Source organism: Pinus tabuliformis, chromosome 5_2 (genome assembly GCF_031772625.1).
Source record: "Pinus tabuliformis cultivar Carrire ecotype Pingquan chromosome 5_2, CPIR1, whole genome shotgun sequence".
Taxonomy (NCBI): Eukaryota; Viridiplantae; Streptophyta; class Pinopsida; order Pinales; family Pinaceae; genus Pinus; species Pinus tabuliformis.
The window spans coordinates 832,768,794-832,840,882 of NC_142306.1; the positions used below are offsets into that span (position 1 = coordinate 832,768,794).

General features: G+C 37.6%; 3 protein-coding genes across 4 annotated transcripts; all 3 read right to left on the reverse strand.

Annotated features, from left to right (window-relative positions):
- Nucleotides 1-4,010: 4,010 nt before the first annotated feature.
- On the reverse strand, nt 4,011-6,358 carry LOC149161907 (cinnamoyl-CoA reductase 1-like). 2 transcript variants are annotated; one of them, XM_089435584.1, is made up of 6 exons: nt 6,053-6,358; nt 5,713-5,867; nt 5,202-5,387; nt 4,935-5,097; nt 4,658-4,850; nt 4,011-4,341 (listed from the first exon to the last, which is right to left on the reverse strand). In XM_089435584.1, the coding sequence occupies exons 1-6, from the start codon at nt 6,168-6,170 to the stop codon at nt 4,143-4,145; spliced, it is 1,014 nt and encodes a 337-aa protein (XP_089291710.1). In that variant the 5' UTR covers nt 6,171-6,358; the 3' UTR covers nt 4,011-4,142. The 2 variants fall into 2 exon arrangements, with proteins under 2 accessions (XP_089291710.1, XP_089291711.1); XM_089435585.1 differs by lacking the exon at nt 4,011-4,341 and having other exon boundaries at nt 4,654-4,850; nt 6,053-6,354.
- Nucleotides 6,359-24,234: 17,876 nt separating this feature from the next.
- Nucleotides 24,235-26,616, reverse strand: LOC149161908 (cinnamoyl-CoA reductase 1-like). The gene is made up of 6 exons (XM_089435586.1): nt 26,292-26,616; nt 25,952-26,106; nt 25,440-25,625; nt 25,175-25,337; nt 24,898-25,090; nt 24,235-24,567 (listed from the first exon to the last, which is right to left on the reverse strand). Exons 1-6 carry the CDS (start codon nt 26,407-26,409, stop codon nt 24,375-24,377), a joined length of 1,008 nt encoding a protein of 335 aa, XP_089291712.1. The 5' UTR covers nt 26,410-26,616; the 3' UTR covers nt 24,235-24,374.
- Nucleotides 26,617-45,082: 18,466 nt separating this feature from the next.
- Nucleotides 45,083-53,748, reverse strand: LOC149161909 (cinnamoyl-CoA reductase 1-like). Its single transcript, XM_089435587.1, has 6 exons — nt 53,377-53,748; nt 53,036-53,190; nt 52,488-52,673; nt 52,222-52,384; nt 45,567-45,759; nt 45,083-45,250 (listed from the first exon to the last, which is right to left on the reverse strand). The coding sequence occupies exons 1-6, from the start codon at nt 53,492-53,494 to the stop codon at nt 45,100-45,102; spliced, it is 966 nt and encodes a 321-aa protein (XP_089291713.1). The 5' UTR covers nt 53,495-53,748; the 3' UTR covers nt 45,083-45,099.
- Between the last annotated feature and the right edge of the window lie 18,341 nt (nt 53,749-72,089).

Genomic DNA, 72,089 nt, shown 5'->3' on the forward strand with positions numbered 1-72,089 from the left:
GCCTATTTTCACGGATACTTGAACCATCCTTAAACATTAAGGAATTTTATTTTTATATAACTATATAATGATAGTGTTCTTCAATATGTCACCATCACAAACACCTTTATAATTTTAAAAAGCAATATGCACTGTTTTTTCATTTTAAGATTATTTTTGAGATTATAGATAATAATTTATATAAAATAAATATAATTGACAATTTACAGATCACCAGCTCCCTTACGGACCACCAGCGGGTTATTACAGGTGGCGTGGTTTTCCTTGATAACGGTGATGAGTCAAACCGACATTCGCGGATAGCAGCCAGAGATGGCTGTCCTCACTGTTGGTTTGACACCTGAGTTTGATAGGTTTTGCTACCTTCCGAAAAAAAAAAAAAAAAAAACAAACAAACAATGTCCAAACGGTATTTCTTTTTATCACATTGTTTTCATGGTTATGATATAGTGAATATAAAAAATGAAATAAAAAATTATATATATATATATTTTGTTTTATTTATTTTATAGCATCAAATGTAATTAATTTTATGGATCTGTATATTTAATATTTATAGTGTTAATATTTAATAGGGGTGAAAAATCAAATTGTGAGTGGGATCGTGGGAACGCAAATCACTTCACCTAATCTCGAGCTTAATAATCGAGGGACGTGGCATGATCTTTAATTCAGAGCTGGTGCAAAAAAGTTATATTAAGCATGTTGGAGTTAGGTTGGTGGTTGTAGGTCCTCCACTGTAGTTATTGGTTGTCGATTGTGGTCTAGTGTTTGAACAAGAAAAAGGATTGCCTTTATGGAGGCCCTACCAGATAGCTAACAATTGTCAAAAATGGTATTTTCTTGTTCTACTACTTGTTTTGCCTACATTCTCAAGGGAAAATGGGGCATGTGAGTAAAATTGGGGATCTAAGACATGGAATTTTTGTGTGTTTTGAGGAATTGTGAAGTGATGATGCCACACTTCCTTCATTGCTGCTGGCAAGAAGGTAGTGGTGCCTCTCTCTGGCAGTCATTTATCCTTGCAGGTATGCTGGATCCTTGCTTCTAGTTGGCTCTCTTGTTTTTTTTTGGGTGTTCTGTATCTTTTTTGTTTAGCTAAATCTCTTTGGTGGTTTTATATGCAATTTGGTTTCTATGGCGTGATCATTTATCAATCTTTTGTGATGAGGGAAAATTTGTGGGTATAGTCCTAGGTCCTTAGCCCGTCTTCCCCTGGACTTCTCCTTCGATGTCATCTGGTAAATTTGAGAAGAGGGGGTTGCTCGTTCGGTGCTAGTTGCTATTGTGGTTTGGGAGTTTGCAATGTTGATTCTCTTCCTAGTTTTTGAGTGTTTCTATGGGAGTGCAGTCATGAGGCCTTTCGAGTATTTCGAATTCTATGTTTATCTTTTATCTTTGTCTAGGAGATAAATGTAACATACAATAGTTATATGTTCTAGACCATGGTTTTGTAATTTCTGGGTTCATGCTTCATGGTTTAGATGGAATTCAATTGCACTTCTTATTTGAGCTTCTCAGGTGTGTTGGGCACATTCAAAATTGGGATATTCCCAAAGACTATGACTCTTTCTCTATCCTGGCTACATGTAATTTGACTCAATGGAAAATGTCTGATACTCTTTGTAGTTATAGTTTCCCTGCGATTCTGGACAGTCATAAAATGCCACACAAATGTGATCGCCCCAGTCGGGGTGCTGAGGAAAGGGATCAATCCAACTTCCCTCTTCTAGAGGCAGCAACTCCAATGAAACCTACCCCTACCGAGGAACCTAATTCTCCTAATCGACATGAAGAACGCCATTGTTCGGAGGGGTTTTCATGTCATGTTGGACATGCTAGCTCAAATTCTGAAGTGTTAAAAGAATTCTCACCATGCACAGGAAACATCAAGTGTCTATGGAGTAGCTCTTAAAGCTAAGGCATCATGACAAAAATGAACTCATTTCCTTCATGAATGGCCTCTAATGGAAGATAGCTTGGCTCCTCTCCAACACAATCAATGGTGTCTATAAGAATGATTGGATCATATGGATTGTCCTTTGAGCCATATGGAAACATATGTGCATTGTGGCTTTCAGACACCTCCCCCCCTTGTTCTCCACATTCATGGTAAACCTACTATGTCTTAATCTAACTAAATTTTTGGTCCTATGTCCCTTTCAGTTCTTGGACAACCAAATGGAAATGACTTAGAGAGCATTTTTGAAAACAATTTTCTCATCGACATATCCAGTATGAATGACACAATAATATTTTTTCAATGTGTAGATGTAATTTTGATTTATAAATGCAATATATATATATATATATATATATATATATATATATATATATATATGAATTAAGTTTATTTTGGGTGGTTGAGTGGAATAGTTTTTATCTTCTAACCCAAATTGAAGTATTGTAAGTTAGAAATGTTTTTAAGTTATATGTTCAAATCTATACGGATAAAATATGGTACACTTTGGAAAAGTTAATTGCCATGATGTCTTAACTCATAAGTGAAGAATTTTTGCGCCCAAAGGGACTCTACAACAGTGTATGACAATAGTGTATGAGGTTGATGTTGTCAAGTAACGTTACATAAAAAGATATGTGTGTGTGTGTGTGAGTGTCATATTTGTATATGTGAGAGATGTTGTGTGTAAAGTTACTTTAAAAAAAATAATAAACTTTTTAGTATGAGGGATATATGTGAGAGATGTTGTGTGTAATGTTACTTTAAAATATAATAAAGTTACTTTAAAATTTTACTTTTTAGTATGAGGGATATATGTGAGGGATGTTACATGTGAGAGATGTCGTGTGTAACATTACTTAAAAAAAATCACGTTACTTTAAAAATTTACTTTTTAGTATGAGGGATATATGTAATTTCTTCATTGAGCCTAGTTCTAATGCCTATAGTATCATGCTAGAAATGAGTAAAGTAATGTAATGTAAACATTTTAACTCAATGAAAATAAAATAAAAATAAGAAAATAAAAATAACCTTAAAAATTAAATAGTAAAAAAAATAAAAAACTACCATGGTATTCATGTGGAATATAATATATTTTAGGGGGAAATTAAACTACCCTAGATCCATCTTAGTTTGATGTTATATTTAGATGCATAATTAGTTCTAGAAAATGATGGTGTTGAATCCATGTAGCCTGTGAAGGTAAAAATCCTAAATTATTGATATGTTTATCCACCTTTTACCAGGTCATATTGGGAAAAATATAATATTAAATATTACATTTTACCCAATATTTCCCAAAAAATGGTCCACTTCTCATTGTGATTTTTCTTTATATTTGAAGTTTACAGGTAAACAAACTCAACTATAAAAAAGCCAGGGTGAGGGGAAATATTGCATAAAATGTAATATTTAGGTAAAATGTAGTAATATTACATTTTAATTAGTGTTTCCCCATCTCTCACCACTTTTTGTGATAACTTGTACTAATAAATATTGTAATATTATATTTTATCCAAGATTTCCCATCACCGGCTTTAATTTTTATTAAAAAAATTCTTTAACATTTTCACATAGTAATAATAAAATAAAAATAAAATTAATAATTATAATTATAATTATAATTCTAATCAATAATTAAACCAACCTAAATACATTTTAATTCTTGATCTATAAATACAAAGAAAAATCTAATTTCTTACAAACATCCAAAATTAAAATAGATTTAAGCTTATATACCAATTTAGTTCTAACCAAATTATAAGCTTGATACACAATACTTTACCTTTATTATTATTTTACAATTAAATAATTACCTTTATTATTATTTTACAATTAAATAATCGTTATTATAAAGTATTGGAAAAAAATATTATAATATTAAATTTTGTCAACGATTCAAAATATAATAAAATGTGTTGATTTCATACTCTAAGATGAATGGTATGATGCAGTGATAACGACGTATCATATATTTTCCATATAAATAAGAAGACAAGTACCATGGATCTAAGTTAATGAGATCTTTAATATTAAGATATTTGTTCTCAGAAGACAAGTACCATGGATCTAAATTGATCCATGAAGGCGTAGAGTTGCAAAAGGTTTACATGTTGATATATTTGATTTGATCGACCACCAAACTCGGTATACATTCAATCTGCTAAGACACTTGGACTTATAATGTCAGTCCACGGCCGTATTTATTCTCCTCGGTGTTGTGAGGGTCAGAGATAGTGAAGAAAGCCCCTCTCTGTAAACTGGCCACCGTATCAGCCAAAGACTTGTCTATTGGCGTGAAGGAGAGGCCGAGATCTCTGATTTTCCCATTGGAAAACTTGTATGGCTGCTTTCTTGGATTTATCTCGTCTGAACATCTGCAAGCATTCACGAAGTTGCAGAGAATAAAACAGAAACTTTTATATATAATATATATATGGATTATTTTAAAGAATTGTGAGAGGTGGATAGTTTAACCATAGTGAAGCTGAAGGGTATTGTTAAGTTGATTGTAGAGTTTAGGAACATTTTAGAATCATCGTCGGATGAAAGACGGAACAATTAACTTTCTCTACATTCTCAAATTTCAGATATTTCAAAAATTTGCAATCAACCTACGTTAAACAACAATAACCTAAATATTAAAAGGTTCAAGAATAAAAACACCACACAATTTTCTTTGAAAGCACTTACTTGGTAGGCACTGGACAGCGCGGGCACAGTTTTGCCAGCATGTCGACGAGTTCTCCTCGGTGGAGGCTACATTCTGCGCACACATATCTTTGGCCACCAGCTGAACGTGTCTCATAAACTAAAATGTGAGCATCTGCCACGTCCCTCACGTCCACATATGCCTGAGTTAAGTTCGCGTACGTCTTCGCTGACCCTGAGTTTCATCCATTGAACTCCTATTAAATCACTGGTATTCCATTAAATATGTAGCTAACCAGCCATGTCTAACATTACCCACCTGTCAAATATTTCATAATATGAGCAGTGCTGGCGTTCATGGTGGATTGCAACAGTGGGCCAAGAACCAGACATGGATTGATGACTACCATATCCAAATTCCTTCTCTCAGCAATCTCCCAAGCAGATTTCTCTGCCAACGTCTTTGCATAACAGTACCAGTTCTGCAATGAGCCACACCTAGAAACAAAATTAGCCCATGGGATTCCACCAGTATCTACATAGAATTTATATTTAGATGTGTTGTTAAAGCCAAAGTAATGAATACATTGGTGTGTATGCAGTAGTCCAGATCGCTCCAGCAATCGTCATCGACAATGGCGAGAGGGTCTCTGTGAGGGTTCATGTAAACCGCACCGATAGAAGATGTAAATACTACGCGCTTCACCCCCATTTCTGCGCACGCCTCCATAACATTCCTCGTTCCTTTTACCGCTGGCTCTATCACCTGATTCTGCATCATTATAAACAATATTTCATCTGTACTGTCGGGTGGATAATCAATCTGCTTTTTCGCAGAGAAACTGTGTATCTTGATTAAAATGACCAGTTTCGAGTGGAAGCTCCACCTGGGGACAAACATCTTATGTTTCCCTCATAATGTTCCACCCTAAACCTCTGTCGTTTCAATTGAAAAAAACATACTTTCTCTAAATGAAAAAAAAGATTGACAACAAAAATATTCAATATGTGCATTCATAAATTTGAAAACCCAAGAAAGAAATATGAATATAAGAGATGATATGATATGTATATATGAGAGGAGAAATAATAATTACAGGGTCATCGTTGAGAAGGCAAGCCATGTGAAAGACACCATGACATCCTCGAATAACTGTGACTAAGCTCTGGTAATCGAGAATATCAGCTTTCACAATCTGCAGTCTCTCTTTCGCCCCTTCCAGTTCTCTCAGATGCTCATACTTGCCATCCTCTGTATTTCAATCTTGAAATAGTTAGAATCCATTCCATTCAAACTAAACAGAGTTTACACATAATTATGTCATTGAAGAAAACAAGTGGCTGTTACCAGGAGGTCCTGGGATCAATTCACGGTGAGCCTAGTTATGGGCGAATCTAATCAACATTACGTTGGTGAAAGTAGTAAATATAACCTACCGGGATTGCCACGAACTGCCCCTCTGACAGAATAGCCTTTGCTGAGGAGTTTCTTGACCACCCACGAGGCAATGAATCCCCCTGCTCCAGTCACACAAACATCTTGATCTGATCTCATTGTTTATTGCAGGCGGCAATCTAGAGGAAGCAGTGAACTGTAAATGCCTAACTTGGGTTTCTTGTTTGAAGCTATCAGTTGAAATACGACAGGTGAAGAGTCGTTGGAGGTGTGGGAAATGAAGGGGAGAGATCATACCCTTTTAAAGAACATGAAGCAGGGGTGGGAAGATACTGAGAAAATACTGAAAAGGCTTAAGAAACCAACATGTTAGCTAACCTTACATTGGAAACTCAAGGTTGCCACCTAAACGTGTTGTTGGGGCAGCCTACGCAGGCTGAAAAGTTCTTGAGTAATTACTTGAGAAATACAAAATGAAAGCTGAATAAGTCTGGCGAGGGCATGGTACAATAAAATATAATCTGGTTCCTTGAAGGAGGAGGGTTATTTTGAAAAGAAACGAAATATTACTTCTCGCTCACTTTTGATTTTCTTGGCTGCGCAGCAACAACTGAACCTGCGCCACTGAAGTTGACGATGTCTCTTTGTGATTAGGTTTTAATGAAGAAAATAACTATTTATATTAATAAAATAAATATTAGTTTGGATTTGGATTGACTCTATGACTTTCCCACTATTGTCCTCTCGGTCGACGCCTGGGACGGCGGAACTTGGAAGGTACAACGGCTCCTTCTGTCCAGAGAGCGATACCTTCCACCGAGTTGACTGCGTTTCCATGAGATGAATCATTTGAAATTGAAACATCAAACGTTGCAATTATTACCAATTTGTATTTTCTTTGTGTTCTAAAATTGGAATCTCATTTCTTGAGTTTGAAACGTTAAAGTTACAGTTATTAGAAATTTGTATTATGAAGGTGGAATCTCATTGCTTGAGGACACACCGCACCCTTATGGTGAGTAGATTCTATAGTGTTCCGGTGAAGAAACGTATAGTTTGTGACTTCAGCTTAAATTGGTGATCTGACCCCATAAACTCAAAGAGTAAGATTCCGCCGTGTATCATAACTATGTATAACTTCTTATAACGCCCCGTGCTGAGATAAGAAAAACAAAACATGAAACTATGAAATGATGTCATGTCAATGCTTTTTATTTCTCCATGGACCCATCTAGTTAAGATTTAGAGTTTTAGTTGTTTTAGGTTTATTACTTTTAGTCTTTTAAGAGGAAGAAGTGCCGAGGTAAGAAAACAAAAAAAAAACAAAACATGTAATTATGAGATGATGTCATGTTAATGCTAGTTAAGATTTAGAGTTTTAGTTGTTTTAGGTTTATTACTTTTAGTCTTTTTAGAGGAGGAAGTGTTCCGTAAGAAAAACAAAATATGAAATTATGAAATGATGTCATTTCAATGCTTTTTATTTCTCTTATGAGACCCAAGTTCTTAAGGAAAGTATATTAGCTGGTAGTAGCCATGTGTTGCCAATTGTATGGTAGACATGATGCAGAGACATTTGAGGAAGCTTGGGTACCATTAATATATATCCACACTCAAGGAGGAAGCATGTTTAACTAGGAAAAAATCCTAGCCACTTCCATTCATATAAGAGTAGAAAAAGCTCAAAATCTACCTGTATGAAGAAAACTTCAATTCTACATGGCATCATATCTTCTAAATGGTGTATGCTTGAGGTTTTATTTTGACTTATGAGATGGACCTTCTCTCTAGACATATTTTCTATGCAAATATATTGCAAACATTTATGGGAAACTAGTTACAGGGAACTTTATCACGAGACAACTAAAGGATTTATCTCTCCCTTGTACCACATTCTCTTTGACATTAAGTCACCTTACATGTCCAATTTAGATAAGGAAACATTGTAGTGTATTAGTTCACACTTGTAGATGCTACATACACTTGAGTATTGGAATCTCAAAAACCTCCCTATCAACTTCCTATATTTGTCTCTACATAAGTGATCCTACAGGAGGTAGCATGTCAATTGATAATGGGACTTGGAGGCATGACAGTCTGGACAATGAAAGCACCATGCCCTGCTTTTCTAATCTATGTGGAAACATATTTTGTAAATTATATAAAAGATGCAGAAGTTGAAGCCACTAATTTGGAATACCTCAGATGTCGTAAACATGGTTGCCATAGATATGAACTTAGAGGCATTACAATGGTTCATTATAAGTAGGCAAACTTAATTGGCCATATATATTAAGCATTTATGAAGAGGAAGAAAAGGTCAAAAAAATTTATAATGCTGCAATAATTGTAGTGGCATAGAAGAAGGACAACGGTTGCAACCCACAAATGGAGCTGACCTATCAATGAAGAGTCATACAAATGAAAATATTCCAAAGAAAATAAGGTTTCCCAAAAGAAGGAAAGTGAAAAGGAAGCAGTGATGAAAGAGAGGCAGAAAAAAGTAAAAGTAGAACAAAAGGTAAAACGGAAAGAGGAGGGAAACAAGAAGAGGAAAGGAATAAACAAGCAGAAGAAAAGAAAAAAAAGTAGGAGGAAGAGAAAAGGGTAACAAGAAGAATAAATTAATAGGTGGGAGGAACAAGAAGAAGATGAAAGAAAATAAGAAGAGGAGAAAGACTAACAAATTATATAGTCGATAAACAGGCACAAGAGGAAACCCAATAAAAGGAGTAGGTTGATAGGAATATCAAGTTATATTTGTTGTGTGTGGAGCATGATTGTTCAGAGGTCTTTGTTTCAGCTGGATGTATACCCTAGGAAGTTTGTACACCCCTCCACGCAGGGGGGTGTGGGGGGGGACTTATCCCCCCTGCGGGGGTCCAGGGGAGCCCGTCCCGCCCGGCTCGGGGGGTTCGGGGGCTAGCGGTCCCCGGCAAGGCCCCCGAGCTAAAAACAAATGTAAAATTGCCTTGTAAAAGTATAGTAATTTCTAGTCAATCTGGGTCGTTCATTAGGCGGATGATCTGACGGTAGAACTTATGTTTAGTTTAGGGTTTTTTGCCCTAGAAGGCAACCCTCTCTTTGTATGAGGGCATTGTATTTGAGGCTATGTAATAGATGTGTTTTCTGTGAGCGAGAAACAGAAGGTGAGACTGTGAGAGAAAACAGAGGATATTACAGCGGATCTGCTGTAGGTTGTGTCTCTTAATTTTGCTGGATAATAGAAAGGAAGGACTCGTTGTTCGGGGTGTGGACATAGCCCAAACTGGGTGAACCACGTATATCTGTGTCTCTCTTGTTTTATGCGTTTTCTGTGTTTATATTCTGCAATATTTTATGTGTTCCATTGCTCCGTAATATATAATTTTCTAACAACTGGTATCAGAGCCAAAGGTCTATTTGGCTGATAAACTCGCAGAAAGAAGGGTTTCTCGTTCGAGTGGGAGCAAGCATGGAAAATGGTAAGTTTAGGGTCGAGAAATTTAATGGCCAAAACTTCTCACTGTGGAAGATGCAGATGGAAGATTATCTGTATCAGAAAGATCTATACATACCATGGGTGGAAAAGCAAAGATGCCGACGGGTATGAAAGATGAAGATTGGAACCTTCTCGATAGAAAGGCACTCGGAACAATACGGTTGTGCCTTGCAACATCGATCGCCTTCAACATTTCGAAGGAAACAACGACAGAGAGTTTGATTAAGGCGTTGGAGAAACTATATGAAAAACGCTCAGCCTCAAACAAGTTATTTCTTATGAAACAGTTATTTAATATGAAGATGTCGAAAGTTGGATCTGTTGCAGATCATTTAAATGATTTTAATACTATTACAAGTCAGTTATGTTCTGTAGGGGGGTAAACTTTGATGATGAAGTTAGAGCTGTGTTATTCTTGTGCTCATTTCAGAAAGTTAGAATGGTTTAGTAATGGCCATTAGTAACTCTGTGTCTGGATCTAGTATTTTAAGTTTGATGATGTTGTCGGTGCTATCCTTAGCGAGGGAAATGCGACGAAAAGCTCGGTGAGACATCGGGAAATGCTTTGAGTGTAAATTCTAGGGAAAAGAAAATGGAAAGAGGAAAGAGCTCAGGATATCACAATAAATCAAGGAAAGGCAGATCCAACTCTAGATCAGGGATAGTGATGTGTGCGGAAATGCGGAAAGAAAGGACACCTAAAGAAAGACTGTAGATCTCAGAAGGGAAAGAAGGAGATTCACAATAAGAAAAATGATCATGAAGCAAATGTGGTAGGTGAGGTGTTACAAGATGATTTGATTCTTTCTTTCGAAAATATTACTGATTCGTGGGTGGTAGATTCAGGGACCTCATTCCATGCCAACCTGATAAGAAATACTTTCATGACTATGTTCAAGGAAATTTTGGACAAGTTCATTTGGGTGATGATAAACCCTGTAAAATTGTTGGAATGGGTAAGGTTCTTGTAAAACAGCAGAATGGAAACCAATGATACTAAAGAAGGTAAGGCATGTTCCAGATCTAAAGAAAAATCTGATTTCAACAAGGTAGTTAGGCGGTGAGGTTGTGTGACAACTTTCACAGATAAAGCTTGGAAGGTCACCAAAGGAGCCTTGGTAATAGCAAAAGGCAAAAAGGTTGGTACATTGTATTTATCAATGGTATTTCTAACTCTGTTAATGCTTTAACTTCCAAAGGGTAGATGTAGCATTATGGCATAATAGGCTCGGACACATGAGTGAAAAGGGGATGAAGATTCTTCACTCAAGGAATTTGTTGCCGGGTTTGAAGAATGTTGATTTGGACTTCTGTGAGAATTGCATTTATGGAAAACAGAAGAGAGTCAGATTTCACAGAATTGGGAAGGAAAAGAAGAATGAAAAATTAGAGCTTATGCATACAGATGTATGGGGACCTGCTCAGGTATCATCTTTCGGTGGCTCTCATTATTATGTTACTTTTATTGATGATGCAACTAGAAAAACTTGGATTTATTGTATTAAGAATTAATCTGATGTATTTGATACTTTCAAGAAATGGAAAGCTTGGTTGAGATTGAGATAGGAAAGAAATTGAAGTGACTTAGATCAGACAATGGAGGTGAATATTGCAGCAAAGAGTTTGATAGATAATGTTCAGAGCATGGAATTCGCAGAGAGAAGACAGTTCCAAGAACACCACAAGAAAATGGTGTGTCAGAAAGGATGAATAGAACAATCATGGAGCGTGCAAGGTGCATGAGATTGCATGCAGGATTGCCTTTACAGTTTTGGGCAGATGCTGTAGATACTGTTGTTTATCTAATAAACAAATGGCCTTCAAGTTCCTTGGATGGTGGTGTTCCGGAGGAAGCATGGATAGGTAAAAAGGTAAACTACTCTTTTTTAAAGCCTTTTGGTTGTGAGGCCTTTGTCCATATTGATAAAGAAAATAGAACAAAGCTTGAGGCAAAGTCAAAGAAATGTACTTTTATTGGATATGGTGTTAATGATTTTGGTTATCGCTTATATTATTATGAAAATCACAAAATAATTAGGAGTATAGATGTAATATTCAATGAAAAGGTCTTGTATAAGAATCAGTTGCAGGAAAAGAAACAGGAAAAAGAAAACAAGGAATACGCAGTTCTTGATGAAATCACTGAAAAAGTAAAGGTGCCTGAAAATAATAATAATCAACAATCACAACAGCAGCAGCCACCACAACAGCAACAGGCACCGCAAACACCTGAAAGTGGTGTTAGAAGATCTACCAGGATAAGTAGACCCCCTGAACGATACTCTCCTTCATTATATTATTTATTGTTGACTGATTCCAGTGAACCCGAATGTTATGAAGAAGCAATGCAAGTTGAAAGCAGGAAGAAGTGGGAGGTAGCCATGGAAGAAGAGATGGACTCCTTAATGCATAACCAGACTTGGGACTTAGTCAGGTTGCCTGCAGGTAAAACTACATTGCAGAAAAAATGTGTTTACAGGTTGAAGGAAGAAGATGGAGGAAAACAGAGGTACAAAGCTAGACTTGTGGTGAAGGGGTTTACACAGAAGAAAGGTATTGATTTTGATGAAATATTTTCTCATGTTGCTAAAATGACTTCAATCAGAACTATTTTAAGTCTAGTGGCAGTTGAAGATTTGCATCTTGAGCAGTTAGATGTAAAGACAGCCTTTCTCCATGGGGATTTGGAGGAAGAGATATATATGCAGCAGCCACAAGGATATGAAGTGAAAGGGAAGAAGAAACTAGTGTGCAGGTTGAAGAAGAGCTTGTATGGCTTAAAACAGGGTCCAAGGCAGTGGTATCTAAAATTTGACAAGTTTATGTCTGAACAAGGTTATACTAGATGTCACTCTGATCATTGTGTTTATCTGAAAAAGCAAAATGATGGAAGCTATATTATATTGTTATTGTACGTAGATGACATGCTTGTTGAAGGATCTAACATGCAGGAAATAAATGTGCTCAAAAGAAAATTGGCAAATTCATTTGCAATGAAGGATTTGGGAGCTGCAAAACAAATCCTTGGTATGAGAATAACTAGAGACAGGAAAAATCGCAAATTAACATTGTCTCAGAATGAGTACATACAAAAGGTGTTGAAAAGATTTAACATGCACAATGCAAAATCAATTAGTACACCTTTTGTTAGCCATTTCAAACTTAGTAAGGAAATGTGCCCAAAGACCCAAGAAGACATGGATTATATGTCTAAAGTTCCATATGCATCAGCAGTTGGAAGCTTAATGTATGCAATGGTCTGCACAAGGCCTGATATTGCACATGCAGTGGGAGTTGTAAGCAGGTACATGAACAATCCAGGAAAGGAACATTGGATGGCAGTGAAATGGATTCTCAGATATTTGAAAGGTACCACAAATCAAGAATTATGCTTTGGTGGTTCAAACATATCTGTACAGGGATATGTTGATGCAGATATGGCAGGTGACAGAGATAACAGGAGGAGCACTACAGGATATGTATTTACTGTTGGTGGAACAGCTGTCAGTTTGGTTTCAAAAATCCAAAGTGTTGTTGCACTTTCAACAACAGAAGCAGAGTATGTTGCTGCTATAGAGGCTAGCAAAGAAATGATTTGGTTAGAAAGGTTTATGGGTGAATTGGGTAAAGAGCATGATATGGGCACGTTATACAGTGATAGCCAAAGTCCCATTCATATTGCAAATAAAGAGTATCATGAACAGTGACTTCAACGACTACTTTTGGACCTTACTGCACGACATTATCCCTCATGGCACGACTCGTGTATCGCAACTTCTTATGTTACAAATTTCTTCGTTGCAACTTCTGCCATCGCACCTCTTGCCTCAATTGTGCAACCACCTTACTGTATTTTTCTCCTCTTTGGGCAATGAAGTTTAAAGTCCCACTCCCCTTTGCAACTTCCTCGAGTGCTAAGACCATCTTGAGACCATGTAGTCATTGCGCGGGGCCAGGCTCCCCTGTATACAGATTCAACCAGCTTCCATTCACTCTTCGAGGGAATGGTTCCCCATTCAACTTTGCGAGATGAACTGCTCCAACATCCAGGATTTCCTTAGTCGCATATGGCCTTAACTAGTGCATTTGAAATTCCCTGGAAATTTGTGAATTTGCTATCATATAGAAACACCAAATCATCCACCTTGAAAGTATGCAGTTTAATATGCATATCATGCCACGATTTTTCTCATTCCTTTTGCACTTGCTGGTGAAATACTGCAAGAAAGCGATCTTCTTCCAACTCCAGTAACTGCGCGAGTCGTTCCTCCAAGGTCTCGTGATCCTCCATCTCTATCAATGCTAAAATATGCGGGCTTGGTACAATGTATTCCATAGGCATCATCGCCTCGATCCCACAGACCAACCTAAAAAGAGTTTGGCCTACCAACTTCTTGCAGGTCATCTTATATGCCCATAGAACTGCTGGTACACGCACATCCCAGTCATTCCTCTATGTGTTACAAACCTTCGTCAATGCGTTCTCCATAATATTATTGAATGCTTCCACAATACCATTGGCTTGGGGATGAGAGCGTGTACTCTTTTTATGGTACATTTGGAACTCTTCAAGCATTGCGCTGATTGTTTCATCAGAAAATGTGTACCCATATCACTCACCATACCTTAGGACACCCAAATCATGTTAAGACATACTTGAACAGGAACTTTGCGACAATATAATCCTTCACCAACTGTGCTTCTTCCCATCTGGTTAAGTTTGTTGTTGTAGTAATAATATACCGCACACCTATCTTCTTTCCTAGTGGTTGTATCGGTCCTATAAAATCAATATCCCACTTATCATATACTTGTAGTGACACCTGAGGGTTAAGGGGAAATTCTTTTCTTCATGAAGGCTTTCTCGTCCTTTGGCAAGCATCACATGCCTTGCAGTATCTTTAGAATCCTTATGTAATGTCTGACACCATAAACCTTCGTGCAAAATTTTATGCGCAGTCGATTTTCTTGCATAGTGTCCTCCCGCTGCTCCTCCATGTGCTTCATCGAGGATACTATCACACTCAAACTCTAGAACATACCTTTGCAATATTTCATATGTTCCCATCTGAGAACGAGTATCATGAACAGTGACTTCACTGACTACTTTTGGACCTGACTGCACGACATTATCCCTCGTGGGGAGACCTGCACTACAGTGGTCTCCTATCCAGCTGTGCATGGCTAATCAATAAAAGATTATTCCGATGGGGCACTTATATGGTGTAACGGTAGACATTGAGGGTGCAAGTGCACTGGTTGACTTTGAGGTCATTGAAATAGTGGATGATAGTAACCCTTACCCCGTGCTACTGGGAATTGATTGGGATTTTGACATGGATGCAATAATCAACTTGAAGAAGCGGAAGATGATTTTTGAAAGGAAGGCGCTCAGGGTTGTAGTACCACTAGACCCTGCTGAGGGAGCGTGCTATACTGAACTTGTTCATGACTTTGTGGAGGATGATGATGATTTGGATCAGATATACAAGATCACAGTGCGAAACAAAGATTGGATCAATCCTATAGCCAATGGATGAATTGCGTGGGATAAGGAAATCTCCTCACCTCAAATTAGATGAAGAAATTGAGCACTTGAACAATCGGTTGCATGAAGTATCTACGCTCCGTGTAATATGATGACCAAATCACTGAGCTATGTTTCAACTGAGGTAAGAAAGCTTCCACATTATGATGGTTTGACTGATGTGGATATGTTTTTAGATGAATTTAAAATATAAGTACCTGAAGAACATCAATTCCAAACACTGGAGTTGGCACTACGCGCTATGCCTACCCGTTGGTGGGGTACGCACAAGGAGAGCTTTGTTGGATGGAAGGAATATAGAAGAATGATGAGATTAAGGTTTGGGTATGCTAATACCCAAATGACAGAGAAGTACAGTGGGAAGGATGATATGCATAATCATTTGGCATGATGGACTAAGGCCTGGGGAACAGAACCACAACCAAAATGGGTGCACATTTTTTGTCATACCTTAGATACAATCCCTATGAAATGGTATTTAGAAACAGAGCTTCGCCATGGGATAGCAGAGTGGGACATATTAAGAGAAAGTTTTCTATTGACTTTTAGCTTTGAGGATGGGTTTGAATGCATTGACGAAGCGCTCCAGGAGATAAAAGCTGCTATATTCAAAACACCTAAGGAACTAGTAGAATGGACTCAGTCGAATTGGAGTACACAGCTGCGCCATGCGCTAGAATGCTATAATGTGACTATTGAGGAGGAAGAAGAATATCCATGGAATATTATCATTCCATAAATAGAAGGATAGTGCAAATTTGAAGGGCCAAAATTAGAAAACCCAAAGATATCAGAGCCTTTGAAAACTAGACAAGTAAATATTGGATCTGAAGCAGAGCCTAAGTTTGCAAAGATAGGAGACTATTGGGATGAAGATACAGTCGATAAGGTGGTCAAACTGTTGCGTGAATACCAGGATCTATTTCCAACAAATTTCTCGAATCTGAAGGGGATCATTGGAGATTTGGGCGTTATGAAGATCGTGTTGAAACTTGATGCGAAGCCTGTTAAGCAAAGACCTTATCGGCTAAATCCGAAGTATAAAGAAAAGGTGTGCCAAGAGCTTGATAAGATGTTGGATGTCAGTATTATTGAACCAGTAGAAGAATCTGATTGGGTGAGCCCAATGGTTTTCCAAGAGAAGAAATAGAAAGACGAAATCTAGATATGCGTAGATCTAAGAAAACTAAATGATGCATGATGTGTTAGAGAATGTTGGAGGATAGGAGGCTTATTAATTTACTGATGGATTTTCGAGATACCATAAAATAAATATTGTACTAGAAGATCAAAGTAAGACAACCTTTGCGATGGAGTGGGGTTTCTTTCAGTATACAATAATGCCATTCGGATTGAAGAACGTGTCTACAATCTTCTCCCAGGTAGTAATCACGGCATTCAAGGAATTTATTCATAAATTTTTGGAGGTTTATTTTGATGATTGGAATGTGTTTGGGTTGGTGAAGCGCCATGTTGCAAGTTTGCACCTTATGCTGGATACATGCTGTAGATATCAGATCGCATTGAACTTGAAGAAGTGCATATTCTGTGTGCCCTTTGGAATATTACTTGGTCATGTAGTATGTAAGCAAGGATTGATGGTGGACCCTGTGAAGATTGTTTTGATTGTGAATTTGGAAGCTCTCGGGAATGTAAAATAGTGTGCGTGACCTTGGGGCACACTGGGTATTATAGAAATTTTATCAAGGTGTATGCTCAGATAACTGCACCGATGGAAAAATTATTGAAGAAAGATGCGATGTTTTGTTGGGATGAAGAATGTCAGCGCAGCCTGGATGTATTGAAGGAGAAGATGGTGATTGTGCCTATTTTGGTGTTTCCAGACTGGAAGAAAGAATTCCACGTCCATGTGGATGCCTCTTGCATTGCGCTAGGTGTGGTATTAACATAGGAAGGAGAGGGAGATATTGATCATCTGGTAGCCTTCGCGAGTAGAAAATTGTCAAAAGCTAAAAATAATTATTCCACTACAAAGCGCGAAGGATTGGTGATGGTCTACACGTTGCAAAAATTTAGACATTACTTGTTGGGCATACATTTTAAAATGTATACAGATCACTCTGCATTGAAATACCTGGTCAATAAGCCTGTTTTGTGGGTGAAAATCTTCCGATGGTTATTATTGTTTCAAGAGTATGACTTTGAAGTAATTATGAAGCCTGGAAGATCGAATGCAAGACCAGACCACCTGTCAAGGATTGAAATGGGTGAAGAACCAAATAGTTTGGAGGAAGGATTATTTGATGCACAACTCTTTGTTGTGCGCATTGCCAATGACCATTTTTTTTATATCATTCAGTTTTTAACCATGGGTACAACTTTGAAAGGGTATTCCACTCAGGAAAAGAAGGAATTAGTGGTCTGCTCTATAGATTTTTCGGTGATTTCGGGTCACTTGTATAAGATGGGAACATATGAAATATTGCGAAGGTATGTTCCAGAGTTTGAGTGTGCTAGTATCCTCGATGAAGCACATGGAGGAGCGGCGGGAGGACACTATGCAAGAAAATCGACTGCGCAGAAAATTTTGCACGAAGGTTTATGGTGTCAGACATTACATAAGGATTCTAAAGCATACTGCAAGGCATGTGATGCTTGCCAAAGGATGAGAAAGCCTTCATGAAGAAATGAATTTCCCCTTAACCCTCAGGTGTCACTACAAGTATATGATAAGTGGGATATTGATTTTATAGGACCGATACAACCACTAGGAAAGAAGATAGGTGTGTGGTATATTATTACTACAACAACAAACTTAACCAGATGGGAAGAAGCACAGTTGGTGAAGGATTATACTGTCGCAAAGTTCCTGTTCGAGTATGTCTTAACATGATTTGGGTGTCCTAAGGTATGGTGAGTGATATGGGTACACATTTTCTGATGAAACAATCAGCGCAATGCTTGAAGAGTTCCAAATGTACCATAAAAAGAGTACACCCTATCATCCCCAAGCCAATGGTATTGTGGAAGCATTCAATAATATTATGGAGAACGCATTGACGAAGGTTTGTAACACATAGAGGAATGACTGGGATGTGCGTGTACCAGCAGTTCTATGGGCATATAAGATGACTTGCAAGAAGTTGGCAGGCCAAACTCTGTTTAGGTTGGTCTATGGGATCGAGGCGATGATGCCTATGGAATACATTGTACCAAGCCCACATATTTCAGCATTGATAGAGATGGAGGATCGTGAGACCTTGGAGGAAAGACTCGTGCAGTTACTAGAGTTGGAAGAAGATCGCTTTCTTGCAGTATTTCACCAGCAAGTGCAAAAGGAATGAGAAAAATCGTGGCATGATATGCATATTAAGCTACATACTTTTAAGGTGGATGATTTGGTGTTTCTATATGACAGCAAATTCACAAATTTCCAGGGAATTTCAAATGCACTAGTTAAGGCCATATGCTACTAAGGAAATCCTGGATGGTGGATCAGTTCATCTTGCAAAGTTGAATGGGGAACCATTCCCTCGAAGAGTGAATGGAAGCTGGTTGAATCTTTATACAGGGGAGCCTGGCCCCGCGCAATGACTACATGGTCTCAAGATGGTCTTAGCACTCCAGGAAGTTGCAAAGGGGAGTGGAACTTTAAACTGCACTACCCAAAGAGGAGAAAAATACAGTAAGGTGGTTGTGCAATTAAGGCAAGAGGTGCGATGGCAGAAGCTGCAACAAAGAAAGTTGTAACATAAGAAGTTGCGATACACGAGTCGCGCCACGAGGGATAATGTCGTGCAGTCAGGTCCAAAAGTTGTCGTTGAAGTCACTGTTCATGATACTGTTTAAAAGAGAGAAAATATTACAAAGTAAGGTTTTAATAGAGGTTGAAGATTGAATACTAAAGGACATTTGAAAATAATAATACTCTTTCTCCCTCTCATTTTAATTTTATTTAATTTAGAAATGTAATCATTGAATTTCTAAGGGCGTGGAGTTCTTCTCTATATGAAATAAGGAAGTCCCCCTTATTTGCAAAAAGAGGAGAAAGCTATAACTCTTTAAATTAGGAGCAAAACAATTATTTCATTTTCAATATTTTCTTTCCTATAAGTGTGACATTTATATTTTTGCATGTGATTTTAGTTTTGAAAAATATATCGTGCATTTTTAACATTACACTTTTCCTGTGTAATGAAATAAAAAATTTATCTTACTCGTAATACAACCAAAAAAAATTATATTCTTTATTGTTTACGCATACAATGCACAATACCTCACAAACACTTTGAACTTTAAATTAATGTAATAAATACAAACAATTTGGTCACATCCTTTGTTATTAAAAAATTAATTAAAATCATTATCACTCATAATCTAAAACTTGGATTTCACATAACTACTCTTTACTTTTTTTTTTTCCTTCCCCTTCACACCTTATTGTCTTATATTGCAAATATTTAAAAACACTTCCTCACATTCATATAACTATGCAAATATTTAGAAACGCTTGCATTCATATAGGGTCTCATAACCCACATGGATATTTATTACTTTTTATATCCTTCCCTTTCGCACCTTGTTTTCTTACATTTAACTTCCCCTCAACTAATGTCTCCTTATGCAAAGCTTTCGAAACCTTTCCTTGCATTCATATAGGATCTTATAACCCATCTTGTTTTGGCCTTTTTCACTTGATTCACTTACAAAGTTTCAAATTATGAATATAAAGCTTTTAGATTCCTTTTAATCTCATTATCATATTTATAAAATCTTATCATTCATCACAATAGTCTTGAACAAAATAATCATATCAATTTATTAAAATTGATTATATTGAATATCCTCTTTTAAATTCTTTTTAATCTCATTTTTTGTAATAAAATTTTATTATCACTTTTATAAAATTTATTATTTTATTATATATAATCTTGACAAATAAATATAATTATAATAACTTTTTATGATTATAATTAAATTTGACCATTTACCTTTGATGGTAATTACATTAATTATGCATAAATTTTTAGTTTTTATTACATCATTAAATTGATTATATTAAATATCCTTTGATTAATTTATAACTCCACTATCCCTAATGATTTCATCTATTAATTATTTCATCAATTTTTAATTTAATATAAAGAAAAACTATCAAATCATTCCGAACACCCACCCAAACACAAACATGTCACTTTCACTAAAACATTAACCCTAATAGAAATTATATTAGCCGCCTATTTTCACGGATACTTGAACCATCCTTAAACATTAAGGAATTTTATTTTTATATAACTATATAATGATAGTGTTCTTCAATATGTCACCATCACAAACACCTTTATAATTTTAAAAAGCAATATGCACTGTTTTTTCATTTTAAGATTTTTTTGAGATTATAGATAATAATTAATATAAAATAAATATAATTGACAATTTTATATAACAATGTATTACAGGTGGCGTGGTTTTCCTTGATAACGGTGATGAGTCAAACCGACATTCGCGGATAGCAGCCAGAGATGGCTGTCCTCACTGTTGGTTTGACAACCTGAGTTTGATAGGTTTTGCTACCTTCCGAAAAAAAAAAAAAAAACAATGTATTTTTTTTATCAAATTGTTTTCATGGTTTATCAAGTGAATTAAAAAATTATATATATTTATATATAAATATATATGAATATATATATATATATATATATATATATATATATTTTGTTTTATTTATTTTATAGCATCAAATGTAATTATTTTATGGATCTGTATATTTAATATTTATAGTGTTAATATTTAATAGGGGTGAAAAATCAAATTGTGAGTGGGATCGTGGGAACGCAAATCACTTCACCTAATCTCGAGCTTAATAATCAGGGACGTGGCATGATCTTTAATTCAGAGCTGGTGCGAAAAAGTTATATTAAGCATGTTGGAGTTAGGTTGGTGGTTGTAGGTCCTCCACTGTAGTTATTGGTTGTCGATTGTGGTCTAGTGTTTGAACAAGAAAAAGGATTGGCTTTATGGAGGCCCTACCAGATAGCTAACAATTGTCAAAAATGGTATTTTCTTGTTCTACTACTTGTTTTGCCTACATTCTCAAGGGAAAATGGGGCATGTGAGTAAAATTGGGGATCTAAGACATGGAATTTTTGTGTGTTTTGAGGAATTGTGAAGTGATGATGCCACACTTCCTTCACTGCTGGCAAGAAGGTAGTGGTGCCTCTCTCTTGGCAGTCATTTATCCTTGCAGGTATGCTGGATCCTTGCTTCTAGTTGGCTCTCTTGTTTTTTTGGGTGTTCTGTATCTTTTTTGTTTAGCTAAATCTCTTTGGTGTTTTATATGCAATTTGGTTTCTATGGCGTGATCATTTATCAATCTTTTGTGATGAGGGAAAATTTGTGGGTATAGTCCTAGGTCCTTAGCCCGTCTTCCCCTGGACTTCTCCTTCGATGTCATCTGGTAAATTTGAGAAGAGGGGGTTGCTCGTTCGGTGCTAGTTGCTATTGTGGTTTGGGAGTTTGCAATGTTGATTCTCTTCCTAGTTTTTGAGTGTTTCTATGGGAGTGCAGTCATGAGGCCTTTCGAGTATTTCGAATTCTATGTTTATCTTTTATCTTTGTCTAGGAGATAAATGTAACATACAATAGTTATATGTTCTAGACCATGGTTTTGTGATTTTTGGGTCCATGCTTCATGGTTTAGATGGAATTCAATTGCACTTCTTATTTGAGCTTCTCAGGTGTGTTGGGCACATTCAAAATTGGGATATTCCCAAAGACTATGACTCTTTCTCTATCCTGGCTACATGTAATTTGACTCAATGGAAAATGTCTGATACTCTTTGCAGTTATAGTTTCCCTGCGATTCTGGACAGTCATGAAATGCCACACAAATGTGATCGCCCCAGTCGGGGTGCTGAGGAAAGGGATCAATCCAACTTCCCTCTTCTAGAGGCAGCAACTCCAATGAAACCTACCCCTACCGAGGAACCTAATTCTCCTAATCGACATGAAGAACGCCATTGTTCGGAGGGGTTTTCATGTCATGTTGGACATGCTAGCTCAAATTCTGAAGTGTTAAAAGAATTCTCACCATGCACAGGCAACATCAAGTGTCTATGGAGTAGCTCTCAAAGGCAAGGCATGATGACAGAAATGAACTCATTACCTTCATGAATGACCTCTAATGGAATCAATGATGTAAGATAGCTTGGCTCCTCTCCAACACAATCAATGGTGTCTATAAGAATGATTGGATCATATGGATTGTCCTTTGAGCCATATGGAAACATATGTGCATTGTGGCTTTCAGACACCTCCCCCCCTTGTTCTCCACATTCATGGTAAACCTACTATGTCTTAATCTAACTAGATTTTTGGTCCTATGTCCCTTTCAGTTCTTGGACAACCAAATGGAAATGACTTAGAGAGCATTTTTGAAAACAATTTTCTCATCGACATATCCAGTATGAATGACACAATAATATTTTTTCAATGTGTAGATGTAATTTTGATTTATAAATGCATATAATATATATATATATATATATAGAATTAAGTTTATTTTGGGTGGTTGAGTGGAATAGTTTTTATCTTCTAACCCAAATTGAAGTATTGTAAGTTAGAAATGTTTTTAATTATATGTTCAAATCTATACGGATAAAATATGGTACACTTTGGAAAAGTTAATTGCCATGATGTCTTAACTCATAAACTCACAAGTGAAGAATTTTTGCGCCCAAAGGGACTCTACAACAGTGTATGAGGGAGATGTTGTCAAGTAACGTTACATAAAAAGATATATGTGTGTGTGTGTGTGAGTGTCATATTTGTATATGTGAGAGATCTTGTGTGTAAAGTTACTTTAAAAAAAATAATAAACTTTTTAGTATGAGGGATATATGTGAGAGATGTTGTGTGTAATGTTACTTTAAAAATATAATAAAGTTACTTTAAAATTTTACTTTTTAGTATGAGGGATATATGTGAGGGATGTTACATGTGAGAGATGTCGTGTGTAACATTACTTAAAAAAAAATCACGTTACTTTAAAATTTTACTTTTTAGTATGAGGGATATATGTAATTTCTTCATTGAGCCTAGTTCTAATGCCTATAGTATCATGCTAGAAATGAGTAAAGTAATGTAATGTAAACATTTTAACTCAATGAAAATAAAATAAAAATAAGAAAATAAAAATAACCTTAAAAATTAAATAGTAAAAAAAAAAAAAACTACCATGGTATTCATGTGGAATATAATATATTTTAGGGGGAAATTAAACTACCCTAGATCCATCTTAGTTTGATGTTATATTTAGATGCATAATTAGTTCTAGAAAATGATGGTGTTGAATACATGTAGCGGGTGAAGGTAAAAAGCCTGATATGAAGTGTGGAAATATTTGGAAAATATATTTTACATTCTATCTAATATTTTTTCCACTTCCATCCACCTTTTACCAGGTCATATTGGGAAAAATATAATATTAAATATTACATTTTACCCAATATTTCCTTAAAAATGGTCCACTTCTCATTGTGATTTTTCTTTATATTTGAAGTTTGCAGGTAAACAAACTCAACTATAAAATTAACGAGGGTGAGGGGAAATATTGCATAAAATGTAATATTTAGGTAAAATGTAATAATATTACATTTTAATTAGTGTTTCCCCATCTCTTGCCACTTTTTGTGTAACTTGTACTAATAAATATTGTAATATTATATTTTATCCAAGATTTCCCATCACCCCCTTTAGCTTTTATTAAAAAAAATTCTTTAACATTTTCACATAGTAATAATAAAATAAAAAATATAAATTAATAATTATAATTATAATTATAATCAATAATTAAACCAACCTAAATACATTTTAATTCTTGATCTATAAATACAAAGAAAAATCTAATTTCTTGAAATACAAATCTCCAAAATTAAAATAGATTTAAGCTTCTATATCAATTTAGTTCTAACCCAATTATAACCTTGATACACAATACTTTACCTTTATTATTATTTTACAATTAAATAATCGTTATTATAAAGTATTGGAAAAAAATATTATAATATTAAATTTTGTCAACGATTCAAAATAAAATAAAATGTGTTGATTTCATACTCTAAGATGAATGGTATGATGCAGTGATAACGACGTATCATATATTTTCCATATAAATAAGAAGACAAGTACCATGGATCTAAGTTAATGAGATCTTTAATATTAAGATATTTGTTCTCAGAAGACAAGTACCATGGATCTAAATTGATCCATGAAGGCGTAGAGTTGCAAAAGGTTTACATGTTGATATATTTGATTTGATCGACCACCAAACTCGGTATACATTCAATCTGCTAAGACACTTGGACTTATAATGTCAGTCCACGGCCGTATTTATTCTCCTCGGTGTTGTGAGGTCGTCAGAGATAGTGAAGAAAGCCCCTCTCTGTAAACTGGCCACCGTATCAGCCAAAGACTTGTCTATTGGCGTGAAGGAGAGGCCGAGATCTCTGATTTTCCCATTGGAAAACTTGTATGGCTGCTTTCTTGGATTTATCTCGTCTGAACATCTGCAAGCATTCACGAAGTTGCAGAGAATTAAACAGAAACTTTTATATATAATATATATATGGATTATTTTAAAGAATTGTGAGGGGTGGATATTATAACCATAGTGAAGCTGAAGGGTATTGTTAAGTTGATTGTAGAGTTTAGGAACATTTTAGTATCATCGTCGGATGAAAGACGGAACAATTAACTTTCTCTACATTCTCAAATTTCAGATGTTTCAAAAATTTGCAATCAAACTACGTTAAACAACCTACGTTAAACAACAATAACCTAAATATTAAAAAGTTCAAGAATAAAAACACCACACAATTTTCTTTGAAAGCACGTACTTGGTAGGCACTGGACAGCGCGGGCACAGTTTTGCCAGCATGTCGACGAGTTCTCCTCGGTGGAGGCTACATTCTGCGCACACATATCTTTGGCCACCAGCTGAACGTGTCTCATAAACTAAAATGTGAGCATCTGCCACGTCCCTCACGTCCACATATGCCTGAGTTAAGTTCGCGTACGTCTTCGCTGACCCTGAGTTTCATCCATTGAACTCCTATTAAATCACTGGTATTCCATTAAATATGTAGCTAACCAGCCATGTCTAACATTACCCACCTGTCAAATATTTCATAATATGAGAAGAGTTGGCATTCATGGTGGATTGCAACAATGGACCTACAACCAGGCATGGATTTATCACTACCATATCCAAATTCCTTCTCTCAGCAATCTCCCATGCAGATTTCTCTTCCAACGTCTTTGCATAATAGTACCAGTTCTGCCCACACCAAGAAACAAAATTAGCCCATGGAATTCCACCTGTATCTACATAGAATTTATGTTTATATTTATGTGTTGTTAGAGCCAAAGTAATAAATACATTGGTGTGTATGCAGTAGTCCAGATCGCTCCAGCAATCGTCATCGACAATGGCGAGAGGGTCTCTGTGAGGGTTCATGTAAACCGCACCGATAGAAGATGTAAATACTACGCGCTTCACCCCCATTTCTGCGCACGCCTCCATAACATTCCTCGTTCCTTTTACTGCTGGCTCTATCACCTGATTCTGCATCATTATAAACAATATTTCATCTGTACTGTCGGGTGGATCATCAATCTGCTTTTTCGCAGAGAAACTGTGTATCTTGATTAAAATGACCAGTTTCGAGTGGAAGCTCCACCTGGGGACAAACATCTTATGTTTCCCTCATAATGTTCCACCCTAAACCTCTGTCGTTTCAATTGAAAAAAACATACTTTCTCTAAATGAAAAAAAAAGATTGACAACACAAATATTCAATATGTGCATTCATAAATTTGAAAACCCAAGAAAGAAATATGAATATAAGAGATGATATGATATGTATATATGAGAGGAGAAATAATAATTACAGGGTCATCGTTGAGAAGGCAAGCCATGTGAAAGACACCATGACATCCTCGAATAACTGTGACTAAGCTCTGGTAATCGAGAATATCAGCTTTCACAATCTGCAGTCTCTCTTTCGCCCCTTCCAGTTCTCTCAGATGCTCATACTTGCCATCCTCTGTATTTCAATCTTGAAATAGTTAGAATCCATTCCATTCAAACTAAACAGAGTTTACACAGAATTATGTCATTGAAAAAAACAAGTGGCTGTTACCCGGAGGTCCTGGGATCAATTCACAGTGAACCTAGTTATGGGCGAACCTAATCAAGATTATGTTGGTGAAAGTAGTAAATATAACCTACCGGGATTGCCACGAACTGCCCCTCTGACAGAATAGCCTTTGCTGAGGAGTTTCTTGACCACCCACGAGGCAATGAATTCCCCTGCTCCCGTCACACAAACATCTTGATCTGATCTCATTGTTTATTGCAGGCCGCAATCTAGAGGAAGCAGTGAACTGTAAATGCCTAACTTGGGTTTCTTGTTTGAAGCTATCAGTTGAAATACGACAGGTGAAGAGTCGTTGGAGGTGTGGGAAATGAAGGGGAGAGATCATACCCTTTTAAAGAACATGAAGCAGGGGTGGGAAGATACTGAGAAAATACTGAAAAGGCTTAAGAAACCAACATGTTAGCTAACCTTACATTGGAAACTCAAGGTTGCCACCTAAACGTGTTGTTGGGGCAGCCTACGCAGGCTGACAAGTTCTTGAGTAATTACTTGAGAAATACAAAATGAAAGCTGAATAAGTCTGGCGAGGGCATGGGACAATAAAATATAATCTGCTTCCATGAAGGAGGAGGGTTATTGAAAGGACGAAAACACAGGCGGAGGATTCCTTCTACATGTTGTGGAAGAATTGGTTTGAGTGTTTAGGTTAAAACAGAAACGTGTCAGTCGCTGATAAATTGAAACCTCGGTCGTGTTATATTAAGTTGGGTCTGGATTGACTTAATGGTTTTTTATACTGCGCACTTTCCCAATATTTTATTCTCACTTTTGATTTTCTTGGCTGCGCAGCAACAACTGCCACTGAGTTGACGATGTCTCTTTGTGATTAGGTTTTAATGAAGAAAATAACTATTTATATTAATAAAATAAATATTAGTTTGGATTTGGATTGACTCTATGACTTTCCCACTATTGTTCTCTCGGTCGACGCCTGGGACGGCGGAACTTGGAAGGTACAACGGCTCCTTCTGTCCAGAGAGCGATACCTTCCACCGAGTTGACTGCGTTTCCATGAGATGAATCATTTGAAATTGAAACATCAAACGTTGCAATTATTACCAATTTGTATTTTCTTTGTGTTCTAAAATTGGAATCTCATTTCTTGAGTTTGAAACGTTAAAGTTACAGTTATTAGAAATTTGTATTATGAAGGTGGAATCTCATTGCTTGAGGACACACCGCACCCTTATGGTGAGTAGATTCTATAGTGTTCCGGTGAAGAAACGTATAGTTTGTGACTTCAGCTTAAATTGGTGATCTGACCCCATAAACTCAAAGAGTAAGATTCCGCCGTGTATCATAACTATGTATAACTTCTTATAACGCCCCGTGCTGAGATAAGAAAAACAAAACATGAAACTATGAAATGATGTCATGTCAATGCTTTTTATTTCTCCATGGACCCATCTAGTTAAGATTTAGAGTTTTAGTTGTTTTAGGTTTATTACTTTTAGTCTTTTAAGAGGAAGAAGTGCCGAGGTAAGAAAAACAAAAACAAAACATGTAATTATGAGATGATGTCATGTTAATGCTAGTTAAGATTTAGAGTTTTAGTTGTTTTAGGTTTATTACTTTTAGTCTTTTTAGAGGAGGTGTTCGGTAAGAAAAACAAAATATGAAATTATGAAATGATGTCATGTCAATGCTTTTTATTTCTCTTATGAGACCCAAGTTCTTAAGGAAAGTATATTAGCTGGTAGTAGCCATGTGTTGCCAATTGTATGGTAGACATGATGCAGAGACATTTGAGGAAGCTTGGGTACCATTAATATATATCCACACTCAAGGAGGAAGCATGTTTAACTAGGAAAAAATCCTAGCCACTTCCATTCATATAAGAGTAGAAAAAGCTCAAAATCTACCTGTATGAAGAAAACTTCAATTCTACATGGCATCATATCTTCTAAATGGTGTATGCTTGAGGTTTTATTTTGACTTATGAGATGGACCTTCTCTCTAGACATATTTTCTATGCAAATATATTGCAAACATTTATGGGAAACTAGTTACAGGGAACTTTATCACGAGACAACTAAAGGATTTATCTCTCTCTTGTACCACATTCTCTTTGACATTAAGTCACCTTACATGTCCAATTTAGATAAGGAAACATTGTAGTGTATTAGTTCACACTTGTAGATGCTACATACACTTGAGTATTGGAATCTCAAAAACCTCCCTATCAACTTCCTATATTTGTCACTAACAAAGTGATCCTACAGGAGGTAGCATGTCAATTGATAATGGGACTTGGAGGCATGACAGTCTGGACAATGAAAGCACCATGCCCTGCTTTTCTAATCTATGTGGAAACATATTTTGTAAATATATATAAAGATGCAGAAGTTGAAGCCACTAATTTGGAATACCTCAGATGTCGTAAACATGGTTGCCATAGATATGAACTTAGAGGCATTACAATGGATCATTATAAGTAGGCAAACTTTAATTGGCCATATATATTAAGCATTTATGAAGAGGAAGAAAAGATCAAAAAAATTTATAATGCTGCAATAATTGTAGTGGCATAGAAGAAGGACAACGGTTGCCAACCCACAAATGGAGCTGAACCTATCAATGAAGAGTCATACAAATGAAAATATTCCAAAGAAAATAAGGTTTCCCAAAAGAAGGAAAGTGAAAAGGAAGCAGTGATGAAAGAGAGGCAGAAAAAAGTAAAAGTAGAACAAAAGGTAAAACGGAAAGAGGAGGGAAACAAGAAGAGGAAAGGAATAAACAAGCAGAAGAAAAGAAAAAAAAGTAGGAGGAAGAAAAAGGGTAACAAGAAGAATAAATTAATAGGTGGGAGGAACAAGAAGAAGATGAAAGAAAATAAGAAGAGGAAAGACTAACAAAATATATAGTCGATAAACAGGCACAAGAGGAAACCCAATAAAAGGAGTAGGTTGATAAGGAATATCAAGTTATATTTGTTGTGTGTGGAGCATGATTGTTCAGAGGTCTTTGTTTCAGCTGGATGTATACCCTAGGAAGTTTGTACACCCCTCCACGCAGGGGGGTGTGGGGGGGACTTATCCCCCCTGCGGGGGTCCAGGGGAGCCCGTCCCCCCGGCTGGGGGGTTCGGGGGCTAGCGGTCCCCCGGCAAGGCCCCCGAAGCTAAAAACAAATGTAAAATTGCCTTGTAAAAGTATAGTAATTTCTAGTCAATCTGGGCCGTTCATTAGGCGGATGATCTGACGGTAGAACTTATGTTTAGTTTAGGGTTTTTTGCCCTAGAAGGCAACCCCTCTCTTTGTATGAGGGCATTGTATTTGAGGCTATGTAATAGATGTGTATTCTGTGAGCGAGAAACAGAAAGGTGAGACTGTGAGAGAAAACAGAGGATATTACAGCGGATCTGCTGTAGGTTGTGTCTCTTAATTTTGCTGGATAATAGAAAGGAAGGACTCGTTGTTCGGGGTGGACATAGCCCAAACTGGGTGAACCACGTATATCTGTGTCTCTCTTGTTTTATGCGTTTTCTGTGTTTATATTTCGCAATATTTTATGTGTTCCATTGCTCCGTAATATATAATTTTCTAACAACTGGTATCAGAGCCAAAGGTCTATTTGGCTGATAAACTCGCAAGAAAGAAGGGTTTCTCGTTCGAGTGGGAGCAATGGCAGAAGATGGTAAGTTTAGGGTCGAGAAATTTAATGGCCAAAACTTCTCACTGTGGAAGATGCAGATGGAAGATTATCTGTATCAGAAAGATCTATACTTACCATTGGGTGGAAAAGCAAAGATGCCGACGGGTATGAAAGATGAAGAATGGAACCTTCTCGATAGAAAGGCACTCGGAACAATACGGTTGTGCCTTGCAGCATCGATCGCCTTCAACATTTCGAAGGAAACAACGACAGAGGGTTTGATTAAGGCGTTGGAGAAACTATATGAAAAACGCTCAGCCTCAAACAAGGTATTTCTTATGAAACAGTTATTTAATATGAAGATGTCGAAAGTTGGATCTGTTGCAGATCATTTAAATGATTTTAATACTATTACAAGTCAGTTATGTTCTGTAGGGGTAAACTTTGATGATGAAGTTAGAGCTGTGTTATTCTTGTGCTCATTTCCAGAAAGTTAGAATGGTTTAGTAATGGCCATTAGTAACTCTGTGTCTGGATCTAGTATTTTAAAGTTTGATGATGTTGTCGGTGCTATCCTTAGCGAGGAAATGCGACGGAAAAGCTCCGGTGAGACATCGGGAAATGCTTTGAGTGTAAAGTCTAGGGGAAGAAAAATGGAAAGAGGAAAGAGCTCAGGATATCACAATAAATCAAGGAAAGGCAGATCCAACTCTAGATCAGGGATAGTGTGCTGGAAATGCGGAAAGAAAGGACACCTAAAGAAAGACTGTAGATCTCAGAAGGGAAAAGAAGGAGATTCACAATAAGAAAACGATCATGAAGCAAATGTGGTAGGTGAGGTGTTACAAGATGATTTGATTCTTTCTTTCGAAAATATTACTGATTCGTGGGTGGTAGATTCAGGGACCTCATTCCATGCCACACCTGATAAGAAATACTTTCATGACTATGTTCAAGGAAATTTTGGACAAGTTCATTTGGGTGATGATAAACCCTGTAAAATTGTTGGAATGGGTAAGGTTCTTGTAAAACAGCAGAATGGAAACCAATGACTACTAAAGGAGGTAAGGCATGTTCCAGATCTAAAGAAAAATCTGATTTCAACAAGGTAGTTAGGCGGTGAAGGTTGTGTGACAACTTTCACAGATAAAGCTTGGAAGGTCACCAAAGGAGCCCTGGTAATAGCAAAAGGCAAAAAGGTTGGTACATTGTATTTATTCAATGGTATTTCTAACTCTGTTAATGCTTTAACTTCCAAAGGGTAGATGTAGCATTATGGCATAATAGGCTCGACACATGAGTGAAAAGGGGATGAAGATTCTTCACTCAAGGAATTTGTTGCCGGGTTTGAAGAATGTTGATTTGGACTTCTGTGAGAATTGCATTTATGGAAAACAGAAGAGAGTCAGATTTCACAGAATTGGGAAGGAAAAGAAGAATGAAAAATTAGAGCTTATGCATACAGATGTATGGGGACCTGCTCAGGTATCATCTCTCGGTGGCTCTCATTATTATGTTACTTTTATTGATGATGCAACTAGAAAAACTTGGATTTATTGTATTAAGAATTAATCTGATGTATTTGATACTTTCAAGAAATGGAAAGCTTTGGTTGAGATTGAGATAGGAAAGAAATTGAAGTGACTTAGATCAGACAATGGAGGTGAATATTGCAGCAAAGAGTTTGATAGATAATGTTCAGAGCATGGAATTCGCAGAGAGAAGACAGTTCCAAGAACACCACAAGAAAATGGTGTGTCAGAAAGGATGAATAGAACAATCATGGAGCGTGCAAGGTGCATGAGATTGCATGCAGGATTGCCTTTACAGTTTTGGGCAGATGCTGTAGATACTGTTGTTTATCTAATAAACAAATGGCCTTCAAGTTCCTTGGATGGTGGTGTTCCGGAGGAAGCATGGATAGGTAAAAAGGTAAACTACTCTTTTTTAAAGCCTTTTGGTTGTGAGGCCTTTGTCCATATTGATAAAGAAAATAGAACAAAGCTTGAGGCAAAGTCAAAGAAATGTACTTTTATTGGATATGGTGTTAATGATTTTGGTTATCGCTTATATGATTATGAAAATCACAAAATCATTAGGAGTAGAGATGTAATATTCAATGAAAAGGTCTTGTATAAGAATCAGTTGCAGGAAAAGAAACAGGAAAAAGAAAACAAGGAATACGCAGTTCTTGATGAAATCACTGAAAAAGTAAAGGTGCCTGAAAATAATAATAATCAACAACCACAACAGCAGCAACCACCACAACAGCAACAGGCACCCCAAACACCTGAAAGTGGTGTTAGAAGATCTACCAGGATAAGTAGACCCCCTGAACGATACTCTCCTTCATTATATTATTTATTGTTGACTGATTCCAGTGAACCCGAATGTTATGAAGAAGCAATGCAAGTTGAAAGCAGGAAGAAGTGGGAGGTAGCCATGGAAGAAGAGATGGACTCCTTAATGCATAACCAGACTTGGGACTTAGTCAGGTTGCCTGCAGGTAAAACTACATTGCAGAATAAATGTGTTTACAGGTTGAAGGAAGAAGATGGAGGAAAACAGAGGTACAAAGCTAGACTTGTGGTGAAGGGGTTTACACAGAAGAAAGGTATTGATTTTGATGAAATATTTTCTCATGTTGCTAAAATGACTTCAATCAGAACTATTTTAAGTCTAGTGGCAGTTGAAGATTTGCATCTTGAGCAGTTAGATGTAAAGACAGCCTTTCTCCATGGGGATTTGGAGGAAGAGATATATATGCAGCAACCACAAGGATATGAAGTGAAAGGGAAGGAGAAACTAGTGTGCAGGTTGAAGAAGAGCTTGTATGGCTTAAAACAGGGTCCAAGGCAGTGGTATCTAAAATTTGACAAGTTTATGTCTGAACAAGGTTATACTAGATGTCACTCTGATCATTGTGTTTATCTGAAAAAGCAAAATGATGGAAGCTATATTATATTGTTATTGTACGTAGATGACATGCTTGTTGAAATATCTAACATGCAGGAAATAAATGTGCTCAAAAGAAAATTGGCAAATTCATTTGCAATGAAGGATTTGGGAGCTGCAAAACAAATCCTTGGTATGAGAATAACTAGAGACAGGAAAAATCGCAAATTAACATTGTCTCAGAATGAGTACATACAAAAGGTGTTGAAAAGATTTAACATGCACAATGCAAAATCAATTAGTACACCTTTTGTTAGCCATTTCAAACTTAGTAAGGAAATGTGCCCAAAGACCCAAGAAGACATGGATTATATGTCTAAAGTTCCATATGCATCAGCAGTTGGAAGCTTAATGTATGCAATGGTCTGCACAAGGCCTGATATTGCACATGCAGTGGGAGTTGTAAACAGGTACATGAACAATCCAGGAAAGGAACATTGGATGGCAGTGAAATGGATTCTCAGATATTTGAAAGGTACCACAAATCAAGAATTATGCTTTGGTGGTTCAAACATATCCGTACAGGGATATGTTGATGCAGATATGGCAGGTGATAGAGATAACAGGAGGAGCACTACAGGATATGTATTTACTGTTGGTGGAACAGCTGTCAGTTGGGTTTCAAAAATCCAAAGTGTTGTTGCACTTTCAACAACAGAAGCAGAGTGTGTTGCTGCTATAGAGGCTAGCAAAGAAATGATTTGGTTACAAAGGTTTATGGGTGAATTGGGTAAGAAGCATGATATGGGCACGTTATACAGTGATAGCCAAAGTGTCATTCATCTTGCAAATAAAGAGTATCATGAACAGTGACTTCAACGACTACTTTTGGACCTGACTGCACGACATTATCCCTCGTGGCGCGACTCGTGTATCGCAACTTCTTATGTTACAAATTTCTTCGTTGCAGCTTCTGCCATCGCACCTCTTGCCTCAAATGTGCAACCACCTTACTGTATTTTTCTCCTCTTTGGGCAATGCAGTTTAAAGTCCCACTCCCCTTTGCAACTTCCTGGAGTGCTAAGACCATCTTGAGACCATGTAGTCATTGCGCGGGGCCAGGCTCCCCTGTATACAGATTCAACCAGCTTCCATTCACTCTTCGAGGGAATGGTTCCCCATTCAACTTTGCGAGATGAACTGCTCCACCATCCAGGATTTTCTTAGTAGCATATGGCCTTAACTAGTGCATTTGAAATTCCCTGGAAATTTGTGAATTTGCTATCATATAGAAACACCAAATCATCCTCCTTGAAAGTATGCAGCTTAATATGCATATCATGCCACGATTTTTCTCATTCCTTTTACACTTGCTGGTGAAATACTGCAAGAAAGCGATCTTCTTCCAACTCCAGTAACTGTGCGAGTCGTTCCTCCAAGGTCTCACGATCCTCCATCTCTATCAATGCTTAAATATGCGGGCTTGGTACAATGTATTCCATAGGCATCATCGCCTCGATCCCATAGACCAACCTAAAAAGAGTTTGGCCTGCCAACTTCTTGCAGGTCATCTTATATGCCCATAGAACTGCTGGTACACGCACATCCCAGTCATTCCTATATGTGTTACAAACCTTCGTCAATGCGTTCTCCATAATATTATTGAATGCTTCCACAATACCATTGGCTTGCGGATGATAGGGTGTACTCTTTTTATGGTACATTTGGAACTCTTCAAGCATTGCGCTGATTGTTTCATCAGAAAATGTGTACCCATATCACTCACCATACCTTAGGACACCCAAATCATGTTAAGACATACTTGAACAGGAACTTTGCGACAATATAATCCTTCACCAACTGTGCTTCTTCCCATCTGGTTAAGTTTGTTGTTGTAGTAATAATATACCGCACACCTATCTTCTTTCCTAGTGGTTGTATCGGTCCTATAAAATCAATATCCCACTTATCATATACTTGTGGTGACACCTGAGGGTTAAGGGGAAATTCTTTTCTTCATGAAGGCTTTCTCGTCCTTTGGCAAGCATCACATGCCTTGCAATATTCTTTAGAATCCTTATGTAATGTCTGACACCATAAACCTTCCTGCAAAATTTTATGCGCAGTCAATTTTCTTGCATAGTGTCCTCCCGCTGCTCCTCCATGTGCTTCATCGAGGATACTATCACACTCAAACTCTAGAACATACCTTTGCAATATTTCATATGTTCCCATCTGAGAACGAGTATCATGAACAGTGACTTCACTGACTACTTTTGGACCTGACTGCACGACATTATCCCTCATGGGGAGACCTGCACTACAGTGGTCTCCTATCCATCTGTGCATGGCTAATCAATAAAAGATTATTCCGATGGGGCACTTATATGGTGTAATGGTAGACATTGAGGGTGCAAGTGCACTGGTTGACTTTAAGGTCATTGAAATAGTGGATGATAGTAACCCTTACCCCGTGCTACTGGGAATTTACTGGGATTTTGACATGGATGCAATAATCAGCTTAAAGAAGTGAAAGATCATTTTTGAAAGGAAGGCACTCAGGGTTGTAGTACCACTAGACCCTGCTGAGGGAGCATGCTATATTAAAATTGTTCGTGACTTTGTGGAGGATGATGATGATCTGAATCAGATATACAAGATCACAGTGCAAAACAAAGAATGGATCAATCCTATAGCCAATGGGTGAATTGCGTGGGATAAGGAAATCTCCTGCACCTCAGATTCAGATGAAGAAATTGAGCACTGGAACAATCGGTTGCATGAAGTATCTACGCTCTGATGTAATATGATGACCAAATCACTGAGCTATGTTTCAACTGAGGTAAGAAAGCATCCACATTATGATGGTTTGACTGATGTGGATATGTTTTTAGATGAATTTAAAATACAAGTACCTGAAGAACATCAATTCCAAACACTGGAGTTGACACTACGCGCTATGCCTGCTCGTTGGTGGGGTACGCACAAGGAGAGCTTTGTTTGATGGAAGGAATATAGAAGAATGATGAGATTAAGGTTTGGGTATACTAATACCCAAATGACAGAGAAGTACAGTGGGAAGGATGATCTACATAATCATTTGGCATGATGGACTAAGGCCTGGGGAACAGAACCACAACCAAAATGGGTGCACATTTTTTGTCATACCTTAGATACAATCCCTATGAAATGGTATTTAGAAACAGAGCTTCTCCATGGCATAGCAGAGTGGGACATATTAAGATAAAGTGTTCTATTGACTTTTAGCTTTGAGGATGGGTTTGAATGCATTGACGAAGCGCTCCAGGAGATAAAAGCTGCTATATTCAAAACACCTAAGGAACTAGAAGAATAGACTCAGTCGAATTGGAGTACACAGCTGCGTCATGCGCTAGAATGCTATAATGTGACTATTGAGGAGGAAGAAGAATATCCATGGAATATTATCATTCCATAAATATAAGGATAGTGCAAATTTGAAGGGCCAAAATTAGAAAACCCAAAGATATCAGAGCCTTTGAAAACTAGACAAGTAAATATTGAATCTGAAGCAGAGCCTAAGTTTGCAAAGATAGGAGACTATTGGGATGAAGAAACAGTCGATAAGGTGGTCAAACTATTGCGTGAATACCAGGATCTATTTCCAACAAATTTCTCGAATCTGAAGGGGATCATTGGAGATTTGGGCGTTATGAAGATTGTGTTGAAACTTGATGCGAAGCCTGTTAAGCAAAGACCTTATCGGCTAAATCCAAAGTAGAAAGAAAAGGTGTGCCAAGAGCTTGATAAGATGCTGAATGTCAGTATTATTGAACCAGTATAAGAATCTGATTGGGTGAGCCCAATGGTTTTCCAAGAGAAGAAATAGAAAGACGAAATCTAGATATGCGTAGATCTAAGAAAACTAAATGATGCATGTGTTAGAGAATGTTGGAGGATAGGAGGCTTATTCATTTACTGATGGATTTTTGAGATACCATGAAATAAAGATCGAACTAGAGGATCAAAGTAGGACAACCTTTGCGATGAAGTGGGGTTACTTTCAGTATACAATAATGTCATTCGGATTGAAGAACGTGTCTGCAATCTTCTCCCAGGTAGTAATCACGGCATTCAAGGAATTTATTCATAAATTTTCGGAGGTTTATTTTGATGATTGGAATGTGTTTGGGTTGGTGAAGCGCCATGTTGCAAGTTTGCACCTTATGCTGGATACATGCTATAGATATCAGATCGCATTGAACTTGAAGAAGTGCATATTCTGTGTGCCCTTTGGAATATTACTTGGTCATGTAGTATGTAAGCAAGGATTGATGGTGGACCCTGTGAAGATTGTTTTGATTGTGAATTTGGAAGCTTTCGGGAATGTAAAATAGTTGTGCATGACCTTGGGGCACACTGGGTATTATAGAAGTTTTATCAAGGTGTATGCTCAGATAACCGCATCGATGGAAAAATTATTGAAGAAAGATGCGATGTTTTATTGGGATGAAGAATGTCAGCGCAGCATGGATGTATTGAAGGAGAAGATGGTGATTGTGCCTATTTTGGTGTTTCCAAACTGGAAGAAAGAATTCCACGTCCATGTGTATCCCTCTTGCATTGCGCTAGGTGTGGTATTAACATAGGAAGGAGAGGGAGATATTGATCATCTAGTAGCCTTCGCGAGTAGAAAGTTGTCAAAAGCTAAAAATAATTATTCCACTACAAAGAGCGAAGGATTGTTGATGGTCTACACGTTGCAAAAATTTAGACATTACTTGTTGGGCATACATTTTAAAATGTATACAGATCACTCTGCATTCAAGTACCTGGTCAATAGTCCTGTTTTGGGGGTGAAAATCTTCCGATCGTTATTATTGTTTCAAGAGTATGACTTTGAAGTAATTATGAAGCCTGGAAGATCGAATGCAACACTACACCACCTGTCAAGGATTGAAATGGGTGAAGAACCAAATAGTTTGGAGGAAGGATTATTTGATGCACAACTCTTTGTTGTGCGCATTGCCAATGACCATTATTTTTATATCATTCAGTTTTTAACCACGGGTACAACTTTGAAAGGGTATTCCACTCAGGAAAATAAGGAATTAGTGGTCTGCTCTATAGACTTTTCGGTGATTTCGGGTCACTTGTATAAGATGGGAACATATGAAATATCGCAAAGGTATGTTCCAGAGTTTGAGTGTGCTAGTATCCTCGATAAAGCACATGGAGGAGCGGCGGGAGGACACTATGCAAGAAAATCGACTGCGCAGAAAATTTTGCACGAAGGTTTATGGTGTCAAACATTACATAAGGATTCTAAAGCATACTGCAAGGCATGTGATGCTTGCCAAAGGATGAGAAAGCCTTCATGAAGAAATGAATTTCCCCTTAACCCTCAGGTGTCACTACAAGTATATGATAAGTGGTATATTGATTTTATAGGACCGATACAACCACTAGGAAAGAAGATAGGTGTGTGGTATATTATTACTACAACAACAAACTTAACCAGATGGGAAGAAGCACAGTTGGTGAAGGATTATACTGTCGCAAAGTTCCTGTTCGAGTATGTCTTAACATGATTTGGGTGTCCTAAGGTATGGTGAGTGATATGGGTACACATTTTCGGATGAAACAATCAGCGCAATGCTTGAAGAGTTCCAAATGTACCATAAAAAGAGTACACCCTATCATCCCCAAGCCAATGGTATTGTGGAAGCATTCAATAATATTATGGAGAACGCATTGACGAAGGTTTGTAACACATAGAGGAATGACGGGGATGTGCGTGTACCAGCAGTTCTATGGGCATACAAGATGACCTGCAAGAAGTTGGCAGGCCAAACTCTGTTTAGGTTGGTCTATGGGATCAAGGCGATGATGCCTATGGAATACATTGTACCAAGCCCGCATATTTCAGCATTGATAGAGATAGAGGATCGTGAGACCTTGGAGGAACGACTCGTGCAGTTACTGGAGTTGGAAGAAGATCGCTTTCTTGCAGTATTTCACCAGCAAGTGCAAAAGGAATGAGAAAAATCGTGGCATGATATGCATATTAAGCTACATACTTTCAAGGTGGATGATTTGGTGTTTCTATATGACAGCAAATTCACAAATTTCCAGGGAATTTCAAATGCACTAGTTAAGGCCATATGCTACTAAGGAAATCCTAGATGGTGGAGCAGTTCATCTTGCAAAGTTGAATGGGGAACCATTCCCTCGAAGAGTGAATGGAAGCTGGTTGAATCTGTATACAGGGGAGCCTGGCCCCGCGCAATGACTACATGGTCTCAAGATGGTCTTAGCACTCTAGGAAGTTGTAAAGGGGAGTGGAACTTTAAACTGCACTACCCAAAGAGGAGAAAAATACAGTAAGGTGGTTGCGCAATTGAGGCAAGAGGTGCGATGGCAGAAGCTGCAACGAAGAAAGTTGTAACATAAGAAGTTGCGATACACGAGTCGCGCCACGAGGGATAATGTCGTGCAGTCAGGTCCAAAAGTTGTCGTTGAAGTCACTGTTCATGATACTATTTAAAAGAGAGAAAATATTACAAAGTAAGGTTTTAATAGAGGTTGAAGATTGAATATTGTACTAAAGGACATTTGAAAATAATAATACTCTTTCTCCCTCTCATTTTAATTTTATTTAATTTAGAAATGTAATCATTGAATTTCTAAGGGCGTGGAGTTCTTCTCTATATGAAATAAGGAAGTCCCCCTTATTTGCAAAAAGAGGAGAAAGCTATAACTCTTTAAATTAGGAGCAAAACAATTATTTCATTTTCAATATTTTCTTTCTTATAAGTGTGCCATTTATATTTTTGCATGTGATTTTAGTTTTGAAAAATATACCGTGCATTTTTAACATTACACTTTTCCTGTGTAATGAAATAAAAAATTTATCTTACTCGTAATACAACCAAAAAAAATTATATTCTTTATTGTTTACGCATACAATGCACAATACCTCACAAACACTTTGAACTTTAAATCAACGTAATAAATACAAACGATTTGGTCACATCCTTTGTTATTAAAAAATTAATTAAAATCATTATCACTCATAATCTAAAACTTGGATTTCACATAACTACTCTTTACTTTTTTTTTCCTTCCCCTTCACACCTTATTGTCTTATATTGCAAATATTTAAAAACACTTCCTCACATTCATATAACTATGCAAATATTTAGAAACGCTTGCATTCATATAGGGTCTCATAACCCACCTAGATATTTATTACTTTTTATATCCTTCCCTTTCGCACCTTGTTTTCTTACATTTAACTTCCCCTCAACTAATATCGCCTTATGCAAAGCTTTCGAAACCTTTCCTTGCATTCATATAGGATCTTGTAACCCATCTTGTTTTGGCCTTTTTCAGTTGATTCACTTACAAAGTTTCAAATTATGAATATAAAGCTTTTAGATTCCTTTTAATCTCATTATCATATTTATAAAATCTTATCATTCATCACAATAGTCTTGAACAAAATAATCATATCAATTTATTAAAATTGATTATATTGAATATCCTCTTTAAATTCTTTTTAATCTCATTTTTTTTAATAAAATTTTATTATCACTTTTATAAAATTTATTATTTTATTATATATAATCTTGACAAATAAATATAATTATAATAACTTTTTATGATTATAATTAAATTTGACCATTTACCTTTGATGGTAATTACATTAATTATGCATAAATTTTTAGTTTTTATTACATTAATTATGCATAAATTTTTAGTTTTTATTACATCATTAAATTGATTATATTAAATATCCTTTGATTAATTTATAACTCCACTATCCCTAATGATTTCATCTATTAATTATTTCATCAATTTTTAATTTAATATAAAGAAAAACTATCACATCATTCCCAACACCCACCCAAACACAAACATGTCACTTTCACTAAAACATTAACGTTAATAGAAATTATATTAGCCGCCTATTTTCACGGATACTTCAACCATCCTTAAATATTAAGGAATTTTATTTTTATATAACCATATAATGATAGTGTTCTTAAATATGTCACCATCACAAACACCTTTATAATTTTAAAAATCAATATGCATTGTTTTTTCATTTTAAGATTTTTTTGAGATTATAGATAATAATTAATATAAAATAAATATAATTGACAATTTATATAACAATGTATTTTTTTGGGCCTGGAGTATGCCCTAAAACTGCTTCTGCTTGGCTAAGAGCTCGTCTTCCTCGGACGTAAGGAAACAGGTTAACGGCCCAAGACCCAGAGGCATCTGGCAGGAGTGAAAGCCTGCTCCCTTCCACCAGCGGGTTATTTCAGGTGGCGTGGTTTTCCTTGATAACAGTGATGTGTCAACTGACATTCGCGGATAGCAGCCAGAGATGGCTGTCCTCACTGTTGGTTTGACAAACTGAGTTTGATAGGTTTTTCCACCTTTTGAAAAAAAAAAAAAAAAAAAAAACAATGTATTTTTTTTTTATCACATTGTTTTCGTGGTTATGATAAAGTGAATATAAAAATATAAATATAAAAATATATATATATATATATATATATATATATATATATATATATATATATATATATATATTTTGTTTTATTTATTTTATAGCGTAAAATGTAATTATTTTTATGGATTTGTATATCTAATATTTATAGTGTTAATATTTAATAGGGGTGAAAAATTAAATTGTGAGTGGGATCATGGGAACGCAAATCACTTTACCTAGTCTCGAGCTTAATAATCAAGGGACGTGGCATGATCTTTAATTCAGAGCTGGTGCGGAAAAGTTATATTAAGCATGTTGCAGTTAGGTTGGTGGTTGTAGGTCCTCCACTGTAGTTACTGGTTGTCGATTGTGGTCTTGTGTTTGAACAAGAAAAAGGGTTGGCTTTATGGAGGCCCTACCAGATAGTTAACACTTGTAAAAAATGGTATTTTCTTGTTCTACTACTTGCTTTGCCTACATTCTCAAGGGAAAATGGGGCCTGTGAGTAAAATTGGGGATCTAGGACATGGAATTTTTGTGTGTTTTGAGGAATTGCGAAGTGATGATGCCACACTTCCTTCACTGCTAGCAAGAATGTAGTGGTGCCTCTCTCTTAGCAGTCATTTATCCTTGGAGGTATGCTGGATCCCTGCTTCTAGTTGGCTCTCTTGTTTTTTTGGGTGTTTTGTATCTTTTTGTTTAGCTGAAATCTCTCTGGTGTTTTTATATGCAATTTGGTTTCTATGGCGTGATCATTTATCAATCTTTTGTGATGAGGGAAAATTTGTGGGTATAGTCCTGGGTCCTCAGCCCGTCTTCCCTTGGACTTCTCCTTCGATGTCATCTGGTAGATTTGAGAAGAGGGGGTTTCTCGTTCGGTGCTAGTTGCTATTGTGGTTTGGGAGTTTGCAATGTTGATTCTCTTCCTAGTTTTTGAGTGTTTCTATGGGAGTGCAGTCATGAGGCCTTTCGAGTATTTCGAATTCTATGTTTAGCTTTTATCTTTGTCTAGAAGATAAATGTAACATACAATAGTTATATGTTCTAGACCATGGTTTTGCGATTTTTGGGTCCATGCTTCATGGTTTAGATGGAATTCAATTGCACTTCTTAGTTGAGCTTCTCAGGTGTGTTGGGCACATTCAAAATTGGGATATTCCCAAAGACTATGACTCTTTCTCTATCTTGGCTACATATAATTTAACTCAATGGAAAATGTCTAATACTCTTTGCAGTTGTAGTTTCCTTGCGGTTCTGGAAAATCATGAAATTCCACACAAATGTGATCGCCCCAGTCGGGGTGCTGAGGAAAGGGATCAATCCAACTTCCCTCTCCTAGAGGCCGCAACTCCAATGAAACCTACCCCTACCGAGGAACCTAATTCTCCTAATCGACATGAAGAATGTCATTGTTCGGAGGGGTTTTCATGTCAAGTTGGACATGCTAGCTCAAATTCTAAAGTGTTAAAAGAATTCTCACCATGCACAGGAAACATCAAGTGTCTATGGAGTAGCTCTTAAAGCTAAGGCATCATGACAAAAATGAACTCATTTCCTTCATGAATGGCCTCTAATGGAATCAATGACACATGTAAGATAGCTTGGCTCCTCTCCAACACAATCAATGGTGTCTATAAGAAAGATTGGATCATATGGATTGTCCTTTGAGCCATATGGAAACATATGTGCATTGTGTCTTTCAGACGCCTCCCCCCCTTGTTCTCCACATTCATGGTAAACCTACTATGTCTTAATCTTACTAGATTTTTGGTCCTATGTCCCTTTCAGTTCTTGGACAACCAAATGGAAATGACTTAGAGAGCATTTTTGAAAACAATTTTCTCATCGACAAATCCAGTATGAATGACACAATAATATTTTTGTCCAAATGGAAATGACTTAGAGAGCATTTTTGAAAACAATTTTCTCATTGACAAATCCAGTATGAATGACACAATAATATTGTTTCAATGTGTATATGTAATTTTGATTTATAAATGCAAAAAACACACACACACACACACACATATATATATGAATTAAGTTTATTTTGGGTGGTTGAGTGGAATAGTTGTTATCTTCTCACCCAAATTGAAGTATTGTAAATTAGAAATGTTTTTAAATTATATGTTCAAATCTATACGGATAAAATATGGTACACTTTGGAAAAGTTAATTGCCATGATGTCTTAACTCATAAACTCACAAGTGAAGAATTTTTGCGCCCAAAGGGACTCTACAACAGTGTATGAGGGAGATGTTGTCAAGTAACGTTATATAAAAAGATATGTGTGTGTGTGTGTGTGTGTGTGTGTGTGTGTGTGAGTGTCATATTTGTATATGTGATAGATGTTGTGTGTAAAGTTACTTTAAAAAAAATAATAAACTTTTTAGTATGAGGGATATATCTGAGAGATGTTGTGTGTAATGTTACTTTTAAAAAATAATAAAGTTACTTTAAAATTTTACTTTTTAGTATGAGGGATATATGTGAGGGATGTTACATGTGAGAGATGTTGTGTGTAACTTTACTTTAAAAAAAAATCACGTTACTTTAAAAATTTACTTTTTAGTATGAGGGATATATGTAATTTCTTCATTGAGCCTAGTTCTAATGCATATAGTATCATGCTAGAAATGTGTAAAGTAATGTAATGTAAACATTTTAACTCAATGAAAATAAAATAAAAATAACCTTAAAAATTAAATAGTAAAAAAATAAAAAAGACCATGGTATTCATGTGGAATATAACATATTTTAGGGAGAAATTAAACTACCCTAGATCCATCTTAGTTTGATGTTATATTTAGATGCATAATTAGTTCTAGAAAATGATGGTGTTGAATCCATGTAGCTGGTGAAGGTAAAAAGCCTAAATTATTGATATGTTTTAGAGGTGTGGAAATATTTGGAAAATATATAATTTTTACATTCTATCTAATATTTTTTCCACTTCCATCCACCTTTTACCACGTCATATTGGGAAAAATATAATATTAAATATTACATTTTATCCAATATTTCCTTAAAAATGGTCCACTTCTCATTGTGATTTTTCTTTATATTTGAAGTTTGCAGGTAAACAAACTCAACTATAAAATTAGCGAAGGTGAGGGGAAATATTGCATAAAATGTAATATTTAGGTAAAATGTAATAATATTACATTTTAATTAGTGTTTCCCCATCTCTCGCCACTTTTTGTTGTGACTTGTACTAATAAATATTGTAATATTATATTTTATCCAAGATTTCCCATCACCGCCTTTAGTTTTTATTAAAAAAATTCTTTAACATTTTGACTTAGTAATAATAAAATAAAAAATATAAATTAATAATTATAATTATAATCAATAATTAAACCAACCTAAATCCATTTTAATTCTTAATCTATAAATACAAAAAAAAACTAATTTCTTGAAATACAAACCTCCAAAATTAAAATAGATTTAAACTTATATACCAATTTAGGTCTAACCAAATTATAACCTTGATACACAATACTTTACCTTTATTATTTTACAATTAAATAATCGTTATTATAAAGTATTGGAAAAAAATATTATAATATTAAATTTTGTCAACGATTCAAAATATAATAAAATGTGTTGATTTCATACTCTAAGATGAATGGTATGATGCAGTGATAACGACGTATCATATATTTTCCATATAAATAAGAAGACAAGTACCATGGATCTAAGTTAATGAGATCTTTAATATTAAGATATTTGTTCTTAGAAGACAAGTACCATGGTTCTAAATTGATCCATGAAGGCGTAGAGTTGCAAAAGGTTTACATGTTGATATATTTGATTTGATCGACCACCAAACTCGGTATACATTCGATCTGCCAAGACACTTGGACTTATAATGTCAGTCCACGGCCTCCTCGGTGTTGTGAGGTCGTCAGAGATAGTGAAGAAAGCCCCTCTCCTGTAAACTGGCCACCGTATCAGCCAAAGACTTGTCTATTGGCGTGAAGGAGAGGCCCAGATCTCTGATTTTCCCATTGGAAAACTTGTATGGCTGCTTCCTTGGATTTATCTCGTCTGAACATCTGCAAGTATTCACGAGGTTGCAGAGAATTAAACAGAAACTTTTATATATAATATATATATGGATTATTTTAAAGAATTGTGAGGGGTGGATAGTTTAACCACAGTGAATCTGAAGGGTATTGTTAAGTTGATTGTAAAGTTTAGGAACATTTTAGAATCATCGTCGTATGAAAGACGGAACAATTAACTTTCTCTACATTCTCAAATTTCAGATATTTCAAAAACTTGCAATCAACCTACGTTAAACAACAATAACCTAAATATTAAAAAGTTCAAGAATAAAAACACCACACAATTTTCTTTGAAAGCACGTACTTGTTAGGCACTGGACAGCGCGGGCACAGTTTTGCCAGCATGTCGACGAGTTCTCCTCGGTGGAGGCTACATTCTGCGCACACATATCTTTGGCCACCAGCTGAACGTGTCTCATAAACTAAAATGTGAGCATCTGCCATGTCCCTCACGTCCACATATGCCTGAGTTAAGTTCGCGTACGTCTTCGCTGACCCTGAGTTTCATCCATTGTTCTCCTATTAAATCACTGGTATTCCATTAAATATGTAGCTAACCAGCCATGTCTTGTTGGGTATTTTCGAGTGGGGAAAAATACCAAAACCAGAGAAACAAACACCACAGAGCCAATGCTCTGTTTCCACTGTTCCAGGATCTTTTGTGCACAGGAAAGCTTTAAAAACAAAATGACTCAACAGTCTATTACACAGCGATAAAAATCATTCCATTCAATAAAATATAAAGCCTGAAACAACATTCATCCTCTTTGCTGAGAGGGATTTACCAAAACTTACATTTACCCATCAAAACAAAAACTCTGTCTTTTCTCTCTACCTGAGAGTTCACTGTGCTGGGTTTACTGTTGTAAAACCCATTTTACATTTATTGTTGTGAAAAACATTTTACACATACTGCTGTAAAATATTTTTACATTTACATCTGAGTGAAATCCCTTTTTTTTACATTCCTGGATTTTCACATTACATAAAAACTTATGCGTTCTTTTCTTTTTGCATCTCAATGCAAATCCAATTTCATTAATAAAATCTATGCACTACTGTGCAATGTTTTCACCTGCTTCATGTGCGCTCCCCTCATTTTTCATTTATGCACTGCTGTGCTTTCAATACAATACCACACAAAACTTGCTGAAGCTCTGCGCAGCCACTACTCCATTACATTCTTTTCCCTTGCTCTCTCTTGCACATACAGTATGCAGCCTCAATGAGCATCACACAAAAAAAACAACTCACACAGCAACAACACTAACGCTGCCACAATAGCTTAAAAACATACAAAATGCATAGTGCGTATGCACAATGCACAAAACTACACACGCTATACGCTGCTGCCGCAGCCACAATACGCCACAACAAAAAAATAACATTACACCTTTTTTTTTTTTTTTGCACGCAGGCACAACTAAAATAACGACTACAGCACGCCCTGTTCTACATTAAAAAATACATCACACGCAGCCACCACGGTGAGTAGGCACATTACATAAAACCGCTGCACGTTACCATTATACTACAATATATATCACATATATAAAAAATATATAAGACTATACGCCCATGACCATTTAAAACGGGCCTCCACCAAACAATACGAATAGCATTAAAAACCATAAGTTCATCCATCCGGAGGTCAACACAAAAGTCGTTTACTCCACGCAAAATTAAATTGACGCAGGCCCGTGCACCTTCAAGGATCGACGGCTGACAACACGCAACCAGATCGGACGATGGAGATTGATATCGGAAGGCAGTTTAATGCTGAGCTTTACCTCCCGATATGTCAGAGATGCTGATGTCAGGTGAGAGCCATGCGTCTTCACCAAATCGCATCGGAGCCCTTTGCCGGAATATTCTGTTGCCGGAAGGTTGGCGCGATATGTTTCAGGCGGCCGGAAAACACATGATCCGTTTCGCTGCTGAGATGGCGCCCGATGCTGCCCACGTCCGCCTGCAACTTGCAGTTGGAATTAACATTCCAACACTCCCCTTTAATTTCAACTGCTGGGCGTTCAATCTTACCCAAGCACTTTCTCACATGGAGGGATTCCCCAACACTGCTGTTAGAAAAAAATATCTTCCTCACATAGAGGGATTCACCAACTGCTTCTGATGCAGTTCCAAAAACAACAAAGTTGTCTTCCTCTTAATAGAGGGATTAACCTGAAACTGTGCTTAAGAGCACCTTCCTCATGACAGAGGGATTCACCATAACAATGTGCTGAAGAGCACCTTCCTCTTGACTGAGGGATTCACCATAATAATGTGCTGAAGAGCACCTTCCTCTTAACAGAGGGATTCACCTGTGACTATGCTGAAAAGCATCATCCTCTTGACAGAGGGATTCACCAAATGACCGCTTCAAATGCAGTTCCAAAACAAACAATCATTGCACTGCTGTGTGTGCAAACTCATTACAATGTTCTTTTATGCTGCTGCATATTCTCTGCTGCACTGTTGTGCCATCTTCTTTACTGCGTCTACCCCACACTGCTGTGTCTACACTTGCATTTCAGATGCAAACAACACACTCACTGCACTTACATTTACTGCTGTAAAAAAAATTTATTTTACATGTGTTGCTGTCCATTACTTCTTGCTGCTGCCCATAACTTCTTGCTGCTGCATTTTCTTATTTGCATTGCTGTGTGCTTCTCCTTCTTGCCATCATGCTGCTGTCCATAACTTCTTGCTGCTGCATTTTCCATATTCACTGCTGTCCATACCCATAACCATAGACTGTCATCCCTGGGTTTTTATTTGCTGCTGCGTTGCCTCTGCAATTTGCACTGTCGCTGCCTTTTGTTTCATCATACTGCTGTGCCCATACTCTTGGCACTTCATTCTCCACACAAAAAAAATAACACGGGCTGCTGCCTTTTCTTATGCACCCTTGCTTCACACAATCTTAGTCTTCATTCAAAATTTTTTTTTACACAATGCATTGCTGTGCAATTCCTTTGGCTTTCTGCTACCACACACATTCTTATACATCCAGTGTGCATTAAAAATCTGCTGTCCATTTATTTCTTTATGCATTTCTTTGCATGTTGCATTGCATAAAAAAAATTACATTTTTTTTACTGCTGTGTAACAAAAATTTCATTGCATTCTCAGCCACTGGGCATTTACGCTCTGCTGCGTTTTGCCTTCTTCTCATTTTCTTCTCATTGCTTTGCATTTTCATTCCCAATACAAAACATTTCATCTGCTGTGCATTACACTCATTCTACTGTGAGTATATTCTCTCACTTTACATAGAAGGGAAACTACCTTCCATTGCTATGCATTTCAATGCATGTGCACCACAAAAAAAATTTCAAACTGCTGTTCATTCTAATCCATTTGCTCCAAAAAAAAAATTCCAAACTGCTGTTTTGTATTCTATCTTCCCACTGCTGTGAGGGTCTCCATGCTTTGCATTTTTCTCTTATCTCGCTGCTGCTCTTTACATTTCAGCGCTGCCATCTTTTCTTCTTTATGCATTTCTGTGCATATTGCATAAAAACAAAGCAAAAACATTGTTGATTTCATCACTGCTGCATATTACCTTTCAGAGGGATTAACAAAGATTTCATTTGCAACTGCTGCGCTGCAATACATCCTCCATCAACAAATGACTGTTAATACAGTTCAGCAAACAACAAAAAAAATTCAAGCTCCCCTTTAGTGTATGCTTTATCTTCTTTCAGCAGACTCTTCTCAAAATAAATTTAGATCCACTGGGGAGTTCAAGGGGCTTTCAGATTGCCTTTCCTTCCTTCTCCATACTTGTGTAACTTTCTTCTTTTGCATGGGTCTAGCTTGCATAGGAGCCCATGTTAAGTTACATTCACGTGCCATATGCCCAATGTTATGACACTTAAAACATTCTACATTTTTCATGAATAACATTTCATGATTTCTTCTAAAATTGTTTCTTGGAGGTTGTCGTAGACCACAACATCTATCTCCATGAAATGCTCTACAATCTTTTGCCATATGACCAAAGTTTGAACAAGCATAACAATAACCATAAAATGAACTTTGGTACCTGGAAGATGGAGGTTTCCTTGATGTACTTCTGAAGCCTTGCTGCTTTGAGATCCTTTGATGATCACCATTGCCTCTTGCCTTTTTGCCATCAGCTACATTTCTTCTTGGAGCTGGTTTTCTACTTGGAGCAGGATTCCTTCTATTGCTGCCTTCATTTTTCTCCTTGCCTTTGCTGGAACTAGGAGCATCACCATCTCTTTCTGGCTTCTTCACATCTCCTTTGCTTAAAGCATCCTCATCCTTGTTTGAGAGTTCACCTACATACCCAAGTCCTGATTTATCAAATGGAGATCTGTGATAGTTGAGCATGTCATCCAATGCTTGAGAGCTCTTCATGATCTTGTTCATCCCTTCAACCTTTTTTCTGAGGAGGACAATCTCTTCTTCTAACTTTTCACATTCATTATTTTTCTTTGTAAGTTGTCCCTCAGTTTCTTTCTTGCTACGAGTAGCTTCAGCTGCTACTATTTTGAAGGAGATAATATCAGTCTTCATTTTGGAGATTTCTTCATCTTTTGCTTGACTGCTCTTCACTTTCTTTTCAGCTCCTTGTGCCTGCTTCTTGGCTTCTTGTAGTTCGGACTTAAGGGAGGAGACCTCTACCTTGTACTGTCCAATCTCTTCCACAAGCTTATTCATTCTCTTGTGTCTTTGTTCAAGTTGACTTGTCAAGGCATCTGCCTGCTTCTTTGCACTATTCAGCTGATTTGTCATAGATATGACTTCTTCATGATGCTTCCTTTTGCTTTTATCAATTAAATTCTTAAGCTTTGTAAGCTCTTCATCCCTTTCTTTTACTTGAAGCTTGATGAGGTCAAGCTTTTCATTCTCAACTTCTATGATGGGTTCTTCTTGACTCATTGTCATGGTCAGTGCTCCCTTTGCATGAAGGTCATGCAGTCTGTCCCATATATCCTTTGCTGATGTATATTTTCCTAGATTCCTCTTCACAGAATCAGGGAGTCCATCCAAGATAGTCTTTGCTGCTTGTGCATCATACTCCATGGATTCTTTATCCATCTTGCTATCATCAATCACTGACTCCCAGACTTCAATTCCCTCAAACATTAGGAAGGCCCTCATCCTTATTTCCCATACATCAAAGTTTCCATCAAACTTTGGGGTTTCAAATAGAATGTATTCTAATGGATTGCCTTCTAGTTTAGTAGGGGAGGGAGACACATTTTTAGCAGGCTTGGAGGCTTTCTTCTTTGACCTTGCCATTCTTAACTAGGCTTTAAATACTTGACTGTGTTTTCTTTTAAAATACCTGATTGTCTTCAGCAACTATACACAAAAAAAACTGAGAAATACCTGAATCTTTTTGCTGAATCTTCACACTGCTGGAGAAGCTTTACTGCTGCTGCAACAAGAGTCTTTCCTTCAGCTTCCTTGACACTTCAAAGAGCCTGAACCTGCTCTGTCACCATCAAAGAGCTTGGACCACCTCTGATACCACTGTTGGGTATTTTCGAGCGGGGAAAAATACCAAAACCAGACAAACAAACACCACAGAGCCAATGCTCTGTTTCCACTGTTCCAGGATCTTTTGTGCACAGGAAAGCTTTAAAAACAAAATGACTCAACAGTCTATTACACAGCCATAAAAATCATTCCATTCAATAAAATATAAAGCCTGAAACAACATTCATCCTCTTTGCTGAGAGGGATTTACCAAAACTTACATTTACCCATCAAAACAAAAACTCTGTCTTTTCTCTCCACCTGAGAGTTCACTGTGCTGGGTTTACTACTGTAAAACCCATTTTACATTCACTGCTGTGAAAAACATTTTACACATACTGCTGTAAAATATTTTTACATTTACATATGAGTGAAATCCCTTTTTTTTACATTCCTGGATTTTCACATTACATAAAAACTTATGCGTTCTTTTCTTTTTGCATCTCAATGCAAATCCAATTTCATTAATAAAATCTATGCACTACTGTGCAATGTTTTCACCTGCTTCATGTGCGCTCCCCTCATTTTTCATTTATGCACTGCTGTGCTTTCAATACAATACCACACAAAACTTGCTGAAGCTCTGCGCAGCCACTACTCCATTACATTCTTTTCCCTTGCTCTCTCTTGCGCATACAGTACGCAGCCTCAATGAGCATCACACAAAAAAAACAACTCACACAGCAACAACACTAACGCTGCCACAATAGCTTAAAAACATACAAAATGCATAGTGCGTATGCACAATGCACAAAACTACACACGCTATACGCTGCTGCCGCAGCCACAATACGCCACAACAAAAAAATAACATTACACCTTTTTTTTTTTTGCATGCAGGCACAACTAAAATAACGACTACAGCACGCCCTGTTCTACATTAAAAAATACATCACACGCAGCCACCACGGTGAGTAGGCACATTACATAAAACTGTTGCACGTTACCATTATACTACAATATATATCACATATATAAAAAATATATAAGACTATACGCCCATGACCATTTAAAACGGGCCTCCACCAAACAATACGAATAGCATTAAAAACCATAAGTTCATCCATCCGGCAGTCAACACAAAAGTCGTTTACTCCACGCAAAATTAAATTGACGCAGGCCCGTGCACCTTCAAGGATCGACGGCTGACAACACGCAACTAGATCGGACGATGGAGATTGATATCGGAAGGCAGTTTAATGCTGAGCTTTACCTCCCGATATGTCAGAGATGCTGATGTCAGGTGAGAGCCACGCGTCTTCACCAAATCGCATCGGAGCCCTTTGCCGGAATATTCTGTTGCCAGAAGGTTGGCGCGATATGTTTCAGGCGGCCGGAAAACACATGATCCGTTTCGCTGCTGAGATGGCGCCCGATGTTGCCCACGTCCGCCTGCAACTTGCAGTTGGAATTAACATTCCAACATGTCTAACATTACCCACCTGTCAAATATTTCATAATATGAGCAGTGCTGGCGTTCATGGTGGATTGCAACAGTGGGCTTAGAACCAGACATGGATTGATGACTACCATATCCAAATTCCTTCTCTCAGCAATCTCCCAAGCAGATTTCTCTGCCAACGTCTTTGCATAACAATACCAGTTCTGCAATGAGCCACACCAAGAAACAAATTAGCCCATGGGATTCCACCAGTATCTACATAGAATTTATATTTAGATGTGTTGTTAAAGCCAAAGTAATGAATACATTGGTGTGTATGCAGTAGTCCAGATCGCTCCAGCAATCGTCATCGACAATGGCGAGAGGGTCTCTGTGAGGGTTCATGTACACCGCACTGATAGAAGATGTAAATACTACGCGCTTCACCCCCATTTCTGCGCACGCCTCCATAACATTTCTCGTTCCTTTTACCGCTGGCTCTATCACCTGATTCTGCATCATTATAAACAATATTTCATCTGTACTGTCGGGTGGATCATCAATTTGCTTTTTGACAGAGAAACTGTGTATCTTGATTAAAATGACCAGTTTCAGAGAAACTCTGTATCTTGATTAAAATGACCAGTTTCGAGTGGAAGCTCCACCTGGGGACGAACATCTTATGTTTCCCTCATAATGTTCAACCCTAAACCTCTGTCGTTTCAATTGAAAAAAACATAGTTTCTCTAAATGAAAAAAAAGATTGACAACACAAATATTCAATATGTGCATTCATAAATTTGAAAACCCAAGAAAGAAATATGAATATAAGAGATGATATGATATGTATATATGAGAGGAGAAATAATAATTACAGGGTCATCGTTGAGAAGGCAAGCCATGTGAAAAACACCATGACATCCTCGAATAACTGTGACTAAGCTCTGGTAATCGAGAATATCAGGTTTCACAATCTGCAGTCTCTCTTTCGCCCCTTCCAGTTCTCTCAGATGCTCATACTTGCCATCCTCTGTATTTCAATCTTGAAATAGTTAGAATCCATTCCATTCAAACTAAACAGAGTTTACACACAATTATGTCATTGAAAAAAAACAAGTGGCTGTTACGAGGAGGTCCTGGGATCAATTCACAGTGAACCTAGTTATGGGCGAACCTAATCAAGATTATGTTGGTGAAAGTAGTAAATATAACCTACCGGGATTGCCACGTACTGCCCCCCTGACAGAATAGCCTTTGCTGAGGAGTTTCTTGACCACCCACGAGGCAATGAATCCCCCTGCTCCAGTCACACAAACATCTTGATCTGATCTCATTGTTTATTGCAGGCCGCAATCTAGATGAAGCAGTGAACTGTAAATGCCTAACTTGGGTTTCTTAATGAGGTGTGGGAAATGAAGGGGAGAGATCATATCCTTTTAAAGAACATGAAGCAGGGGTGGGAAGATACTCAGAAAATACTCAGAAGGCTTAAGCTAACCTTACATTGGAAAGTCAAGGTTGCCACCTAAACGTGTTGTTGGGGCAGCCGACGCAGGCTAAAAAGTTGTTGAGTAATTACTTGAGAAATGCAAAATGAAAGCTGAATAAGTCTGGCGAGGGCATGGAACAATAAAATATAATCTGCTTCCATGAAGGAGGAGGATTATTGAAATAATGAAAACACAGGCGGAGGATTCCTTCTACATGTTGTGGAAGAATTGGTTTGAGTGTTTAGGCTAAAACAGAAACGTGTCAGTCGCTGATAAATTGAAACCTCGGTCGTGTTATATTAAATTGGGTCTGGATTGACTTAATGTTTCTTTATACTGCGCACTTTCCCAATATTTTATTCTCACTGCACATGGCTCCGCGCACTTTCCCAATATTTTCTTCTCACTCGCTCACTTATGATTGCAGTTGTCTATAACGCGACTTTTTGAAAGTCTTTCCGGCGGGTTTTTCCGGTCGAAATCCGGCAGGAATTTATTGGAATCGCAAGTTTGATAGCTAGTTTCTAGACAATGAAAGCGTCGCAGGGGTTTTTCAGAGTGCTGAATCCAAATATGCAGTTAAAAAACCATTTTAACTGCAACAAATCAAGATTTAACCTCAATTTCTTCCGCCGGATTCCGTCACCGGAATCTCCAAAAAGTCGCATTATAGACAACTCCCTTATGATTAGGTTTGAAAAAAAATATTTATAGTAATAAAATATATATTAGTTTGGATTTGGATTCACTCTATGACTTTCCCACTATTGTTCTGTCGGTCGACGCAACGAACGGCGGAACTTGGAAGCTTACAACAGCTCCTTTTGTCCAGAGAGCGATACCTTCCACCGAGAGAATGAACCATTTAACGTTGCAATTATTACCGATTTGTATTTTCTTTGTATTCTGAAATTGGAATCTCATTTCTTCAGTTTGAAACGTGAACGTTACAGTTATTAGAAATTTGTATTATGAAGGTGGAATCTCGTTCGTTTAGGACACACCGCACCCTTATGGTGAGTAGATTCTATAGTATTCCGGTCAAGAAACGTATAGTTTGTGACTTCAGCTTAAATTGGTGATTTTACCCCGTAAACTCAAAGAGTAGGCTTACACCGTGTATCGTAACTATGTATAACTTCTTATAACGCCCCGCGCTGAGGTAAGAAAAACAAAACATGAAACTATGAAATGATGTGCTTTTTATTTCTCCATGGACCCATCGAGTTAAGATTTAGATTTTCAGTTGTTTTAGGTTTATTACTTTTAGTCTTTTAAGAGGAAGAAGTGTTGAGGTATGAAAAACAAAAACAAAACATGTAGTTATGAAATGATGTCATGTCAATGCTAACATTTAGAGTTTTAGTTGTTTTAGGTTTATTACTTTTAGTCTTTTAAAAGGAGGAGGAAGTGTTGGGTAAGAAAAACAAAATATGAAATTATGAAATGATGTCATGTTAATGTTTTTTATTTCTCTTACAAGATCCAAGTTCTTAAGGAAAGCATATCAGTTGGGAGTAGCAACACAATGTGTTGCCAATTGTATGGTAGACATCATGCAGAGACATTTGAGGAAGCTTGGGTACCATTAATATATATCTACACCCAAGGAGGAAGCATGTTTAATTAGGAAAAAATCCTAGCCACTTCCATTCATATAAGAGTAGAAAAAGCTCAAAATCTATTTGTATGGAGAAAACTTCAATTCTACATGGCATCATATTTTCTAAATGGTGTATGCTTGAGGTTTTAATTTGACTTATGAGATGGACCTTCTCTCTAGATGTATTGTCTATGCAAATATATTGCAAGAATTTATGGGAAACTAGTTACAGGGAACTTTATCATGAGACAACTAAACGATTTATCTCTCCCTTGTACCACATTCTCTTTGACATTGAGTCACCTTACATGTCCAATTTAGATAAGGAAACATTGTAGTTGATTAGTTCACACTAGTAGATGCTACATACACTAGAGTATTGGAATCTCAAAAACCTCCGTATCAACTTCCTGTATTTGTCACTTACAAAGTGATCCTACAGGAGGTAGCATGTCAATTGATAATGGGACTTGGAGGCATTACAGTCTGGATAATGAAAGCACCATGGCTTGCTTTTCTAATCTATGTGGGCACATATTTTATAAAAATATATAAAGACGCAAAAGTTGAAGCCACTAATTTGGATGCCTCAGATGTCGTGAGCATGGTTTCCATAGATATGAACTTAGAGGCATTGCAATGGATCATTATAAGTAGGCAAACTTTAATTGGCCATATATATTAAGCATTTATGAAGAGGAAGAAAAGATCAAAAAAAATTATAATGCTGCAATAGTTGTAGAGGCATAGAAGAAGGACAACAGTTGCCAACCCACAAATGGAGTTGAACCTATCAATGAAGAGTCATACAATGAAAAATATTCCAAAGAAAATAAGGTTTCCCAAAAGGAGGAAAGAGAAAAGGAAGCAGTGATGAAAGAGAGGGAGAAAAAAGTAAAAGTAGAACAAAAGGTAAAATGAGAAGAGGAGGGAAACAAGAAGAGGAAAGGAGTAAACAAGTAGAAGAAAAGAAAAAGAAGCAGGAGGAAGAAAAAAGGAAACAAGAAGAAGAAATTAATAGGGGGGAGGAACAAGAAGAAGATTAAAGAAAATAAGAAGAGGAAAGACTAACAAAATATATAGTCGATAAAAAGGCACAAGAGGAAACCCAATAAAAAGAGTAGGTTGATAAGGAATATCAAGTTATATTTACTCTATCATGGATGTTGGGCTTGTTTCCCCAGGTCTTGTACCACTCACCAGAGGACACCTTCCACTTGGAGAGATGAGAATCTCAGCTAGTGAAGAAAGTCAAGTTTTATACCTTGCAAACTTCAGGTTTCATCATGGCTCTAGCAAAATTGTTCAAGAAAGACGCAGGTAGTTAGCTCGAGAACTGGAAATGCCAATCTTAGTGACTAGTGAACAATATATAGTGTTAGATACTATGGACAATCCTATAGTAATAACTTCAAAAGGATCAACTTTCTCCACTGTTATGGAAAGAAACATCAAGCATCTACTAAATAAGGTCAAAGATCTGGAAAACCTGACTAATTCACAACAAGAGAATGAGAGGCTTCATAAAGAGAATCAAACTTTCTAAGCCTCAAGCTCTAATGAGGGTGATTTTTGAGGAGTAGCACTAGAGGAAAACAAAGTGCTATAAGATATTATGAAGCAATTGTACAAATAAATGTTCACACATCAGAGGATAGCCTCCATTCTTATGGCCATTCAAAATCCTCTCAAGAAAAAAGGTACACTACTAAAGGAAGCCTCAACTATTGTGGACATAATGTATGAATGGAACACAAAGTATCCTATTGCACTAGTTGATTTACCAAGAAAGGATGAGATAGGAAAGGAAATGGATAAGGCAGAAGCTAGGTTGGTTATCCAATCCCAAGAGAAATTTGGGAAATATGTAGTCAGAATACTGAGCAATTATCAACAACATCATAACATGGTAGAACTTCCTATCAGGTCTCACAAAATAGTCCCCATTGGAGCACATGGGGAAATAAGGGTAGAGAAAGACATCCAATCAGAAATTTAGGAGATGATAGATGGACAAAAACTAGCTATCATTCAAAGGGACCTTCAGCCTATTAGGGAAGTTAATATGGAAATTGTGGTGAAACGAAGAAAGTTGTACACAATGCTCACCACACTATTCCACTGAGTACAATCAGATATGAAAATTATAGTGTTTGGTTCTTTCAAGAGTGATATCACCTATGAAAATATGATATTGAGCGAACTCTTATCCATAACTACCGATTACAAAGCATGGCATGCTTACCTAACTCAAGAATTACAATTTCAAGCCTCACCTTTGTCTATTTTGGAATTAGTGTCATAAAGGAGGTTTGTTTTATTATCTTGAATATTCATGTAATTATGTAAATTAAATAGAAATAGAATTAAAAGTAAAATAGAAATTATATATGAGAGAAGTTGAAAAGTCACGAGGATAATTGAAAAGTCATGAGAAAAGTTGAAAATTCATTGAAGGTGAAGAGTCATATAACTTTGTATAAATATACACTGAAGGCTAGTTAGAAAGGGCTATTAGTTTTGGACTCCCTAGATCACTTTGAAGGGGAAAGCTTGTAAATTTATTTTTAAGATCAAGTTACAGTTTTCCCTTCCCACTATCGGGTCTCTTGGATACTTTGTGTAGTTTTGCATGGGATACTCAGCATCAATATTGAGAAGCTCCTTTGGGGGGAGGCAAACATCTCATCCATGTGTCATTAAACATTGTAAAATTATTATAGAACCTTGAAAACATTTTGAACCTTAATTTAACATAAAAAAAATACACGATTGATTTCATGACATCCTTTGTTATTAAAATATTGATTAAAATCTCCTCAACTTTGAGGTTATCAATTGAGGAACAAGGTTTTAACACCCACTTTTCCATTATAGGAATGTCCTGGTGCGCGGAGGTTATCTCGCATGCCTTGGCCAACCTACAGCCCAGACTCTTAAATACATGCATGTTGTTATAGTTGTGGTGGTGGAGTATATTGGAGTAGAGAGGCGAGGGTAAGGCATTCTCCTCCCCTCATCATCCTGAACTTCTCATACTGCTAGCTTTTGTTTGGCTTACAATGGAGGGTGTGGTCTTTAGCTATTGCTGTGATGGTGTTGATTATTTTTCTGAGAGTTCCTAAGAGTGGTGGGTCTGCAATTTGTAGTGATGGTTGGTGGTTTTTTGCTTAAAGACTTGAGGGTGGTGAGTCTACAATTTGTGGTAACAATGTTTTTCTTGTGGAAGGGTGTTTGACACCCTACTCCTCCTCTGGGGTGGTGTTGATGATGCTGGACCCACCAACATGTCAGGGGATCTCCCTGGTAAGAAGTCCCAACTGCACCTCAGACCATTTGGTGTAGGAGTCCCTATAGTGGGTTGTATGGTATCGCCTTGATCGGAGTTGTGCACAAAGGAAAGAAGGATGTCCTTGTTGGTAGTAAGGGTGTGACCAACGCAACAAGCCAAGGAAGGTGCATGAAGCATTCTAACACACAGAAAGGGGAATGAGTGTGCCCCTTAGAAACATGTGGAAACACGCGGCTTGAAAGAGAACACATGAGAAAAGATACATCACATGCTGGAATGCAGGGAAGCCAATGATCCAAAGTGATGGTTAAACCAACAACACATCTCAGTAAGACTCATACATAGATATATAGAAAGATTCCATATATACATGCGTAAGAAAACATCTACATATATTATTAGAGTAACCAAGATAGTTGAAATACAATAACAACATATTCATGAAATGTGTTGGCTCTATTATATTAAGAAATTAAAAGTTCCAATAATACACACAACCATGTCCAACTACTAGTCCGAACAACGGAATGTTACAGTCACTGTCACCTGCTCCTCCAAAGAGATATACTAGCTCTTCATTGTGTAGAAGCCAAGGCTCATTATAATATACTCCAAACATTCTCTAAGATACACCTAGAGGAAGCTTGGCTCCCAAAAGCCTATACAATGAGTTATGAGGTTCTATAAATAGAAAGGAGGGGGGGTGACCCTTGACATTCCCCTTTGTGACTCTTCACCTACCCTCATGACTCTTTAACTACTACATGACTGTTACATTCGACCATCGACACTTGGTCTTTCACTTTTACAATATGTTACATTACAATATACACATGTACCCATGTGAGAAAAAATAGGCTAGAGAAGGCCATGCTAGCTATCACTACGGCTTAGACAACTGTGGGAAGACCAACTCTTTGACATCCTCGCGATGATCGATGGTGGCGAACTAATGCCAAGCTTGGTAGTTTGTGATGGTGTCTGCGTGCTCAATGGTGACATCCTGCTAAAAGCGAGCTCTTGCCTCTGTTGCATCTGGGTACACTGATTTGGCTCCTTTTTCCAACTCATCTGATAACATGTGCATCATATTCTTGAGGTCAATCGAGACAACAACATACTAATGCATAGTTTCTGCATTTATCTCCAAGTGTGTGTTGGTGGCTATGCACATCAGCTCGTCGAAGTACATGTCCAGCTCCAGTTAGACTTGGTTCTTTGTCTTCGCCTTGGTGGGTGTGCCAATGGATGGGATCGCATGCATGTGCACAATGACATCGATGCTCCTAAAAATCCATGCATGTGATAGACAACAATGCTCACCTTGTTTGCTCTGTGCCAGCTATTGGGATAGGTCTATAACCTGTATGGCCAAAATTTCATCAGTCTGTGCATGTTGTGCCTCCTACAGCTATTGCGCTTCCTTTTCTCGTATGTACAACTCCTATTCTTCCTTGATTTGCCGCTTCAACTCCTTCTATGTTCCCTATATCCTATGTTTCTCTCTTTTCCTTTGTGTGATCCTCTTGTTGCACTTTTGCCTCTTACCCTCAATCTCCAAAGTTGCTTTCATCAACAATGAATCTACGTTGAACTTGTAGCTTTTCTCGGCCTCTGCGTTGTTAACAATCTTCCTCATGCTTTGGTCATGCACAGTTTTGCTACCTTCTGTTGTTGTTGATGGTGCTGCTATTTCATCTTGATATCCTTGTCTATGAACAACTTGGTGTCTTCATAGATATGCATGTTCATAGACACTCACTCAACTACATCTCCAGTTGTGCTCTCAATGATGCGCTTTGACCCTGCTCTCCTCGAGGCCATTTCACCTATGAATAATGCACAATGTTCACTAGGAGGTTGGGAGACTGACTGCCAAAACTAAACAAGGCACAGTTTGTGCTATTAGGAGGCTGACTGACTACTGGAATTGTGTAAGGAAAACCTGGAGGCTAGTGTTGGGCTAGATTTTCACAGTTTCTGGAGGGAATATAGAGCCTTCACTTCCAGAAATGTGCATTTTCTAGCCGGGAAAGGTAAGGTCTGGGCCAAGGCACCCCAGACCCGCCGACGAGCGACCGAAAACATGAGAAGTCTGAATGCATGGAAAGCTGAGTGCAAACAAGAGTGAATCATCATGCATGCAAATAGTGAGTGCAGGATTTGGAAAACAGGAACACAAGCATGTGTGTGAAGCGAGTCACTGCAATGACGACCATCGGTGCAGAAACAGTGTCATTCATGTGACAACAGTGAGATGCAATGAAAAAATGAAATAGTGCTTCTATAAGATAACATGCATGAAAATGGAAACAAGCATTCATTGAAATCAAGAAGACAACACTTACACAAAGTGAAATACAAAAAGCGACAGAAACGCAGAACAAGACATGAAAAGAAAACTTATCTTGAAAAAGTTGAGCTGAATGTGCCAAAGAGTCCTAGATGTGATGTGGTATGTGAGAGCTACAAGATTGATGTGAGGAATGAACTCTGCAGCGTTCGGCCAATGAGTTTTGATAAGATCGAGGTTATGACGCGCATGCCATAAATCTAGTAAAAAATGACACTTGGAAGGACTCGGTTTCTAAAATTATCTTTGCATGTAACCTCCAATTGCTAAAAATAGATCCCTAAAATCTAGGGATGCTTTTCAGGAAAAGAAACCCATGCATCCAAATCAGGATTGCTCTGTCCCAGAGGGAACCGGTCAACCTGGCAACACATGCAGCAATTTTCAAGCCCGGGATGAAATTTGCATAGTTTCTAGGCTGAGCAAGGCTGGATGTCCATCAAGCATTACGCAATTTCTGGGGTCAGCAGGTCACTGTCTCCCAGAATTGCGGAATTTATGGACTGAATCCTAGTGTTGGGCTGGATTGCGCAATTTTCTGAGGGAGGGTTGCCTGGATGGATTACGCAATTTTAGAGCTCAACAGACAGCCCAGCAGGATTGTGCAATTTCTGGAGGGAAGGTTGGTTCCCCTCTAGAATTGTGCAATTTTTAGGGTGATCATCTCAGCCAAAAAATTGCCTAAGTCTAGAATGACAGCCTGTGGGTGGGAGACAAACAATTTGACATGCACAGGATGTTGAATCACTGAAACTTGGCGGAAGCCTATGTACTTGATAATGCAATACATGCTACTAAGGATGGTTGGTAAGGAGGCTCCAAAAAAAAGCTAAGGAAAAATTTTAGAGGGTGGTTGTAACCACTACAACACTTGGTGACACACTGGTAGAACTCCAACTCTCTAAACGGACCCTGCTTTGTGAAAATAAATTCTAACTCCTCCGCAAGTGTTGTTCAGTTCTCTGATCATCTTGGTTTCCACACTAGCTTGCTTGGAACATGTAGCATCTACCATGATCTTGGTTGGTCAACACACATTCCAAGCCAAGTCAACATAGTTGTTTCAATTGGGGATGAGGTGTATATTGGTACACAAGCAATATGACAGTCATAGTTTAAGTTTCATCTCTAGTGTTTCTCCACTACCAACAAGCCTAAACATTACCCCTGTGGAGTCACATAGGAAACTAAGCATCACTCCCCTGCCAATGAGCATTGTCAGTACCTCAGCGAAGTTGCTTGCATCACCTCTCTACTGATGAAGCCTTTCTCTTCTTTCACCTTATTCATTTTTCCTTTTTTCAAAATTTTTCATTTTTTCATTTTTTTCATTTTTTTCATTTTTTTAACAACTATGCATAGCACTTATTCATTTTGGAGGCAAAAGAGGGATCTCGACTTATTGAGAGTAGAATAGGTTGTTCTTTCAGAGAATTTTTTTGTATATACCTCTGTTGACAATGTTGGACCTGCCAACATTCAAGGGATCACCCCGGTATGAAGTCCCAACTAGACCTCACACAATTTGGTGTGGGAATCCCATCCGGTAAAGGGATAGGGTGGGAGTGAGTCCCAAGTCGACTTGGGAGGAAGCCCCAACTCTGTTAGGAACACACAACACAACGAGATGTGCACAGCTTCTGGAGAAAAAAGTCCACAAGGGTGTGTTAGTCACAACACACAAAGAAGGGTAACACGTACAACACTCAGCGGATGAGTTCGCGCGAGTGCAATGGTTGTTATAGCAAGTTTTATGTGAAAGTTCTATCTGATTTCCGGGGAGGTAACCAACACAGGCGAGACAACCTTAACAACATATACAACACATTTTCATTAACATATATGTATTACAACAAGTAAATGAGTTCAACTGTTAAGCACAGGTTAAAGCAACATGCATTACAAGTGTTCAAGGTTAGTCTTACAACAGTTACAATACATGTGGGAAAACGTGTTGGCCTGTTAGCAGGCTTCTGAATTAAGAAAAAATTCCAAGATACATTGTTACACCATACATCACTAACCCCGTGAGCAGGGCATTGGAGCCACTACTTACTCCTCAAAGAAAAGATTATAGATTCTCAAGGCTATGCGGGAGGAGTTGAGGTGAAAAGCCCTTTACATGTACAAATGAGGGGGTATTTATAGCCAAGGGTGAAACTTACCCTTGTGGTTGTTCGAATACCCTCATGACTATTTGACTTCCATGACTTTTCAACTCTCCATGACTCTTCACACAACAAGTGGGTCTCTTGTACTTCCACGTAACATGACATTGATTGACAGTATGGCCCATAGTAGAGATTTGGATGACATGACTCATGACAAGACTCGACATGACAATGCTGGTGGACTCGTGCTGCTATTGGTGTGCATGTTGAGTTGTAGTGTTGTTGGGTGATGGATGTCCTCATGGTGTGTCACAGCTTCACATCCACATGGCTAAGTGCGCAGAGTGTTCAATGGTCATTGGTTCGCTTGATGTTGCATTCACACATTGCTCCTTGCTTGTATGTTGGTAAGCTTGACAGGTTTGTCCATTCACGAAATTTGCATGATCATCCATTTATCTGTCTGTGAACACATCTTGCATGTTTTCTTGTTCATCTGTCCGCGAACACATCTTTGCATGATCATCCGTTCACGAGCACATCTCTTTGCATGCATCGTTTGTTCGTTTGTCGAACATGTCCTTCTGCATGTGCTCCCTTTGTTCATCACATCGATCGTCATGCCATGTTTGTTTGTGTACCTGTATCTACAGTCACTCATGATAAGACGACATCAAATCCATAAACCTCCTAGTCTACCATGATGCATGATCATTTCAGAGGCAGGTGACCAGGAGAGGAGACAAGATTGCAAGCTGGGATGGAGGCTTCGGGCAGTGCTGATGAAAACTATGTAACATTCACTGGGTGATGAAGATGGGAAATCGAGATTCACAGTGACTGTCTGCGAGGTCTGGCTCAGTTGGAGGACAAAACTACGTTGTTTTTTAGAAGAGAACTCTGGGCTGTAGGAAGGCTGGGCAAGCAAAATCTGTGCAATTTCCAGAAGAGTGGGTAGCGGGATCTTGGCAGCCAAAATTGCATAGTTCCTGGAGGGAACTGACAATTGGTTGTTGGGTCAATGACAACAAAAACTACACAATTCTTGAGGGAAACTTTTAGTGAGTTGCCGAGAGCTTGGCAACAAAAACTGTGAAATTCCTGGAGGGAACTAGGAGTCAGCTGCTGGAGCTTGGCAAAAAAAACTGTGCCATTCTTAGAGGGAACTAGTAGTCGGCTGCGAGGAGCTGCTGGTGGGAAAAACTACACTAATGCTAGGAGGTTGGCCTATTGGTCACCTCTGCACAGTTTTTGAGTTGAGGCAGTAGAGGGCTTGCTCATGAAAACTTCGCAGCTTTCCAAGTGAGAAACCGGTCAACTGACTGGAGGACTGACTAGAAAAACTACGCAATTTCTTAGGGAGACAGGGACGACCACTTGGTGTTTGTTCGGCATGTCTATGTAGTTTTCTCAGTGAGCGATGCAAGAAAGGTTTGCAGCCTCTATGTAATTTTTTAGGGGAGTCAGTCCCGGGGTGGCTGTCGGGTCAAAATCTCTAGTTGGCCAGCATGAAGGTTGATTGATCTGCCTGTAGGCAACACAACTTGAAATGGATTTCTTGGTGCTTTTGTGCTGTTCTGGGTGACAGTCGATCGAGTCAATGGTGGGGTGATGGTCCAGCTGTTAGAGGGGAATCCGGTCATCAGAACTTAACCAAAGTGACTAAGTGTGTAGACAATTGAAAGATGCATACATGATCTTGCAAACACACACTTACATGACTATACGATGAGACAACTCAAACCATCCAGAAACACATGCTCAACATGACTAAACAACGGTGCGAGTGACAAGGGTGACACTTGTGATTGATCATTGGTCGATAGTGATGACGCTTGCGCGACAATGTATGTGACTCCATGTGTGAGTGTGACAAATGTTTTCATAGTGAACACAACATGTACACACGAAGCGAAGACCTTAAGTATGACCAGAACTCGGTCGCAAGCATGACAGTGACATCAACATGAAAAATTTGGGTGGAATGATAAAGCAAGGTGAGTGCGAAGACCCACACGAGCTCATGGAGTGAACCCAAGTGCGTGCAGTCATCAAGTAAAACTCTCAAAGGAGGCTCCGAAATTGGATGCAGACCAAAATTTTGGAGGGTGGTTGTAGATGCTACAACAACCTTTGACATACTTTTTAAGGTTTTCCCCCTCACCTTACTCTACTTGATTGATATGACAAGGGTTAACCCAATACAACTGACTAGAGTAGGTGATACTAGTTAGCACGCAAGTGTTGTTCTTTCATCAAGCTTCACTCCGAACATAACATATTTTCCATTAGTGTATCATGGATTGAAGACAAAAAGTTCATCATACAGAGACATGACAACAGATAACTGAGTATTGATATTGCACAAGTCCTCTTATACTTTACCTTGCTTGTCTCAGGAGTCGCACATAGTTTCGTGTGAAACTAACTTGCGAACATAAACAAGAAAACAAACAACAAAGAAAAGATTAAGAACAAATGCGAAAGAAAAGAGAGTAAGAAAAGCAGACAGGAAAGCAAACAAACACACAAAAAAGAAAGAAAACATGCATGCAAGCAAACAAGACAGTAAGAAAACACTACTCCTACTCCTAAGCTAATGGTGCATGGGTCTTCTCACGTAAAGTGATACTTCCAATGCAGCCATCGGTGAACTGGTTGACCCATGTTGGTGAAGGCATGCTTCACGGACATCACAGTCACGTGAACAAACCGTGAACCAGAAAACATGATTGATATAATGATGAAGACAAACACACTCAAAGTTTAAATGCATCCACAGAAAAGAAATGAGTGAAAGTGCGTGACATGCACTTTATTGACTTCTCGTGGTGTTGTGTTACACCACGTTGTTAAGGGATAAATTCCCCTAGGGTCTTGGGTTGATACCCTAGCAGATCAGAGGTTATCTACACAGAGAAACACACATTCCATACAGCCATGATGCTAGTATAAACAAATTGAACAAAATGAGGTGCACCTGGGGTCCTTCATTTGGGAAGATCCAACCAGGGTCCAAACCCTCTTGGAGTTCCTTTTGCTCCTCTAGTTAGAGTTGGTCTCTTCAGCCCTCCATCAAAGATCAAAATATCTTTTGTTGCATTTCATTTTAGGGATCTCATTCATGTTCAGTCAATTGCATTCCATTAGGAGCATCGATTTTCTGACGGAAGGGTCTTGTCAGTCATTACCCCTCATGCCTTGCCTTTCTGGCTCAAGTATGTTCATCAAAATCAGGTTTTTGAGTCACTTACAACCCTATTTTAGTCTTTTGATCAACAAGAGTCATTTCAGTCACTAGGTCTAGGGTTTCACAAATTGTGTCATCAAGATGTCCAACAATTCCAGCAGGCCAGAGGGAGGCTCTCAATAAGTTTTCATTTCAAATATTTTCATTGTCATATGGATGGATTATGACTTTTCTTCAAAACTCTGTTATGAAGAAAAATCGTCCATTTTATCTTTGTAATAAGTATGTAATTCCCAAAGTTCCTTCAGTTGTGAAATTCTTCAAGCACAACCTTGGTCTCCTTTGCCGAATCCAATGCCAAAAATTGCCAAAGTTTCATCATTCAGCCAAAAATCAAAGTGGAAGCAAAAATAGAGTTATGTGAAAGTGTCAAAGTTTAAAGCATTGCAAAAATGGGTTTGACAAAAGAAAAATCAAAATCCATGGCTATATGAGATATTTTCCATTTTGAAAATTCATTTGCATGCCAAGAACAAAGAGGAGGCAACTCAAAAAATTTTTGGTGAACAAGTGAGAAATTGGGCGACATTGGATGAAACTTGGCCGACGTGGTGCACTAGAGAGGCGCGGCGCACTGGGAGGATAAACTCAATGTAAATTTCCACAGGCACGGCGCACTGGGACGACACGACGCGTTGGGTATGCGGCGCGGCGCATACAGTCCAAGACCCAAAATTGCTTGAAATTTCTCCAAATTGCCCATAAATTGCACAGATTTTCCAGGTAGAGCCTCCATTGTGGTGTTTCATCCAATTTTGTGATAGGCTATGGTGGTTTATGGATGATAATGGTCGAAATAAAGATATCAAACCCTACCTTTTAAAATGCCCCGAGGAGACTGCTGTTAGGGTTTTGTGTTGCAACTAAGTATCCCCTCACCTCACCACTCCCTAATTCCATACTCTCCTTACTTCCCTTATTCCCCAAGTTAACATAACCCCAAAATTCACTAAGCCCATGCTTCTAATTCCCAAATCACTTATTCCTAAGTTATATTATCCCTATTCCTAAACCCTACCATTCCCTCTCACTCTCCTTCTCTCATTTCACCTGTAAAATCCTCAAGTCCCCAAACAGTCAAGTGACCATCCTCACATTTTAAATCTCACTTGACAAGACCCCTCTGTCCACTATACCCATTGTCTCGATGTACCATAGTCCCTTCCTACTTGGCATATTTTGATAATTGAAATAAAGACACTAAGTTCTCATTCCTTATTTTTCATACAACTCTACACTTGGCAATTGGATATAAAGGTACCGATTTCTCAGTTTCAATGAGCTAAACATATCATTGGTATAGACTGGTAACACCATGGAGACGGACACCAACACATCATACAACTGAGACAGTGATTCTACCACAGAACTACATGCACCAAGAGGGCACTAAAATGTCAAAAAAGGGAGGATAGACTACGAATCTTGGCTGAAACATTTTTGGCTGAGCATGGTACTTGATGAGGGACCTCCAGTCCAAATTTCAGGAAATTTGGAGCAATGTTTTCATTTTTGGAAATTTTTGCACTAAAACACAGGTTTTGCCTCCCTATGCACCGCGCCACGTGGGGCTCGCTTTTTCTAGGGGGCTCTAAATTGTAAAAAATTTACATCATTAGATTTGGCATGAAAAATCATGACTGTTGGTGCATGGCCAAGAAATTTGTGCAATTTTTGAGTCCTCAATAGGTCAAAAACACTCAAAAAATGACCTCTCTGCCCCTATTTTGACACATAGGAAGCAGTCCTAGGAGATTGCAGTTTTGGAGGGTAAAATGACATCCAAATTGGAAAATTCCACTTGGGTTGGAAAGTAGACAAGCAGGGATTTCCAACGAGCTATTGTGTGCTCAATTTGGACTTCATTAAGTGCCTCAAAATCAGCTCGAAATTGGTGCAACGCATAGATATCTTGGGCGTGGCGCATAGAGAAATTTGGCCTCATTTTCACTCTTCAGCTCAGAAATTCACCCAGTTTTGACTAGATTTACTTTTTGATGTCACTCTTGATCTACTTGGATGTAATTTCATTACCATGATGTAATTTTGGCACATTTTTACTTGTTCTAGAGGATTCATTCACTAAAAAGTGAAAATTAAATGAATGAATTAGTTTCCTAGCATATTGGGGTAAGTTGTTTAACTACCTAGATTTTAGTTCCTTGTTTAGAGTTAGTTCAAAAAACTCCTAGAATGATGAGCTCGACCTCTAGAGGCAAGGGAATGGGTTTGGCTTGTCTATATTATGTAATTTCTGAGTCATTTTCAGGGTTGGACACTTGGGATTGCTTGGCATATCATTGTACATTCTATCTCTGCATTTTTGGCTAAGGAAAGACCAGGGTTTTGCAGCACTTGTTGGGATCCATGTGGCTCTGTGTTTTGATGGTGTTTTTCTCTATGCAGTTGTAAGTCCATTGATGTTTATGTGTATCTGATGGTTGATGGTGGACAACGATCAGACATAAGAAGGCTGAAATCATTCACCTAGTGACTCCTGTAAAGACTCCACCGGAGGACTAACTCTTTCTCTGAGAAAATGGAAGGATCTTACACAAAGTTCGGGTATCCAAAGTGGAATAGTATTCAGGATTTAGTTTGATTTCTTGTAAGTTACTTCTTTGTTGTTCTTGAAGCTGTCCTGAAAGTTTTTCAGAATTTGTTGTATGATAAAGGTGATCAAAGTCTTCACTCGATCTATTCAAAAAGTGTAAATACTGAGTTTCCCTTTGATCTTGGCCTCCTTACTTTTCCTACATCTTATGATGACTCTCTTTTGAGTGATGAGCCTAAAGAAAACAAAATTGATCCCATAGCTCTTGTATATACTTCTACACCTTTTATAGTCCTAGATAGGTATAAACCTCTTGTTTTACATTCTGTACTCCATGCTTTCCCTGCAAATTATTATCTATATTTACCAAGTTTTAATGGTGAATGTAAGAATGTGAACGTTGAGCAACATGTGCAGAATGTTGAGACTTTTCTAGACCTTTTTGAGGTTGATGATCAAGATGTTAGTATTCGGCTTTTTGCTCTTTCTTTGCAAGGCAAAGTGAAGAGTTGGTTCAAAGCCCTGCCTGATGTGAGCATCTCAAATTTCCAGCAGTTCGTCAAAGTTTTCCTCGACAGGTGGGTGATTGGACAGAACCTTTTCTTGATTATAGAAGAGTATAATCAGCTAAAAAGACAACCAGGGGAGACTGGACAACAGTTTTCTGCTAGATTTAATGAAGTTTATTATTCAATGCCAGTTGATATATGGCCTCCTCCTAGATCTGCTCTCTTGCACTACTCGGCTACCTTTGATCCGGAAATGGAGTTTCAGCTGAGAGAAAGGAATATTGCAACACTTCACAAGATGAAAAACAATGCAGTAAATGTAGAGGCTCATTTGCTGATCAGAAGGGCAAGGTTGAAGGAAGAAGAAATGAAAAACAAAGATTTGGAGGAATCGACATCTCTAGAAATAAAGCTTCACATTTTGGTAAGTGCAATAGAAGAGATGGTGAAGAAAATGACTGCAAAAAATGAAAATGACATTCACGAACAAATGGCTGATCCAAAACATTTTGTTTCTTATCCCAGTTGTCATAGTGATTGTGTTATAGATCATCTTGCAGAAGAGAGATCTGTTGACTTGACATGTATGCTTGATGATGTCTTTTATACTGATGATTTGCCTCAGTTTGATCAGTATGATGATGATGATGTTCTCCAAACAGAAACTAATCTTGCAGACAAACAAGCAGCTAGTTTGTGGGAGGAGGAAGTTCATTTTTAGCAGCTTGAATACAGTGATCAGCCAATGCATATTAGCTATGAAAGTGACGAGGAAAGTGCAGAAAACTATGAAGTAAGTTAAGGATCTTTACCTTTTTGTTTTGATTCATTTCAATTCATCAAAGACGACTTCCATGCAATCAGAAATCAGTTGTCGACAAGTCTTGATTTGGACCATCTTGAGGGCAATGAAAACCTTATTCCAGACTTCTCATACTCAGCTTTTCAATCCCCGAAAGCCATTGCTTATCAAGTTGCAGATGAAGACATGGAATTTGGCACATGTGATCAAATGATACAAGAAGATTCCATACCTTTCTGTTGTGAATCATTTCAGTTTTTGAAAGGTAAATTGCATAGTAAATCTTCAAATGAGCAGCTTGTAGGAAGTCAACGACTTCTCAGTTTTAATGTTGAGGATGAGACAAATGGCGAAATTCTTGAGCAAGTTGTTAATGAGAAATATTCCCCTGGAACGACTATGAAATCATTTTGGAAACAGAACCCTCCCTAACACCATATTTGCAGCCACCAAACACAATTGAAGATCAGATTATAGATGAAGGCGTGGAAGTCGGAATATATGATTTAATGATGCAAGAGGATTATGTACCCTTTTGTTTCGAAGAATTTCAGATTATAAGGCAGAATCTTTGTAATATCTCTAAAGAAAAAGATGAACAACCAGTAGGATGTCATACAGTTTTAATAGATACATCGCAGCAGTCTTCTCAAGTTTTTGATGTTCCTATTGCTCGTGTGCTGAATGATGTTTTGTTGTAAAATTTCTTCTCCATCAGCTAACCATGTACCTAATAAGAATGTTGATAATAATCTTATTCAAAAATCGCCTTCATTGTCTTTTTTAACAGATTTTTCATTACAAAGTCGTTATCAAGGTTTGTAGTCATATGACGAGATTGATAAAGGAGACTTTTGTTCTGTTTGGAATAGGCAATAAAGCTTGGTTATTCACGAAATTCTGGATCCTTTTGACAGCTTGCTGCAATCACCAAAGAAGGATAGCATAGATGTGAGGAAAATTTTAATATCCAGCTATGAATATTACTTTGACCAGAGCAGTAATGTGTCAATGGAAATCAATAGCAATGTTTATGAAGATCCTTTCACAGTATTCTTAAAGTCATCCAGTCAATTCATGATTTGCAAGTTTATCAGTAGTCAACTTGATTCCAACTTTCCATGGGAATTGCCATTCTGTAGTGTTCTCTTGGTTTTCCTAAGCGAGCACTTGCGTAGAATTCAAATAGCAGCCATGATTCTTACATGGTTGCATTGGCTATTCCATTTCACTTGATCGAGTGGTGAAAAGAACATTTAGAGTAGGTTTGTTAGTTATGTTTTAGTCATGTTTGGTTTTATTATGGTTTTCAATTTTAGTTTTGAGTCAAATTTTCAGTCAATAAATGAGTCAACAAATCTTGTGTGGTTTTGTCAAGTCATTGACTCCATAACCCAATGGACGAAGGCACTGTCTGCTCTCCCAAAGATCCGTAGTTCTTGGCACCTCCAAGGAGCTACCATCCCCATTGGAGCCAATGTTAGAGTCGGTCTCTTTAGCCCTCCGTCAGAGATCAAAATCTCTTTTGTTGCATTTCATTTTAGGGGTCTCATTCATGTTTAGTCAGTTTAATTCCATTAGGAGCATCGATTTTCTGACGGAAGGGTCTTGTCAGTCATTACCCCTCATGCCTTGCCTTTCTGCCTCAGGTCTGTTAATCAAAATCAAGTTTTTGAGTCACTTACAGCCATGTTTTAGTATTTCGATCAACAAGAGTCATTTCAGTCACTAGGTCTAGGGTTTCACAAATTGTGTCATCAAGATGTCCAATAATGCCAGCAGGCCAGAGGGAGGCTCTCAATAAGTTTTCATTTCAAATATTTTCATTGTCATATGGATGGATTATGACTTTTCTTCAAAACTCTGTTATGAATAAAAATCGTCCATTTTATCTTTGTAATAAATATGTAATTCTCAAAGTTCCTTCAGTTGTGAAATTCTTCAAGCACAACCCTGGTCTCCTTT

What these genes read in the sequence shown, in the direction of transcription:
- LOC149161909 (XM_089435587.1), bottom strand. Translation starts at nt 53,494, where the DNA reads ATGAGATCAGATCAAGATGTTTGTGTGACTGGAGCAGGGGGATTCATT. An exon ending in GGCAGTACGTGGCAATCCCG is followed by an intron (nt 53,191 to 53,376) that starts GTAGGTTATATT and finishes ATTGAAATACAG; the next exon opens with AGGATGGCAAGTATGAGCAT. An exon ending in ACTACTGCATACACACCAAT is followed by an intron (nt 52,385 to 52,487) that starts GTATTCATTACT and finishes GGCTCATTGCAG; the next exon opens with AACTGGTATTGTTATGCAAA.
- LOC149161908 (XM_089435586.1), bottom strand. Translation starts at nt 26,409, where the DNA reads ATGAGATCAGATCAAGATGTTTGTGTGACGGGAGCAGGGGAATTCATT. An exon ending in GCCTTCTCAACGATGACCCT is followed by an intron (nt 25,626 to 25,951) that starts GTAATTATTATT and finishes ATAATGATGCAG; the next exon opens with AATCAGGTGATAGAGCCAGC. An exon ending in CGCTGTCCAGTGCCTACCAA is followed by an intron (nt 24,568 to 24,897) that starts GTACGTGCTTTC and finishes GAATGCTTGCAG; the next exon opens with ATGTTCAGACGAGATAAATC.
- LOC149161907 (XM_089435584.1), bottom strand. Translation starts at nt 6,170, where the DNA reads ATGAGATCAGATCAAGATGTTTGTGTGACTGGAGCAGGGGGATTCATT. An exon ending in ACTACTGCATACACACCAAT is followed by an intron (nt 5,098 to 5,201) that starts GTATTCATTACT and finishes GGCTCATTGCAG; the next exon opens with AACTGGTACTGTTATGCAAA. An exon ending in CGCTGTCCAGTGCCTACCAA is followed by an intron (nt 4,342 to 4,657) that starts GTAAGTGCTTTC and finishes GAATGCTTGCAG; the next exon opens with ATGTTCAGACGAGATAAATC.